Here is a 72,089-nt window from a genome sequence, read left to right on the forward strand (position 1 = left end):
GGGTGTCAACAGGAAGGACATCCGCCCACCCTCTGTCACTGACGCTACGAAATCCAAAATAAATGACTGTCCCGTATAGCCACGAGATAAGGCAAAGAAAAAGAGGGCTGGTTCAGTTGTCACGCATGGAGTGTAAATCGACCTACATCCAGAACGTCAGGTACTCTCAGACAGAGAGCGTGAGATAACCTCTTTTCCATGTATCATCAAGACCAAATACACTACGCTTGACCAAGTTTGGATGAGGTGTACTCGGGGCTGTTGATATACGGAAGAATGTTGTCTTACTCTCTGTCAGCAAGTAACAATATGTTGCGGCTGCAGATGGATTTCCTTTTCAAGTGGCTGCAGGTGGATAGAAAGAAATATATTGAAAATAATTATTTTTCTCATTAAAGTCCAGATAAGAAGGCGTTCCGTCAGTTTTTTTCCCATTATCGAAGTTACAAGATAGTGGACTCATTCTGTATAATTCAGTATATTTAAAGAGAAGTCACGCAATTTCACAAGACTATATCTTCTGGACGAATAAAGACAGAAACTAGATCTGCATTTTATCTTACTCATCGAAACTAAATCTACATCTACACTCCACAAGTTTCCTTGCGAAAAGTGTCGAAGGATATTTTGTGCGGTACCGTCCAGAGATAGCAGTGTCACACCAAAGTGGACAACGAGAACTGATACCGTAGTCGTTAGCGAGCGTTCGTTGCATTCTGAAACAACCAGTAGCAGGTACTCCAGAAGACACGCCCTCCCTCTCACAAGGGAAATTCCCTACCGCACCCCTCTCAGAGTTCGTGGTGAAAAGGTTTATTGGATAGCCCATCAAATACTGAACACAGATCAAGCAAGAAAATAGGAAGAAGGTGTACTCAACTTTGGCAAAAAGAAGCAAAATAGAAACAGTCAACCTCCCAAGATATCGAGCTACTTAAAAGGGTTTGGGGTCATGGTTATGTGGTCACATTACTGGATTTCGAAGGGGCCATCATGATTCAGATCTATCGGTTACCCATCTTTTTCACAAAATTATGAACTGTCCATCCGGTCGTCGACGTGTCTGTTCGCTGTATTCAAGTGTATATCTTTATCGTGATGTAACGTCCGTATGAAACAGCGACATGTAATGAAGGAACCTCCAGACGGACGTACCTTCTATTGGTTCTACACAAGTACCACATTTTATGACTCTTGCCTTCTGTTTTGCAAGTTTTGACTCTCGAATTCCTTCGTTGTAAGATAGTTCACACCCATTTATTTATTGTTTTCATTTCTTTGATAGGTCTATGAGGCATTTAGCATACTGTCACTATTTATCCATCACGTTTACTTGCGACGGTTATATAGCCTTACCAAATCACTCGTAGTCTATAACTAATGTATAGTATGACAATTGCCAAGACTACAGAAGGAGGACAGAAACAATTCATAAATTTGTGAAAAAAAAGACACGAAGTAGTTTCCGAACACGGATCTCCCACTTTGCAAGCCAACACCGTGACCACACAAACAAGCCGTCGTCCTTGCGAGTCGCTGTTGTTAAGGTTCCTGATGAAATTTACTTTGGTAAATGTTGCATTTTGTATTTCAAGAGAACATTTTGTTAATTAGTGCATGAAGTAATGTTTTGCTATCAATGACAGCTGTAAATTATCCATTACTCCTATGGAGATATGATTTTCTTCGAACGCACGGTACTACACCTCCTGTTGCTCAAAGCCTTCAACGATGTCATCAGCCTTTCGAGGACACTGGTTGTTTAGAGAAATGAGATCCCACAGTTCACGTATGTGCGCTAGTCCAAGGCGCGCTGTTAACACACATAATGTATATTAACAACACATTTGGTCTGTAATTGAAAAAAGTGAATGCAGAAGGCAATGGAAACCATTGCATGAAAGACACACAATGTGCATCAATAGTACAAGTGATCTATAATTGAAAAATTGTCATAATAATCTCTCCAGTGGCAAAATATTCCACATTAGTCCTCTATTCAGATCTCCGAGAGGGAACTGCCAATGGGGAGGTGACTACGAAAAAACAGAAGGAATAACCAACAAAAGGATAACGTTCTACGAGTCAGGGCGTGGAATGTCACAAGTTTGAACGTAGTGGGAAATCTACAAAATATGAATAGGGAAATGCAAAGACTCAGCCTACATATAGAGTGTGTTAGTGAGGTGAAATGGAAAGTAGATAAAGGTTGTGATCAGACGAATACAGGGTAATATAAACAGTAGCAGAGACAGATATAAGGGGGTAAGTGTCGTTATGAAGAGGAAGGCAGGGCACAAAGTGGGCTACTGTGAACAGGTCAGTGATAGAGCTGTTCTCATCAGATTCGACAGCAACCAAAGCCGGGAGCAATAGTTCACGTATACATGCAACATCGTTGGCAGCAAATGAAGAGATGGAGAAGGTATATGTATATACTGAACTGATAATTCAGAGTGTAAAAGAAGATGAAAGTGTGATAGTTATGCGGAACTGGAACGCAGTTGTAGGGGAAGGAATATCAGAAAGGGTTAGAGGAGAATATGAGCTCGGCACTACTACTAAGAGAGGAGAAAGACTAATTGAGTTCTGCAATCAATTTCAGACGGTACTAACGAATACACTGTGTACTTGGAAAACGCCGCGAGATATGGGAAGGTTCTAGCTGGATTACAACACGCTCAGACAGAGATTCAAAAATCAGATATTGGATTCTAAGCCCAGCATCACACGAGGCCAGTTTCCAGCACTGCTGAGTGGTTTGTTGACTATCGTGGCGGTACAAATGCGCGCGGGTGGCGTTGTAAAGGCACGTTAGGGGAGCTGCAAGCTCTGCCCGCCTCCAGTAAGATACTGAACAATACTTGGAGGATATTTCGTTAAATGTTCAGCAAGATTTGGCACAAATTACCATAGATACATGCTACCTTCTGCACAACTTGGTCAGGGAATGGGAAGGGTATGAGTTTGAGGACACACTTTGTGTTGCTCGACTAGAGGATGAGACGCCAGTAGGGAAGACTCTAGCTGGTGACGCTGGTACATGCACCCGAACGGAATTTGCTGATTACTTCATACATGAAGGCCATGGAAATGATCTAAATGTACATTTGATTTGAAATCAAGATTAACGGGCAGCTGTTTGCTTGAAAAACAGCTCTGCATACGCTGAATTCGTAAAGTATTTCAGCTCGTACAATATTCTCCGTAAAACTGATATTTGGTGAAAATTAATATTACTTTTCTTACCAATTAAGTTTTCTCTGTTGTGGATGTGATCCGTGAAATTTGCTTCGAATTTCCCTGTGATGGACTACCACTCATTCTTCTTTGCGGTTTCGTTGCTGTAATCGTCGTGTTTCTGATCCCCTGTGGTAGGCCAATTTTCAGTCTCAGTGAAAAATCTTCTGCATTGATGTTTGGTCCGTGTATTCCCTTGTCCAGTGCCATTTTCTAAGATAGTGACAACCATCCACTTTCGCTTTACTGCAGCCAGCATTAGGAACAGAGAAGGCCGCGACTGGTGCGCTAGCAGCGCCGCACTCGAGCGTTTCAAAATGTGGCACGGCTGTGGCGCCTTCTGAACGCTACCTTTACGTACCTTGCGTAGTCTTAAGTTGAGCCACTTCTTGTGGTCGCCATTCTCTGCGAACCAGACCACCGACACGAAGAGACAAGAGAATCAAAGTATTTGACATGCGGTGCTACAGCAGAATGTTGGAAATCGCGTAGAATGGTAAGATAAGGAATGAGTAAGTTCTCCGTAGAACTGGAGAAGAAAAGAAAATACGGAAAACAGTAACTATAGGGACAAGTTGGTAGGATATGTTGTAAGGCATCAGGAAATAATCTCCATGACACTAGAGGGAACTTCAGAGAGTAAATCTTTAAGGGAGGACAGCGATCGGAATAGACCCTGCAAATGAACGAGGATGCAGAGTGCAAGTACTACTCTGAAATGAAGACGTTGATGCAGGAGACGTATGGAGAAAAAGATATGTCATTTTACAACATTGTCAGGTTAACATGCCCATTAACCACAGAGGCTCACTAGGGAAAACACAACCGAACAATAGTGTCGTCACCGTTCCGATTGCACCAAGCAGGCTACATCAAATATGAATAGATAGCTTGGATCTGTGATGGCATGCGACATGAGTAACATAGTTTACTTTGGTAATCTCGTTAACACGCGGAATTTAAGCTGTAAATTAGATAAGCACTTGTGTATATGCATGATTTACGATGTTATAGATGCAGTTTTTATGTATTTTGATGACTTTAATGTGTGGTACGAATATCGAGTTACATTCGACGTATGACCTACAGTGTACTGCAATAGAGCCAACAAGCAAGGCACGTGCATTTTAATAAATAATACAGAAAATCGAGATGTGGAAATATCCAATTTCAATTATCATTCTCCTTTCAAAGTGTGGTGCAAGTAATGAACTATGAGCATTCACTAGTTGTGCTTAACCTATCCATTAAATGAGAATTTTGAGAAATAACGACTTTATTTTCTTGCAAAGTTCGAATTTTCGTTGGCGAAATGAGATCTTTGCAGGTTACAATAAGTAACTGTGTGTTTGTGTGTGTGTGTGTGTGTGTGTGTGTGTGTGTGTGAGTGAGAGAGAGAGAGAGAGAGAGAGAGAGAGAGAGAGAGAATAATTTTATTTTAGTAGCTAAGTTTCTATTTTGATATAATGGGCTTTCGTCTCCTACCATTATCCTTGGCCGTTTGTGAAGTCTGTCTTGATCCATCATTTTTACATACATGTCGTATGTAAACATCTTGTGTTATGTTCTTCTTCTGTATTGCGAAAATATGTTGTGAAAGTGATACATTGCACTAAAGATATCATAAGAACATTCTCTTCTTCCCTTTAAAAAATGGTGGTTTGTCACCTCGTTTGTCTTATGCTACGTTGGGTGTTCCTACATCACATATTATGATTAGGTTTTTGGTATTATTTAGGGGCTGATTATGTGGAATACAGCCAGTAAACCTTCATAGAGCCTTATAACAATAATTCTGATCGGTTACTCTTGCACTGTTTCTCGAAAGCTCCTTTTACGTAACTCAAGTATAATAAAAAACTGAAAACAATGTTAGACAGTTAATTACGTCGATTATATTTTGCTCGTGTAGGGCATGATACATTATCTTCTTCGCCCCTAAAGTAGCACTTGCTCAGGTGAAACTTTTAAAATGGTTCGGTGATGTCAATTCTTTCTATGAATCTTCAATAACGTTTTATCATATAGACATAGCGACATCCCTTTACATACTCCTATATTAGAGTTGGAGATACCATTGTAACGCTTGACATAACATTGTGTGTGTGTTTGTGTGTGTGTGTGTGTGTGTGTGTGTATGTGTGTGTGTGTGTGTGTGTGTGTGTGTTGTTAACGATTAGCAAGTATCATAGAACATTTTTAATTTGGAATTGTTTAAACGGAACGTCCATTGTCCCTTACGTTAAGTGTGGGTCTAAACATGGAATAAATTGTATTTCTACAATATATGGCATTACTTTAGTCTGCCAATTTGCTTTTGTGCTAGCTTGCTTATCATGGTATTTTAGCCAACATGCAGTTTCAGTAATGACAGACCTGGTTATCTGAGTTCCACTGCAGTGTCTCATTTGCACTTGCACATGAAGTTCCAACTGCCTGTTTAGCATGTTAATTTTCAGGTACGTGTGTTGGTAATAATGCTGGCATGGAAATAGCTTGGGGAAATTAATTGGAGAATTCGTAGTCATCTTCTGATGGGTGTATATGTGAGTGTGAGTGTGTTTGTGTACGTTTTTGGAAATTAACTTTGTGGTACCTGACAAAAACATTGCGTTCTTTGTGCTGATGGCATACCTCTACCGACACGGAAAGAAAAATGAGACACTTCACATGCATCATAGCACAGTTTAAATGTGTAAATGATGTAATACGAGGGTCCGTTGTGCCTTGCATCAAGTATGATACAACAACAGAGCTATCGATTTTAGTAACTGCTGCTATGGATGTGTGTTACTTTGTGTGTGTGTGTATTTTGATAATTTGGATGAGGAAATACGGCAAGTTAAACCCTCTGCGCAATTTCTACGCATTTCAAGTGAAGCTTACGTAATTTTTTGAACATGGCGCAGTTTTACACATTTCAAGTGATGGTTCTAATTTTTTTTTCGATAAAGAAATCTCTGAACATGTCCGTTACGAACTGCTTGAAATGTTTAATTTTAATGGCCAGTAAAACACTACAGTCTAAGAAGCTGTTTCGTGGTAAAATATTGCATCGTGATTGATGGAGAGGGACGTGGCCTACAAGCATCGTGGTTTGTGGTGTGGTGGGTAAGGATGCATGGCTTCTCATGTAAAAGACGAGGGGCATGACTTGGCATACAATTGATAAGGAAGTGCGTTTACCTCTGCCGTGTAGGACAAATGGGTGAATTTGTCACAGAATCTTTGTTGCCCTCCTAGTCATATTACTGAAGTCTTTTAGAGAAGTATCATGGTTCAAATGGCTCTGAGCACTATGGGACTTAACATCTATGGTCATCAGTCCCCTAGAACTTAGAACTACTTAAACCTAACTAACCTAAGGACGTCACACAACACCCAGCCATCACGAGGCAGAGAAAATTCCTGACCCCGCCGGGAATCAAACCCGAGAGTGGGAAGCGAGAACGCTACCGCACGACCACGAGATGCGGGCAGAGAAGTATCATAAAAATAATGTGTGGCACAGACAATATGCAAGCATTTACACAAATAATTACCCATGCCATTAACAGACGGCGCTAATTAGTTGTTATGCTTACAGAACATTGCATTATGTCTTTACATGTCTCTTTTCATATTTTCCAGCTTTCCCACTACGTTCAAAATTGTGACATTCCACGCCTTGGTTATTCCTCCTTTTTCTCGTTGTCACCTCCCCGTTGGCAATCCCCTCCCGGAGATCTGAATGGTAGACAAATGTGGAATATTTTGCCACTGGAGAGATTATTAACACAATTTTTCAATTATAGACCACTTGTACTGTTGATACACATTATGTGTCTTTAATAATTCAATGGTTTCCATTGCCTTCCGCAATCACTTTTTCAATTACAGACCACATGTGTCTTTAATTCAGTGGTTTCCATTGCCATCTGCAATCTCGTACCGTTGATCATTGCTAGTTCTTCCGACTTTTAGGGACAGTTTCCCACTCCAGGGTAAGAGACTGCCTTGAACATCTGTCCGTTCCTCCGCCCACTTTGATAATACCGTTGGTACAACGAGGATGACTTCCTAAAGCACAAGTCATCGGCTGCTATTGCTGAAGATTTTTATTCAAAATTTAATCAATGGCTGGGTTCGAACTCGGATCCCATTACGTTGTTGTTACGAGTCAATGACGCTATCCCTAGACTATAGGTCAAAACCATATATAATCTTTAAACAGCTTTATTGTGAGGTACACATATTTACATGTAAGATATCGGAAAAAATTCCCGTAACATTTACGCATTAATTACTACTGATCCCAAATTTTTGTGGTTGGGGGGGGGGGGGGGGGGAGGGGGGAAGTTGCGCTTCTCGCTGCCGAGAGACAAGAGACGTGTAGCTTCTTGTAAAAGTAGCTGTCAAATGCATTACCTAGCCTGAAAACATTCCCACTTATTCTGACGTCTATCATATCAATGGCTCCTTGCCTAATTCACAGAAATCAACTACCAAGACAGTCTATTTCTGTTCAAGACTATTCAATGAATGAATGAATGTAAAATTGCTACTCATATAGTTTATGTGATCGCTCTAAGCTTGTGGTTATAGCTTGATATCAGTGCCTACCAATTTTAATTGTATATTACAGCACTGAGGATTTCCACTAAGCGACCGAAAATAGATTTTGCTGACAACAAAAGAAAAAAATACGTCCAATGCTGATTTTCCCTCAAATTCTATCCACTATTTGGTCGTGGTGCACACAACATGACATGGAGTCGCCAATCAGTATTCTTATATCATTTGCAGTTTCGCTTCCCAAGTAATACTGTCTTCTCGCGGAAGCACTCCTGCTGCTCCCTCAGTAGTGGCTGTTGTAAACCAACGTCGCTGTCTCCTCCTGAATACTTCCTCTATACCCTACTGCTCTCCTTTGTTGTTGATACTATTACTCCTTCACTGAATTGATACTAGACCATGACTATCCCTTTACACTCATCCCAATAGCCTTTTTCCACTTGGATATGGTTGCAAAAGTCTGCTTCATTACCTTTCTGGAATATTCCATTCCTAAGTCATGGTCTCAATTTTCCGTCTACTGGCCACGATTGGGAGTTCCTGTTATGCGCTGGACCTTGACCTGATGCCTTTTTGTCGTGTTGAAAGGTGTTAACCATTAGCCGCATTCTTGACAGGCATGCAAGAAATAAGTGGGAGTAGAGTTGCCTTCTACCAAAACTACGGTTCGGCGGCTTGGTACACTAAATAATTGACGTAGTAAATGGTAGAACTACCGGTAGTGTTGGCAGAATTGCTAGGGAAAAAATTGAATGTGCAAGCGAGAAAGTGGGGGTCGACGACTTCTCCTTTTTTTTTTTTTTTTTTTTTTTTTGCATATAATTAGAACCGCACATCACTTTACATTTCTCTTTTCATATTTTCCAGCTTTCCCACTACGTTCAAATTTGTGATATTCCACGCCCTGACTCGTAGAACGCTATCATTTTGTTGGTTATTTGTAAGTAACATAAATAATTTAATCACCTAACTTCTGCGCTTTTATGTAATAAAAGCAAGTACTTAAGATGAAAGTACAGTTTAAAGGACACATATAAAAAGTATATAATTGTTGTTGTTATTTTGCACTTAATAGAACGTTCTTCATCACGATCAAAGTCAAGGGTTTCCTGTTATTATTGATAAATGCAAAAGTTGCTAAAGAATAACAGAAACGTGTTTTATATAAGTTCGAAGAAATATTTTTCTCTTTTGTGCTTTCTCATTTTACCTTTTTTTGAGGAAATTGCATTGTCTAGCGCTGTATGATAAGACTATATTGTTTTGTTTATTTTTACTACACCATCCCTCTGTTTCGCGTTACCAAGAAAAAAATTTCTTATTAAATTTGAATGAAAGACAATTTCAATTTTTACATATATACCGTTCACTTATAAGTAACAAACAGGAGGGTAACTATGCAGAACAAAAATGTTCTGTAGGTTACCCGGTATTTTATATATCCTCACTAAGTTTCTAGACGGTTCACCGCCTCCGAGATTTTGGAGACTCTAGTAAGAAACTGATAGCATACGTAAGGGAGTACCTTAACTGGCCAAAGATACTAGGAAAACTATCGTAGTTACGTTTACTTACGATAGTCTACGGTAGCCTATAGTAGTTTCACAACTGTAGCGGGAGTCAGCTGCTTCCAAAAGCGTTATAGTTTGCATATTTTCTTGTTTGACTCGTCATTTTGCCGCTTTGAGCTGACAATGGCTTATGCTAAGAAGCTGTGTCAGAACTGTACCAATTATGTTCTGACATTCACTAAAATATTTTCAGGTCGTGACATTTCCACGACGTTGGCACTGACAATACCTCATGTTCGAGAAAAGCAATTTCAAGTAGTTCACAATTCAACTATACATCTTTCGAAGCCTGGAGTGCTTTTGACAATGCTGTAGGATATGAATGCCTGCTACCAGCAAATGTTTTTTGTTGATGTCAAACGGCTATTTTCCGTACCAATAATCAACCCCTCCGGAAAGGTGGAGCAGTTGAAACTTGTTTCCCAGAATCGTCATTTTAGCCTCTTGGATCAACTGGCAACTTAGGAAGAATGTGGCTAATGGAGTACAGCAGTATTTATTTAAGCATTTCATTTGTCTATGTAAGATTTCAGAGAAATAAAATACTGGAAGGTAGTTATACACATCTGTACAGGTAAGAAATGAAGGTTTATATACTTTTAACTACCCAGTTTCAAAGTCAGTCAAACATATAGCAACCCCATGCAACAGTATTAAATTTATCTTGCACTACAAATCATTTGTCATCTTGAAAGGAGTATACTGGGGCACATTTGCATATGGCACTCGAGTATTATTCTGTAATCGATGTATGTCTTGATAGGCTTTATATCGCTGACAGTGTAAGACCACAGATACAGAGATACTGCTAGTGTTGGACTAGGAGAATGCTTGCCGCACAGTTGTAGGTAGCTGTCTATGAGGGAAAGACGATGGAGTAGGCAGTTTTTGTGGTGTATTGTGTGAATCAGTAAAGAGTTAGAATAATTTAGGTATGTCAATATTATTGAATTTGGAAGCAGAAGTCTTCTTACTAACAAGGAAAAAATGTTAAATAATTATGATTTTTGTTTTGCCTGATAATCTGTAATTGTTGAGTAACCCCAAACTGTATATAAGCCATTTTGATAAAAAGACTGGATAGATATTTCTCGTTGTAATTTCTGTAAGAGTTGTTACATTTATGTTGGATTAAGGAAGTTAGATAATACTTGCTGTTTAAATCTCACTGTTTGTAGATCAATTGTGACTAATTGAAATTCAACTGTCAGACGTTTTTGAAAAGCCAAACTTAACTTGCAATAAAATTTTGCTAAAAAAAACTGTGTTAGTAATTCACCATTATCAATACCGCCTCGCAGTCCAGATAATGTAATTTTTACAAAAGTTGCATTTTGTTAAATGTTCTCGTTTATCAGCCAAAAGGATTTCTTGTGCATTTCAAGTATTATGGCCAGCATTGCCCACGCCTGAGCCTGTAGCTAGCATATTTTTGTTTTTCATGAGAGACCAGAATACATCGCGTTTCTCCATTGCTGCTTTAGAGGTAAGACAATTTAATTTATGGTTATGTACACAGGGACCAAGGATATCCTTTTTGAACAATGCCAGATGATTTAGTGCTTAAGGAGCTGAATGTATTCTGAAGTAACCGTATTTCTTTATAGGTTTTGAGAGTTGCATTGCCCAAGCAATTCGCGTAAAGTTTTGTTAAAAATAACACAGAATAAGCACACCACTTGCAGTTACAACACGTTACACGATAATTCGAGTTCAGTACTCGTGCCACGGTTCAGACACTGATTCAAGGTAATCGTAAAGTGTATTATTTCATTTTTTAAAGAACGTTACAACCTTCTGCTGAGAACGCTAAATCACACTATGGCAACTACGTAAAACTTTCATGAAATAGTGTACTGGAAGCAGTAATACACATTCGTATAGGTAAGAAATAACGGTTGATATGCTTTCACCCACCGAGCTTCAAAGTCACCCAATTTTATCATGACTTAATGTTACAGTAAGAACTTGACCTTGTAATGCAAACTATATACCATCTTCTGCTTATAATGCTAATTTATGCTATGGCATAGTCGAATCTACAATACCAAACAGACAAGGCAATGATAGTTGACGTAAACAGGCGTTCAGGAGTGAAACAGTATCCTAACATCAGAAGTTGGCAGCCTGTTAGTTGTTTTTTGGACTAACCATTTCCAGAGAAAGTCTTTTCCCGTGTAACAATTTTTCAGTGTAACCATTCTCTACGTTATCTATTTTCTGGAATAACCATTTTCCATTCCAACATTTTCCAATGTAACGATTTTCCAGTGTAATTCAGACGACACTTGTCGATTCAGAGAGTCTTGCAGCTGTAGCCGCACACACTGCGGACATTGTTGCGCCTATTGCATCGGCATCCCACTTTACGTCCAACCATCACGGGATGCCAGCATCACAGGGTGTATGTTCACCAGGAAAACCTACGTCGTCTGTGTTGTCAAAACAAAGACTTACCGGCGGTCACAACACAACACACCACCCAGTCTCCACCAACGGCCACCAGGGACAGCTACCCGTTAGCGGAGCCTGCAGAACAGCTTCACCAGAGGTCGAAGACAGCCTAGGAACTACTTTCCTGCGCCAGGCACGTGATCGCAAATAGTTCCATTCGCCAACAGGCTTTATAAGGCGGTGCACTGCGAGCAGAAGGCATTTCAACATTCCGCTCAGAAGGATACAGAGCTGCTGCCCCTGCAGCCACGGCCAGGGGCCTCTTCTAGCTTGCCGATCTCTTGGCACAGTCGACGAACCTCTTGACGTTGCAGAACTGTTTGTGTTCACTCCCTATGAAGTGTCTGATCTTTTTATTATTATTATTATTATTTGTGTCGATCCGCAGTTGGGATCGAGTTGGTTGTTCTTTTGGATATTGTATAATTGTTTGGTTTTGGTGAGTCCAATAAATTGTTTCCTGACTTCTTTTTTCCGCATTTCTACTCTGCTCGAGCAGATACTCCATTTGCCGATGTATCCTTCGCCGCATGGTGTTGAGCGTGCAGCGCCGAGGCTTAAAGGAGGAAAGCACGGGCCGCTGCAGACAGTGGTGCACGGGCAAGTAAATGTGGCGGTTTACTACCGAGCGGATTGCAGTGCTTCGTCGAAGCTGAGTTTACGGCCGAAGTATACTTTAAGACTTGTAGTACAGAGCAGTGGAAACGAGCAGTGTTGTGACTTGTTATTAAGCCGTCATGTACTGGTTTATGTGAAGAGAACGCGCTCAGCCTGGATGAAGTTTCTAAGTTCCTCGTCGCAGCAGGATGAGTTGGCTATTGTAGCCACTGCGGCGGCGCTCTGGTGGCTCGCTGAAGTGCAGTACGATCAAAGCTAAGCGCCTTTACTTTAGTCACACTGGGAGAGCATTGTTCGCTGATGAAAAGTTGTTCTAAGTGACTGAATAGAATTGAGCTTAGCTGCGGTATAATAATGGTGAACATCTGCAAGTATGTAAAACTTTGTTCATTTCCTGTGATTTAATTGTTTAATGTGTGTTGCCCTACTCCCAACAGCACTAAGTTTCTATAGCCTTATGTGAAAGTGGTATGTCAATTAGCTGATTGCTTTTCAAAAAAATTGGTGTTTTATTTTCATATGTATGATAAAGCTCCATTCAAACGTTTTAAGTCATTTCCGATTTACTGAGTTATCTTAAGTGGGCCGACTTTATTGAAACACATTCTTGTTTAATAACCTTAAATTTGCAGTTATTGGCACTTTACCTTATCACAGCAACATTACAATTATTCTTTGTCATTGGATGGCTATTTCTGGAATGTATTGCCTTTTTCAAGTAAAGTAACTGCTGAGTAACTTTGTGGAGCCATTAACTAACGCCATGTATACTTTCTTAAAATTCGGTTTTAAAGTTTTATTATTTCTTAAAAAACGTTTATTAATTGTAGTTTCTGCATTTATGTTGTGCAGTCCTACACACGTTGCTACACGTGCGGTCGTTTCTCGTTTTAGAAGTTTCCTGTACCAGTCTGTAATCACAGTGCTCATAAAACGGAAGGCGACCACTGTTGGCATAATGCGGGGCCTGTGAGATGTGTTGTGTCCGTTTGTAATCAACAATGCTTTTTGGTTACATGTGTTTATTCCATGCAAAAGAGTATAATAAAATGTTGTGAATTTAAAGTTGCAGCTCTGAATTATGTTCCTAAGCATTCCCCAGTTGAGCGTAATTTGTCCTTTCTTTTATGTTTATAATTGTTCGATTACGAATTTAAAGTTACAGCTCTGAATTATGTTCCTAAGCATTCCCCGGTTAAGCGTAATTTGTCCTTTCTTCTTTGTTTATAATTGTTCTTGGGCTGTATATAATATATAATCTCAAGGCAGAGTCATATTTTCATGTTGCATTTTGTTCGTGAAAAGGGGGACGGTTCATAACTATCAAAAAAGTTTTGCATCACCTCGGTTTCGAGTGTTCCGGCTCCAGTACAGAAAATTGGAATAGAGATCAACATAAACATAATGTCTGTCCTTTTTATTGCTCATGAAAACCACACATTGTAGGTTGTACCACCATACAGTGAGATCTTCAGAGGTGGTGGCCCAGATTACTATAAACACCGGTACCTCTAATACCCAGTAGCACGTCCTTTTGCATTGATGCATGCCTGTATTCGTCGTGGCATACTATTCACAAGTTCATCAAGGCACTGTCGGTCCAGGTTGTCTCACTCCTCAACGGCGATTCGACGTAGATCCCTCACAGTGGTTGGTGGGTCACATCGTTCATAAACAGCCCTTTTCAATCTACCCCAGGCATGTTCTATAGTGTTCATGTCTGGAGAACATGCTGGACACTCTCCACGAGCGATGTCGTTATCCTGAAGGAAGTCATTCACAAAATGTGCACAATGGGAGCGCGAACTGTCGTCCACGAAGACGAATGCCTCGCCAATATGCTGCCGATATGGCTGCACTATCGATCGGAGGATGGCATTCACGTATCGTACAGCCGTTACGGCGCCTTCCATGACCACCAGCAGCGTACGTCGGCCCCACAAAATGCCACCCCAAAATAGCAGGGCCCGTTCACCTTGCCGTACTCGCTGGACAGTGTGTCTAGGGCGTTCAGCCTGACCGGATTGCCTCCAAACACCTCTCCGACGATTGTCTGGTTGAAGACGTATGCCACACGCATCGGTGATGAGAACGTGAATCCTGAGCGGTCCATTCGGCTTGTTATTGGGCCCATCTGTACCGCGCTGCACGGTGTCGTGGTTTCAAAGATGGACCTCGCCATGGACGTCGGGTGTGAAATTGCACATCATGCAGCCTATTTCGCACACGTTGAGTTGTGACATGACGTCCTGTGACTGCACAAACAGCTTTATTCAACATGGTGTCGTTGCTATCAGGGTCCCTCCAAGCCATAATGCGTAGGTAGCCGCCATAGACTGCAGCAGTAGCCCTTGGGCGGCCTGAGCGAGGCATGTCATCGACAGTTACTGTCCTCTCTATCTCCTCCATGTCCGAACAACATCGCTTTAGTTCACTCCAAGACTCCTGGACGCTTCCCTTGTTGAAAGCCCTTCGTGGCACAAAATAACACTGCGGACGCGATCGAACTGCGGTATTGACCGTCTAGGCAAGGTTGAATTACAGACAACACGAGCCGTGTATAGCCTTCCTCGTGAAATGACTGGATTAATCGGCTATCGGACCCCTTCCGTCTAATAGGCACTGCTCATGGATGTTTGTTTACATCTTTGGGAGGGTTTTGTGACATCTCTGAATAGACAAAGGGACTGTGTCTGTGATGCAATATCCACAGTCAACGTCTATCTTCTGGAGTTCTTGGAAACAGGGTGATGCAAAACTTTTTTTGGATGTGTGTATTTTCCTTGTGCTAAGACTTATGGAGAAGAGTTACACTGTAAAATGATTGTGCTTCAAATTTTCATACGCAAAAATTGCTGCAATGGATGACACCCACACCGGAAAATTTTTGCTCTGGAAAACTGTTACAATGTAGAATGGTTACATTGGAAAATGGTTACACTGGAAAAATTTCGCTGAAAACAGTTACACAGTATAATGGTTACGCTGACACTAGTTACACTGGAAAAATTATGTGGAAAATGGTTACAATGTAATTGATTACACTTGTTCCAATTTGACTGTAACACGGAGAGCAAGTAGTTAAACTTCCATTGTAACATGGGGGATCTTGAACAGTTTTGTTGTAACGTAGGAGGTAATTTGTTACGGCCTCACTGTACCATGGGCCAACTTGTTATAGTTTTGTTCTAGCATGGAGGGCAACACTGATCGCAAATGTAAAGAAAGCTAATGTTGCGCAGTAACGACTGATATGTATGCAAACACCTAACGCACGGGTCGACTATAACTGACTAGAGCCACTAGGAAAATTAACGTAATCTACGCTTAATTACGACAGTCTACGGTAGCCTATAGTAATTTCACAACTCTAACCGGAGTCAGCTACTTCCAAACGCGTTATCGTTTACAAATTTTCTGGTTTGCCTCGTCATTGTGGCGCTAACATGGGAGTATGCCATTTCACTAAAACATCGGGCAAACTGGTACAGTTTTGCCATGGCGTGGAGGGGAACCCAAGTTGCTGACACCTCCCTTAGTAGCTGACACAGCAAGTACCAGCCACCCTCCCCCCCCCCCCCTCCCATAGCTGATAATCCATAATAGCTGACACGCTGACACCCACTGCTCATACACACTGTAAGCTACTAACTTTACAATATGGCATGTACATGTAAGATTATGGTTTTGTAATACTATTTCACGCCTGTCTGTGTCAGCTGTCACTGTCTTGCACACCTATCATTGTAGGGATTTCCCTCTATCGTCACCTTCCCCACCAAGAGTGGGTAAAATGATGATAGAGGGAAACGTGTTTCAACAGCTACTCCTTCGAAGAGGTACTTTTTACTGGTATGAAAAGTCGCTGATTGATTTATTGAGAAAAATCATTTGCTGATGGTAGGAGTGCTGATCACATTGCTATATTAAAAGCCCTCCAACACGTACAATTGAATGGTGAACTTGCCAACATCGTGGGAATAACATCGATTACTCTGGTAATTCTTGGCAGCATATGAACTTCAAGTTGCAAGTTAGATCAGCCGTAATGCCCATTTTAGTTTTTAGCAATGTTATAGAACTATAGTCGAGCCACTGTAAGAAGATCCCTGACAGTTGCAGCTTGGCCCGCCTACTGCAACCACTAAAGTTTGCGATTTTGTAAATATTTGAGTGGTAGTGCTTATTAGTTGCCAGAGCTCTGTAGACAGCTATTGTTATCGTTTGCAGCCGTTTGCACTTCACAGTTGTAAGCTGGCAACAGCGCTCCTAGCTGTTGGGGATAAATTTATGCCAACTCGACTATAGTTTTATTTATTTTGATGAATTTAATTTGTGGTACAAAGAGTGACAGACACTTGTCGATTAATCTACAGTTAATTTCAGGACTGCCAATAAGCAAGGCACGCCTATTTTATAGGTCATACAGAGATTTTATATGAGGAAGCGCTTGATTTGAATGTACATTGTGCTTGAAAAGTGCGGTATAAAGATTAAACTATGAATGTTCACTACTTACTTACTCACTGGTCATATCGGACTCGAGAGTCCATTACCGCAGCAACGTATTTTCGCCATCTGTCCCTGTCTTGGGCTATTTCCTTCCATTCACCTTAAATACCTAGGCTCCTCAAATCAGCTTTCACATTGTACTTCCATCTACGCCTCGGTCTCCCCACAAGACCTTTTCCCTCTAAGTGCCCTACCAGTACTCTGCGCGCTTCCCTGCCCTCATCCATTCGTGCTACGTGACCCGCCCATCGCAGCCTGTGTGATTTAATAATACTGATTATCTCAAGGCTTGAACAGAGTTCGTGAACCTCTTCGTTATGCAGTTTTCGCCACTCTCCGCTAATGTCATCCCTTTTTGCGCCGAAAACATTCCTCAAAATTTTGTTTTCAAATACTCGAAACGGCTTTTCATTTTGCACAGTGAGAAATCAAGTCTCACACCCATATAGCGTAACTGGTAGAATAATAGTTTTGCATATTCTAATCTTTAAATTCCTAGAAAAAATCCGTGATGAAAGTAATCTATTCAGTGAGAAGTAGCACGCATTTCCCGCCAGTAATCTCTTCTTCAGTTCGGATTCAGTCTCATTTCTCGAAGTGATGTCCACGCCTAGATACTTAAATGTGTTCACTTTTTCAAACTGCATGTCTCCAACTCTTAACATTTCCTGATCTACTGCTGTTGGCATTCTAGTAGTAACCAGGCAGTTAGTTTTGTCTTCACTTATCCTTAGACCTTCATCTTCACTAGCCTTGATTCACGCATTCGCATATGCTGTTACAGATTTTTTCCAATCGCTATTGATGTTTAGATCATCTGCACACCCTAACATCTTAGTATTTCCATTTAACTCCACACCCTCTGAATTATCTGCAGCCATTCGTACAATATATTCTAGGACTAAATTAAAAAGTAGCAGAGACAGTACACTAGTGCTATTTAATCCACCCACTGCATCAGCAGTGCTAAAATGCAAGCCATTTGTATATTTTACAAAAACGTTGCTTAAAAACTAAGTTGCTTAACAATTAAGTTAGCATCATGTGTGTTTGTTCTGGCGTAACCACAATCGCCGGAACAAAGACGAAGAATGCAAGGCCAGAAAAGGCGGTGAATCGACGTTGGCCAATGGTGCGCTGATTAGAACCTCGCCACGACAAGAGCAACACCTGCGAGAAGTGAATAGAAGCGCCGCTCCTGCCAGCCTCGACCGGTCGTTAGTGCTCAGCAGCGGACATTAGTGGACACCATTAGCACGGAGTAGCAGTGTTGTGAGGTAACAGGTGAGTTGTGGCGCCCTGGAAACTATCTTAATTCGGAGTTGGCGTGGCTGGACAGGGCGCTCGGCGGGCGTGGGCCACTCAGCAGGCCGACCACGTGGTGCCGGATGTTGGTCGTAGCAAGAGGGATCCAGCCGCGTAGCTGGGAATTCCATGGTGATGAAGGAGACACGCTGGGAGTGTCAAAGATGGCGGAGTTTGAGAAACCTTCATTGCAGACATTTCACAATTCATATAGAAATTAACAGTAGCCAGATGAATCACGATACCTCAAGAAGAAACATGTTGTTATTGTGGTCTTCAGTCCTGAGACTGGTTTGATGTAGCTCTTCATGCTACTCTATCCTGTGCAAGCTTCTTTACCGCCCAGTACCTGCTGCAGCCTACATCCTTCTGAATCTGCTTAGTGTACTTATCTCTTGGTCTCCCTCTACGACTTTTACCCTCCACGCTGCCTTCCAGTACTAAATTGGTGATCCCTTGATGCCTCAGAAGATATCGTACCAACCGATCACTTCTTCTAGTCAAGTTGTGCCACAAACTCCTCTTCTCCCAAATTCTATTCAGTACCTCCTCATTGGTTACGTGATCTACCCATCTAATCTTCAACACTCTTCTGTAGCACCACATTTCGAAAGCTTCCATTCTCTTCCCGCCTAAACTATTTATCGTCCACGTTTCACTTCCATACAAGGCTACACTCCATACAAATGCTTTCAGAAACGACTTCCTAACACTTAAATATATACTCGATGTTAACAAATTTCTCATCTTCAGAAACGCTTTCCTTGCCATTGCCATTCTACATTTTATATCTTCTCTACTTCGACCATCATCAGTTATTTTGCTCCCCAAATAGCAAAACTCCTTTACTACTTTAAGTGTCGTATTTCCTAACCTAATTCCCTCAGCATCACCCAACTTAATTCGACTACATTCTATTATCCTTGTTTTGCTTTTGTTGATGTTCATCTTATACACTCCTTTCAAGACACTGTCCATTCCGTTCAACTGCTCTTCCAAGTCCTTTGCTGTTTCTGACAGAATTACAATGTCATCGGCAAACCTCAAAGTGGTTATTTCTTCTCCATGGATTTTAATACCTACTACGAACTTTACTTTCGTTTCCTTTACTGCTTGCTCAATATACAGATTGAATAACATCGGGGAGAGGCTACAACCCTGTCTCACTCCTTTCCCAACCACTGCTTCCCTTTAATGTCTCTTGACTGTAATAACTGCCATCTGGTTTCTGTACAAATTGTAAATAGCCTTTCGATCCCTGTATTTTATCCCTGCCACCTTCAGAATTTGAAAGAGAGTATTCCACTCAACATTGTCAAAAGCTTTCTCTAACTCTACAAATGCTAGAAACGTAGGTTTGCCTTTCTTAATCTTTCTTCTAAGATAAGTCGTAGGGTCAGTATTGCCTCACATGTTCCAACATTTCTACGGAATCTAAACTGACCTTCCTCGAGGTCGGCTTCTACCAGTTTTTTCATTCGTCTGTGAAGAATTCGCGTCAGTATTTTGCAGCTGTGACTTATTAAACTGATAGTTCGGTAATTTTCACATCTGTCAACACCTGCTTTCTTTGGGATTGGAATTATTATATTCTTCTTGAAGTCTGAGGGAATTTCGCCTGTCTCGTACGACTATCTCACCAGATGGTAGAGTTTTGTCAGGACTGGTTCTCCCACGGCTGTCAGTAGTTCTAATGGAATGTTGTCTACCTCTGGGGCCTTGTTTCGACAGGTCTTTCAGTGCTCTGTCTAACTCTTCACTCAGTATCATATCTCCGATTTCATCTTCACCTACATTCTCTTCCATTTCCATAATATTGTCCTCAAGAACATCGCTCCCGTATAGACCCTCTATATACTCCTTCCGCCTTTCGCCTTTCCCTTCTTTGCTTAGAACTGAGTTTCCATCTGAGCTCTTGATATTCATACAAGTGGTTCTCCTTTCTCCAAAGGTCTCTTTAATTTTCCTGTAGGCTGTATCTATCTTATCCCTCGTGAGATAAGCCTCTACATCCTTACATTTGTCCTCTAGCCATCCCTGCTTAGCCATTTTGCACCTCCTGTCGATTTCATTTTTTAGACGCTTGTATTTCTTTTTGCCTGCTTCACTTACTGCATTTTTGTATTTTCTCCTTTCATCAATTAAATTCAATATTTCTTCTGTCACCCAAGGATTTCTACTAGCCCTCGACATTTTACCTACTTTATCCTCTGCTGCCTTCACTATTCCATACCTCAAAGCTACCCACTCTTCTTCTACTGTATTTATTTTCCCCATTCCTGTCAATTGTTGCCTTGTGCTCTCTCTGAAACTCTCTACAATCTCTGGTTTAGTCAGTTTATCCAGGCACCATCTACTTCAATTCCCACCTTCTTGCAGTTTGTTCAGTTTTAATCTACAGTTCATAACCAATATATTGTGGTCAGAGTCCACATCTGCCCCTGGAAATGTCTTACAATTTAAAACCTGGTTCGTGAATCTCTGTCTTACAATTATATAATCTATATGAAACCTTCGAGTATCTCCAGGGTTCTTCCATGTATACAACCTTCTTTCATGATTCTTGAACCAAGTGTTAGTTATGATTAAGTTATGCTCTGTGCAAAATTCTACCAGGCGGCTTCCTCTTTCATTTCTTACCCCTAATCCATATTCTCCTACTACGTTTCCTTCTCTTCCTTTTCCTACTGTTGAAATCCAGTCACCAATGACTATTAAATTTACATCTCCATTCACTACCTGAATAATTTCTTTCATCTCACCATGCACTTCATCAATTTCTTCATCATCTGCAGAGCTAGTTGGCATATAAACTTGTACTACTGTAGTAGGTGTAGGCTTCGTATCTATCTTGGCCACAATAATGCGTTCACTATGTTGTTTGTAGTAGCTTACCCGCATTCCTATTTTCCTATTCATTATTAAACCTACTCCTGCATTACCCCTATTTTATTTTGTGTCTATAACCCTGTAGTCACCTGACCAGAAGTCTTGTTCCTCCTGCCACCGAACTTCACTAATTCCCACTATATCTAACTTTAACCCATCCATTTCCCTTTTTAAGTTTCCTAACCTACCTGCCCGATTAAGGGATCTGACATTCCACGCTCCGATCCGTAGGACGCCAGTTTTCTTTCTCCTGATAACGTCGTCCTCTTGAGTAGCCCCGTCCGGAGATCCGAATGGGGGACTATTTTACTTCTGGAATATTTTATCCAAGAGGACGCCATCATCATTTAATCATACAGTAAAGCTGCATGCCCTCGGGAAAAATTACAGCTGTAGTTTCCCCTCGCTTTCAGATGTTCGCAGTACCAGCACAGCAAGGTCTTTTGGTTAGTGTTACAAGGCCAGATCAGTCAATCATCCAGACTGTTGCCCCTGCAACTACTGAAAAGGCTGCTGCCCCTCTTCAGGAACCATACGTTTGTCTGGCCTGTCAACAGATACCCCTCCGTTATGGTTGCACCTACGGTACGGGTATCTGTGTCGTTGAGGCACGCAAGCCTCCCCACCAACGGCAAGGTCCATTGTTCATGGGGGGGGGGGGGGGAGCATAATTTAGTAACAGAAGGTAAATACAGTAAGAAACACTTCCGACGCGATAAAAAAGAAGGCGCGGCGAGATTCAATCGAAGACATACAGCACCTACTAGTACAGCAAGGTGACACGCTGCTAAGGACCTACCGATGTCTTCTTTTAAGCGCCACGCTCTAACAGGACTGCTGTAGTTGAAGCACGAATATTAAACTTGAAACAACAGATATTGGAAGGCGCCTCCATTCGCTCGTGTAAAAGGCGAGTAAGGACTTACAAAATCATTCTAATCAGCTGATACGTTTCTCTTAGCTGGAAACTATAGAGACACCAGGTGGCGGTCGAAGTAATTACAAATAAATACATCCATTTTCAGTGTTTTTACTACGACCGTTTGTTTGTTTAAAGATTAGACTATTCTAAAATGGAATATTTTGAGACAATGTGGAATCTAGAAAAACCTACGTACCGCATTAAGGTTTAAAACATTACCATCACAGGTCTAAATTTTAAAAAATGACAATTTAATCCATTTAGATCAGAACGCTCCTCCATTACATTCGTAAACCGACAGCCTATTTACTCAGCCATTGAAACAGATGTCAAAGGTATGTAGTTGTAGAAAGTTTACCCATGTGAGTACTTATATGTCAACCGTTTCTACTAGCTCGAATAATGATTTTCAAAAGAAATGATACGACGAGTTAAACTGCAATGAATCTCGACATACACTCTATCCCAAATATTAAATTGCTTCTATTTGATGACGTAAACACCAAGCTGATGCTACACAAACCGCTGGAGGTGTAAACACTGGAACTTATGAACTTGGGCATGAGCAGCGCTCTGTTCTTGCACTCCAAATTGCTCGGGCAGAGCAATTTTTCTGCCTCTCATTGTACCTAAATTCCTATTTCCTCCAGTAGGTTCAATAGTTGTTCTTTGATGCCTTACTCCACACTTTCATATTGTGCTGCACGCTTCCCGCCATGTGTTTTTCTCTACCCAAATGAGATTTTACTTTGGTATACATACTGTTTTTAAAACGAGTCTTGAAATTCTTCCTCTCTCACCAGTATCCAACTTATCACAGTCCTGACAGTTAATTCTACAGATATCAGATTCTAAATATTTTTTGTTGTTGCTGTTGCCAACTTTGTGGCGTATCCTAGTACTAGCTGCACGTTACGTTTGAAATCCGATTTGTACTTTCATTTTTTCTAAAAGCTTGTCACTTACAGTACAAAATGCACCAATTTATAATACAGCAACTAACTTGTTGCCCTCTACACCCATTCTCTGCTTCCTGTCTTGTTATTTTTTCATTTAGCGTGTTATAATGGTTCGTTGCATCACACTGCAATATCCATTTGCTCTGGCTTCTTGTTTAATCACATTTAATTTTTTCACTTCGTCATTGTAGTTAAATGGTAGTTTGAGCATCGTGTTGATCATGGCTCTAAAGTGTGCACATTTAAGCTTTCTGTTGTGACAAGATTTCGCATTTGTAATTCTATCAGTAGCCGCCGACTTCCTAAATATGCTAACGTTATCTCTTCATTCTTTATAGTTAACCTGAGGTCTAGAAAACTTATACTTCCTTCTTCTTTCAGTTCCCGCTGCGTAATTAATTTTTTCGTGCATCTCACTCATTCATAATACCACCCGCAAAAACACAAGGCCATGCAAGATAGCATGCGAAGCAATGCCATTTTCACACAGTGAGCGTCTCAGAGTACTGCTGAGAGCTGCCAGCAAAAGTGGTATTTGTGAAGCTCTAAAATTTGTTGGTGATTTGATTGTATATTAGTATTTTATCATAAATAAAGAACCCTGAGTGCAAAAAAAAGGAAAAAGGAAAAAAAACCTACACATTGAACTTACCTAACGTCGAGAAGCGATTCTTGGTGTTGGAGCTCTCAGGAGCGGCCTGGGATGCTCTTTATGTGCGGCATCGCGGCTCGATTGCGCAGAGCCGTATTGCCAAGCGCGGTTGTGCGGGTTGCCTACTGCCTTTGAACGACTCACCAGACGCGTCGTTTCAGGGGTGTTCGGCGCTCACGCGCTATTGTTTATAAAGCCACTGATATGACAGAAATCACTACTGGGGCCATAGAGAAAAATAAGGTGAAGGTAAAGGACGTTGCTTCGCATGCTGTCTTGGATGGTCCTTTCGCTTTTTCACCTGTTGTTATTTCATTTTCGTTATATTTGTACGAAAGTATGGTGTCTAAATAAGGACTTTAATAGATAATTTTTTCCCATAGGTCATCATCTTGTCCAAAAAACTTATTTTGTGATACATTTATTAAGATCTCACCTAAAATTCAGCCCACGCACACATTCACTGACACATACTATATACTTTGGCACATAGATATTGACGTTCCATAGAGCCAAAGATAGTATACGACATTATAAGACGAAATTAAAATCCAAGCTCTAAAACTAGTGGCATCAAGGTAATACGAGGGCTATTCGGAAAGTAAGGGTGATAGATCGCGAAATGGAAACGACAGTGAAAATCAAAACTGTTTTATTTGCAACTGTTAGCTACACCTTCCCGCTACTTCTCTACACCGTCACCGCTCAGACTCAGACATCTGTCGTAGCGTTGTACCAGCTTTTCAGTTACCTCGTTATAGAAGACAGCTGCCAGTGCTTTTCGACAATTTTCTACTCTGGACTGCAGCACGTTGTCAGTGTCAAAATACTGTCTTCATAGCCAGCGGCTCATTATAGAAGGAACTGCATGACAGTTATGTTATGTGGATTGCATAGCTTCAGGCGTAATCTTTCGCCAGGCCCTCATACTAGCCATCTTTACGTTCTGACTGTGAGCTCAGAACTGAAAAGAGAGAAATGATGACATCAACGGGCTTACTAGACACAGTGCCAAATGCATCTGTGCAAAGCTTCATCAGATTTGACTGTATTTTCCATTTCGCGACCGATCGTTCCTTACTTTACGAATAACCCTCGTATTTTTAATATTCTATAGGAAAGGCCTGTTTTGGCTTAATTGCCATTATCAAGTGGCCTGCGAAAATAACATTGGCAAGATTATCTATTTATGAATCGTGGCCGATTTATGTTTAAACTTGCATCGGTAATTACATCAAGTTGGAAGTGGCGACCATATTGTGTCTATACTAAATTTTTTCTGTCATGTCAAGGTAAGTGTAATATTTTTGTAGTTACAAAACTTAAAACACGTTTTTGACAGATACATTAACGGTACAATATTATGACAGTTTAATATTTTGACAGTTCGTTACTAAGATGATGCTACATTTCGTTATTTTTATTTTTCTTTGAATTTTATCTATGATTTGCGTAGGTTTTTTTTCTATGTGACTATCCCTTTTCGTATTCTATTATGCCAGTACAGTTTTCGAGATAGTATTTCAGTTTAAGGTCTGTGTGTTCGTTTAGAATTTCTTGTGGGCATTTTCATGTATGAATATACATTTCCGATTCTTGGAGAATGTACATAGTAAGTTCTTTCCGTATTTTGTGTAATATTTCTAAAGCTTTTCAATTTCTCGGATTTGTGGTATTGAGTTTTGGGATGTAAATAGAATATTGACGAACTACTGTCTAGTGTGTTCTTTAGGTACACAGGCCATAGATAACCCCACCAATACTACTTTCGCACGTCACTTGATAATTGAAATTAAGCCTAAACAGGTTCCTCGTGCAAGATATATTGCCTAATTGTAACTAGGTTTGGAATTTTCATTTTCGTTTTTTCTTATAACACATATTGACATTAATATTTATATCACAATTATGAAGTGCATTCGCAAATTGCGAATGTGAATGTACAACTTCTATACGATTTATTAGAACATATGAAACTTTGTGCTGGGCCGGGATTCGGAGCCGAATTTCCCGCTTTACATGGGCGGTCGCAATAACCGCTTGGTTTTTTTCTTTGTGGTTGCACGGACGTCACAAGACAACCCTTCAAGTTCATGGTTCAATATTCCACTCAGTTTTACAGGGTCTCCATCCGAAGGAACATTGCATCGAACTGTACAGACAGTGTAAAATATTGCCACTGCTCTATTATATCACAATATTTTTTGGTGTGTATCGCGGGTAGGCGTAACTGTTAATCGTGTTAATTTTTGTATTTGTTATTCCTATGTATCACTAGGCTTGTCGTAGATTTAGCTACAGCTAATCAAACTTGTCACGCAACTGTTTTTTTTCCTATTTGTAACAGTTCTAAGGCTGGCAGTGGCTGTAATCGGTAACTATCAATTACACAACGTACGTAATCAAGACAGATCTTTAAAAATAAAGCTCATTACATCTTCAACAAGGTACAAGTTAAATACAGAGGGTCCAGAAAATTGTAGCCACTGTTTCATAGTCAATATGATTGGAACAAAATGGCATACCGTTACAATTCTTGCACGGGAGAAGTTATTTTATGCGTTCAAAGTGTCCGCCATTAGAAACAAAATAACGTTGATGCTGCTGAACTGTTGACTGAACTACGGCTGTCAGTGTTGGCGGTGTGAGAGCCGCACAGGACGCCTCGATGGTTTCTTGTAGCTCGTTCATTGTAGAAGGCTTCTGTTGATAAACTTCATTTTCCAGAGACCCCATAGGCAGACGTCAAGAGGTGTAAGGTCTGGAGATCGTGGTGGGTACTCAACGTCCAGATAGATTGTCATCCATGTAGGATCAGATATCTCCGTAGTTGAGAGTCCGAGTGCCATCTTGTTATAAGTAAAATCTTTCATTTTCAACCATCTCTAGGATGGCAGATAAAATCGATGATTGGAGCACTTTAAGATACACCTCAACAGTTACGGTATCTTCAAAGAAGAACAGGCCATCAAACCACGCGATGACAGACTACACCATACAGTACCACCTAGTTAGATTAACGCGTTTGCCCACGAGAACATGAAGATTTTCAAGAGCCCAGTAACGCAGTTGTGGCAGTTCACTGCATCATTCAGTTTGAACTGAGCCTCGTCAGACCAGATAACCATCCTCGTGAAGCATGCCTTCAAACCACTCGCAGTACTCCATCCTTCGATTCGGGTCGTCCTAGTCCATAGCGTGCAGCGATCTTGGAATGTACATATTCCACTTTGCAGCATTCAGAATTCTTCATACGCTTGATCGGCTTACCCCACATTTACGCGCACTCTGCTTCACAGATGTTTGAGATGACCTAGTAAAATGTTGCAATACAGCAACTCTGGAAGCTGGACTTGATGTTTTTGGTCTGGTAGACCTTTCCTTATGCACATCCTTAACAGTACTGTTGCCTTCAAATTCATTCCGAATATGACAAAGTGTTTTATTTGATGGTGGTTGAGTTCCGCTCACGCACAGCCATTGCCGTTGTACTATCATGTTTTCATACTTCCAGAACTACTTCAATACGGCCTTGAGTTGCTGAAACGACAATCTTATTTTATTCATTGCTGCGCTGTTATCTGCTGGAAAAATGCGAGCCAAGATCTTTTGAGGAAACAATGCACTACGCTACCGCGCAAAATTTCAACAATATATCAATTTGTTACAAAGATATTAGCTATCAAAGAGTGTCTACATTTTCCTGGACCCCTCTGTATGTCACTGGGCTGACGGTACATTCGACTATTCACATCATTTGAAAAGAGGCAAAAGCGCGACTCATCGGACCTCATTACACGCCTCCATTTAGATACTGTCAAATTCCTCTGTTGCTTGGCCTACTGAAGGCGTGTACCTGTGAGTGACGCTCTGAAGAATGGCCTTATGCAGTGTACGCAACCAAAATCTCTACTGCATGTAATTTCCATTGTAACACTGACAAGGCATGACGCTCATCTCTGGACGCTGTCGGTTAGAATTATTTTACGAACATTCTTCTTACTCTGTGTCAAAGGGGTGCTAATATTACACGATTCCATGAAGGAACTTTCGACTGCTGTTGTCGCTGTACTAGCTAGTCTTAACAGCTCCATTGACGGCGTAGTCATTGATATATCCAAACAGGATAGCTTTGGTTCATCATTTCTGTCGTGTCTCCGTATCGATCGATCTTACTGCGCTTATTCCATACAACCGACCGCCACATACACACCATTTCACTATGTCAGCCCTGAAGGGTCAGGTGAACACCTGGTAACGGATCAACACCACCGACAGCGCTCCAACACGACCGATGCGTTCTTTTGAAGAAGTGACTGTTATTTTGCTCGGTGAGCTTAAAACTTCTAAAAATACTAAAATAACCAACATTTTCGTCTGTCCTAGAGCACCATAAATGAGCCACTGCTCGTCAGTCTGGATCCCTCACCAGATTGCATTAATAGGAGACGTAGAGAATATCCAATGGGTAGCGGCACGTGTCATCACGGGATCATTCAGTCAGAGCTAGAGCATTACTTTAGTAGAGGCTATAAGAGAGGCATTGTCTATCAGGGAGATTACAGATGAATTCCGAGACACCACGCTCCCTTATGAGTCGGCCAACATGTCCTTCCTGCCACATACGTCTTGCAAAGTGACCACACTGGGAAAATCTAAGATACTGCCAAGGTTTACCAACCATCGTTGTTCCCATGCGCCATTCGAGAATGGAATAAGGAAGGGGGCAAAATATCGTGGTACCAGAAGTACTCATTGCCACACACTGGAAGTTGTACCAGTTTCCACTTTAAGAATTCGGACGAAACAGAACAACGAAACAAAAGTGTGTCGTTTGGTCATTTGCTCCCTATCACGAAACAGTTTACTGCTTCTGGTACCCACAAGAGACAACTGCCGCTTGCTTTCATGTCGATATACCTCTGTTACGCTAGACATACTCATTGAAGAGAATTTGTCCAGTATCGGTTAGGATAAAGAAATGTAATTTCATAGCACGAGCATGATACTTCCTTTGTGGTATCATGTACAAATATCTGATTTTCCGCACGATATTAAAGTCGTTCTTTTCATTCCGTACCTTCTGGTTCTTCATTTTCGTATTTTGACTCCTTTTGTAAGCTGATGTGATCGCACAGGTGGTGGTGACAATCAGTATAGGCGTGCTGACGTCAGAGTAACGGCCGTAGGGCCAATGTAGGTTCAAGGCAGGGTGGCACACAATTGAGAGTGCAAGGTGGTTGTGCAATTGGATCGTTGCTGCTGCTCAGTACAACCACACACTGGGGAAGACTGTAGTCTTCAGCATGGATGATGGATGATGGCAGATTATGCAGTAATGTGAGCCAGCACAGGGCGACGGCGAACAGCGATAGCGTTTGTCTGCATACGGCAATGAACAGCGACAGTGTTTGCCAATTTTGGACAGTGAGGGCTCGCCAGCTAAATGACCGAGGCTCGAACGTCGGCCCTTGAGGGTAGGTGGCCAACAGAGTATCACCTAGCTGGTGGGAAGACAGGTCGGCAGCATTCAGACTTACGTAGGGGAGCAAGGTATTAAGGCAGTCTGGGAGTGGAAGCTTGCTGATGCTTCTCAGCGTTTAGACTGGCATGTACCTCCCACCATTGCAATTGGCTTTGTGAGACACTGTCTAATTGTGGTTCTATGCATGCAATTCTGGTTCACTATCGTCCTGGAACGGTAGCAGTTTTGCCCTCCATGTCGAGTCATGAGGCTCGAATTTTGTGTCAGCAACTTTTCCTTTCAAGATCCCCCGGTGGTGACCCCACAATGTCATAGTACTGATTACCTCTTCTTGTGCAAAAACGACTACTATTGAAATTTCTTGCACCACTCTTCTTACACAGTCTTTTTGCAGAAGCAGTCACGGCAGACTGCTGTTTCGCCAAACTGGGTGACGACACAATAATATCGTCAACAGCAACAACGGCCCTAACATTCTTCCTTGATGTACAAAATTCACCACCTTCGCTCCTGAAGACGCATCCCCATTAATAATTACATCATCTTGAGATGACCAATCTTGGGTGAACATCTAAAAGAAGAAGCAGTCACAGCATGCTAAAAATCTCTGTCTTGCCTACACACAACAAAAAATCTGAAAAAAGGGTTTCCATTCCTTATTAGAAAAACAATAGTTCAGTTTATGATCCTGCTAAATGTTTACTACTCAGACGTGGCTCATACAGCACAACTCCAGACGACTCAATCTATACTCGAGATAGCGTAAGAAGATTCCTGTGGCTCGTATCTCTGTTGCCAGCTTTCATTTGCGAAGCACAAACGGCTGCAGACGAGACAATAAACTTCTATATAGCTGCGACTGTACTGAAGTGTTGCCATAGCGACGTTTGCAGAATCGCATTACGTGAGTGGTTAAAGTAGGCGCAAAAAGTTGCCGTGCCCGGCCTGCTGCATCTGTCAGGGATACGCCGCCTCGAATGTAGCTATAAATGCCCTGCATAAGCAATGTAACATTCTAATCGAATGTTACATTTCCTTCAGTCCTTCATTTCCTACAGTCCTTCAGAGGCTCATTTAGGGTGGATGCGACAAGATAGGCAACGTGATTTTCGTAAGGTCTGTTTTCCTCATCGCTTTCTTAACGGCTAGTGTCCCCAGTATATCTCCTCACATATCAGATATTTATCACCATTCCGTACACCAGGTCAGATACATCGCCTCCTCTGGGCTGTACCGTTGTATAGTACTAAGCTTTGCTCCAACTCCTCCATTTCAGTCGTACAACTCTGAAACAAACTTCCCTGTAACCGGTGTCTTATCGAAATACACTCTACATTCAAGAGCAGATCAAAGCTTTATCTCCTATCATCAGCGTAGCTTCCTTCTTAGCCTCTCCCAGCTGATTTTCTTCTGCTCAACAGCGGATCAGTATCTGTGACACACTTCAAAGTACTTGTGATTTCTCATCGTTATCTACTTTTATTTTCTTCATTCCATAGCATTTGATAAACTTACCCTATTATTCAACGCTCAGCCCTTTTATCCACACTACCCCATTTGAGTTGATGCCATACACTGCTCTTAGACGAAATCAGCCACATCCTGCAAGCCTGTAAGAAACAAATGGTTCAAATGGGTCTGAGCACTATGGAACTTAACTGCTGAGGTCATCAGGCCCCTAGAGCTTAGAACTACTTAAACCTAACTAACCTAAGGACATCACACACATCCATACCCGAGGCAAGATTCGAACCTGCGACCGTAGCGGCCGCGCGGCTCCACACTGAAGCGCCTAGAACCGCTCGGCCACACCGGCCGGCCTGCAAGAAGCCTAAGGCTTGTTATAAAGAGTGTTACAAAAAGGTACGGCCAAACTTTCAGGAAACATTCCTCACACACAAAGAAAGAAAATATGTTATGTGTACATGTGTCCGTAAACGCTTACTTTCCATGTTAGAGCTCATTTTATTACTTCTCTTCAAATCACATTACTCATGGAATGGAAACACACATCAACAGAACGTACCAGCGTGACTTCCAACATTTTGTTACAGTAAATGTTCAAAACGTCCTCCGTCAGGAAGGATACATGCATCCACCCTCCGTCGCATGGAATCCCTGATGCGCTGATGCAGGCCTGGAGACTGGCGTATTGTCTCACAGCCGTCCACAATACGAGCACGAAGAGTCTCTACATTTGGTACCGGGGTTACGTAGACAAGAGCTTTCAAATGCCCCCATAAATGAAACTCAAGAGGGTTGAGGTCAGGAAAGAGTGGAGACCATGGAATTAGTCCGCCTCTACCAATCCATCGGTCATCGAACCTGTTGTTGAGAAGTGTACGAACACTTCGACTGAAATGTGCAGGAGCTCCATCGTGCATGAACCATATGTTGTGTCGTACTTGTAAAGGGACATATTCTAGCAGCACAGGTAGAGTATCCCGTATGAAATCATGATAACGTGCTCCATTGAGCGTAGGTTGAAGAACATGGGGCCCAATCAAGACATCACCAACAATGCCTGCCCAAACGTTGACAGAAAATCTGTGTTGATGACGTGATTGCACAGCTGCGTGCGGATTCTCGTGAGCCCACACATGTTGATTGTGAATATTTACAATTTGATCACGTTGGAATGAAGCCTCACCGCAAAGAGAACACTGCACTGAAATGAGGATTGACACATTGTTGGATGAACCATTCGCAGTAGTGTACCCGTGGAGGCCAATCAGCTGCTGATAGTGACTGCACACGCTGTACATGGTACAGAAACAACTGGTTCTCCCGTAGCACTTTCCATAAGGTGACGTGCTCAACGTTACCTTGTACAGCAGCAACTTCTCTGACGCTGACATCAGGGTTATCGTCAACTGCACGAAGAATTGCCTCGTCCATTGCAGGTGTCCTCGTCGTTCTAGGTCTTCCCCAGTCGCGAGTCATAGGCTGGAATGTTCCGTGCTCCCTACGACGCCGATAAATTGCTTCGAACGTCTTCCTGTCTGGACACCTTCGTTCTGGAAGTCTGTCTCAATAGAAACGTACCGCGCCACGGCTATTGCCCCGTGCTAATCCATACATCAAATGGGCATCTGGCAACTCTGCATTTGTAAACATTGCACTGTCTGCAAAACCACGTTCGTGATGAACACTAACCTGTTGATGCTACGTACTGATGTGCTTGATGCTAGTACTGTAGAGCAATGAGTCGCATGTCAACACAAGCACCGAGGTCAACATTACCTTCTTTCAATTGGGCCAACTGACGGTAAATCGAGGAAGTACAGTACATACTGACGAAACTAAAATGAGCTCTAACATGGAAATTAAGCTTTTCCGGACACATCACATAACATCTTTTCTTTATTTATGTGTGAGGAATGTTTCCTGGAAGTTTGGCCGTACCTTTTTGTAACACCCTGTATACCACGCTTTAGTTCCCATGTATGTTATTATTATTGTTTCCATTATTATTGTCATGTTACGCTACCTGATCAAAATTATCCAGGCATCTATTAGTGGGCATTAATATGCCGTGTGTGCACCCTTTGCCTTTTTGCCGACTCTGCTAGGAACACTTATAATGACGTGTCTGAATGTCTGTGGAAGAAAGGCAGAGTATTCTCCTTCAAAAACCTAAACAGGGGAAGGTGGCTGGGGTCTGGAGTAATGTCGACGCTCAAACTCACCCAATGGTGTTCTATTGTTGTCAGGTTGGAACTTTGGACAGGATAATCAGTTTCAAAAATAAGACTGTTATTGCCTACAAACCATTATTTCTCATGCTGATATAAACGGCTATCGTCCTAAATGTTCCTTTGCAGTATACGGTAAACAACGCTGTGAAAATGTTTATACCTTTCCGCATTTAGCATTTTTTTAAGCGTGCGAGGCAACCATACCCTAACACAAAAAGCATCCGCATACCGTAACGTCACCCTCTCCACACGTCACTGTTGGCACTACACATGACGCCAGGTAACGTTTTCGAGGCAGTCGTCAAACCCAAACGCTTCCACCGCATTCCGTGATACATCACTCCACATGTCTCGTTCCAGTCCCCACTTCCCAGTCGCTCCGTACACCACCTCAAGCGTCGGTTAGCAATGATTACAGAAATGTATGGCTTATGAGGAGCTGCTTTCCAATTCCAAACTTACCGGTGCTCCGTGGTCCTTGTCAGTCAGTACATGAGCTATGCCTATTTTTTCTTTTTTCCCCCCTTGCGTTTCCACTTCACAATCACATCACAGCCAGTCTACTTGGGCAATTTTAGACGAATCACCCGATGGATTTATTACTGAAGTGACATGTTCGAAGTCACTCAGCTTCTGTGGCTGATCCGTTCTCATGTTACTTCTTCTTTAATGACAAAATAATACTCCTCGCCTTCTTTTATACTAGCGGATCTACCTCTCCGCTTCACATACGGATGTACGGATACCATTGATCAGCTAGAGTATGTTGTTCATGCATTAGAGATATCGTAATATTGACTCACTAAGGATGTCTGGGTATATGCAAGACAGAGTCTGAAGGCCCTAATCTTGTCACGTAAAATGAATGCACGTAAAAGTAGACACAACCAAGTCAACTATCCCGGCATGTTCCATGGCCCTCTCTCACAGACTCAGCTCGACCAGTGCCTCTTGTAACGTAACGATTCACATATTTAATGTAAATGGCTTCATCACATGGTTAACTGTGATGTCATTCTCTTGAGCCATTGTCCTTACACTTCCAGATCAGTATAATGAGACGTAGACCTTAGGTGACTTGCCAACAGGTGAAGACTGTCACAAATGTAAGCATCGGGCTCTTTGACAATCACGCAACCCAAAGTTAAGTATCCGAAAACTGTTAACAGAATCGATGAAAACTTTCTTCTTCGTAAGGCACCAACTTCAAGCAAACGTTGACGAACCACATAGGTAGCTCTGATTGAGTAGCACGGAACGCTTTTCCTTATGTACAACTGCGGCGTCTTGTAATGTCTTTTAGCCACGAGTTTCTCCTTCTTCCAATGGACGTTTTCCATGTATCTCTCCTTCAGAAATAATCTGTGTCTTTCTCCCCTCATAATATGGCACAAGTTCTGTGCCTTGTTTTGTTGTATCAGGTGTTCCACAAATCCCGCTACAGGGTTCTATTGGTTGTGGAGGAGACTTATTAGACAATGGTTTCATAAGAAAACCATACCCGGAAACGTACCGTTTGGCTATAAAATAAGTTCACGATCCGATCTCTTTCAAATCTTCTGTTTCACGGTAGGCGTTCCAACTGAGATGGGGACGCCGTTTCCAGACTCCGTTGCAATTAGCCTGTGGCGCCAAGGGGCGTGGTTGGGGAGTGGAGCACTGGGTTGCTTACGATTGATTGTTGTTACCGTAACAAATTTATTTTTTCAGTGTTTATTTTTCCCACTCCAGACTTCATTAGCAAGTCTTGCGATCCGACGCCAACTAGGAACAACCGACGTCCTTGGAGTGAGCTCGTGCCAAATGTGAGAACCTGTCCATCTTTATAAGCGAGGCGAGGCGAGGCGAGGCGAGGCAACTAACACCATGAGCTGACAACTTTTGAAACTGCTGTACCCGATAAAAGCATTCCATCGAGCAACATTCTAGTCTTGAACAAAATGGACTGAATAATCATTAAATAAAGAGTTCTACATTTCTGGTCTCATAAAATATAAAATGGGAAGGAGTCACGAAACCATGTTGACAGCAAAATAGTTACATACATAACAGACACTTCCACATACCCGCTTAGTACCAAAATTCGCTACACATTAGTATTCAGTAGCGGCCGCTCTTTAAGCTATTCTCAAGCTACTTAAGCTAGAGCGCTCACTGTTAACTTCTCTTACATCCACACCAGTAAGTCTTTATGATAATACCTAACTATCAGGTGGTAACCCTGTTATAGTAATCGGCTCTGCACTAGCCGTAGTTTAATCTAAGTTTTCAGTTTACAGCGGGGGCTGAACCCTTTTACAACTAAGTAGGCACTAGCCTAATCAAAACAATTATTGTACCACAAGTATACTGCGGTATCCTTCGTAATAATCAACGCTCTATGGTAATTTACCACTAAAAGACTTAGAACCAGTCTTACTGTATGACTTTACCGTCAGAGCTCGGGGTAGACACTGAAGACAGCACACAAACTCGACAACGAACACACGTTCGCTGTCCTCTGAACGCATCGAAAGAGAACAACTCAAAATACTCGCCCGTGCTTACAATAAATATAAATAGCTGGAGTACAAAAGGTCCACCTAACACAACCAGCATGAATATAGTTCCTTGGAAGCAACCACCACACCACGACGAAACATACCGTAAGTGAAACTGACCAATACAACGTGAAAACTGAAAAAAATATATACAGCCTTCCCTCCCACGTACAATTAATACCAGACAGCATGAAAATACTAAAGGCAAAAAGAAACCAATACAACGTAGCTAAATGCACACGAGTTCGCCAAATTATCAGTTAACCATATTAAAACAATTAATACAGCACCGTTATCCAAACTGATTCTCTCTTGAACACGGCTCTCGGCAAGTACCTGTGCGTGCGGTTCCAAGCCATGAGACAGTTGAGGGAACAATTCAACTGCATCTTCACTTCCGGGAGTATATTACGTAGTATCTAACTCTGTGCAGGCGTCGTAGTACATGTGTAACTCACAGCGCGAATGATTCAGTCACTGCTACAGAAAACCAGAACAATGTTTAAATAAGATTACAAAAATCAGATCTCAATGTACAGCAGATAGTACGAAGCACCGGCAAATTAGCTATCGAGGATTAAACCTCCAGGCGTTTGCACGAACGTAAATGTCCCTTAGGAACCGCATGTTTACTCTGGAAACCTCGCAAAGCGATTCAAAACCGATTTCTCCGCACTTGGTACCTAAACCCAGCAGAGCAAACATGCTTACAGGTGCTCACCAAACCAACAAATATTAATCACTAATGCTGCTCGCGTTTTGTATGCGAAAGAAACACGACACGTGTCCCCAATCACTTACCACAAATCAATGTGGGAACACTGACCACAGAGTCGAGACCCATTTCCGAAGGCGTGAAACATGATGGACTAGGAACACAAACTAAACACAATACTCACTGCGAAACGATACAGGCATCAGCATGCCCTACACACAACAGGAAGCAACTGCAGGTAGAACGTAACATTATAGTTCATGCTCAATTGGTTCAAATGGCACTGAGCACTATGGGACTTAACATCTGTGGTCATCAGTCCCCTAGAACGTAGAACTACTTAAACCTAACTAACCTAAGGACATCACACACATCCATGCCTGAGGCAGGATTCGAACCTGCGATCGTAGCGATGTTCAATTAATTTTCCAATTAATAAATAAACAATCGAGCAACTGTACTCGCCTGCCCTTGACAGCACGACCAAGCCAGTTCCAACAACCTCTACGTATGTACGATATTGCAATGTCCGTGTTGTTGACAAATACGACGCAATGTTCTTTCGCCCATGCATGCTTTTTTTGCCTTATGCGGCTGGCATTTCCAACGTGATTCGTTTATTCTGAGGAAATTCGATGTGCAGGTGTTTTCCTCTCGTTTACCATCTAAGAATATGAGCTTTTATCTTCTGTAAAGCTAGATCTTGGTTTGCTTAAGGCGAGTGTCTACCGTATATCGTGCAGTCGACACATCATCGGTCAATCCTTCAGGATCATGGATGACTGGTGTATAGATAAGAAGCATCACAAACGCTTACAACTTCTGGAAAATCTACGACTGTTGAACACTGCCGTCATCCGATGGAATATAAGAACACAGAGACTCTGGCGTGCACTTTCAGGTGCTTAGATATTACTTTTAAAGAAGCTGTTAAGATTACTATAGTACGCGACCCTGTGAATAGAGACAGACATTTGTATTTAAATACTGCTTGGAAAACTACTCTCTCTCGTCAAATATCAGAGGGGAAGAGCTATTGCTAGCCGTTTAACCGTTGTTGGTTTATATATCACTATCGATAACGTCTAACGTTGGTCGTATTTGACTGTGTGGTATGCTAATTGCTTTCAAGATACGCAGTCATCTGGCTTCCGGCTTGGCTTAGCGCCATCCATAGAGTGTTTAATTGGCATGCACAGCGCGATTGATCGTCATTTGTGCCGTGATACTGACTGTCACAATATCAGCGGCTGTCGAGTACGTTATTCAGCAGCATCGCACAAGTTACCTGAGCACAATGGTCCTGCTAACTGTGATTCCCTAATTACCTAGTGCTGGTGGTGGATAATACATAATCACATTTTTTTTCTTTTTTTTTCTTCCTTTATTTTCCTGCTCTAAATTCACTGTTTCCGTGCCCGACCTCAGCATCTATGTTGAAGCTGTATGGCAGGCTGCAACAGTAAAAACATCGTTACTTTGCATTACGCTCGCTACTAGTTATGTGTGTTGTTTCGCAAACATGTGGCGCGTACGACACACTGACACAATATCAAATAATGTAAGCGCATCGTCTGCCGTTCAGCGTAGTTCGCGCTCTGCGGTTGGTCACTGACCTCCCTGGTATTCCTCCTGTTCTCTCCCGGTAGTTTCTGCGTTTGCTACCCCCCCCCCCCCCCTTCCCCTGCTCCCCTCACCACTCCACAACCCACTCTCCTCGCTCTCTCTCTCTCTCTCTCTCTGCTGGCGGTTATATGTTTCCCCGGATTCCTCTCTCTCTCCCTCTCTCCAGCTGGTATTAGTGGTAATTACGCGAATGTAGGACGACAGGAAATATGGACGCCTCCGCGGAGGAGTAAAAAAGTATATGCGCGCGGGAATGGAGGAGCTGTGTGTTGGCCCTTTGCAACACATACTGTATGTGAATGTGCCTCTAAGTGCATTTGCTCGCTCCAGATTCGTGTGACCTGGGTCGTCTGTTTGGTTTCAGGGGGGAAATGCTGACGGTATACCTAACCTGACACATGTTTGTTTCTAGTAATACGGATAATGAACTCATGCGCAGTAGATACTGGAGATTAAAACGGCGAATTACCAGTTTCGTCTTACATATAATGAGCATTCTTTGTGGCGACGTAAAAACCTGCGGCGTCGAGCTCTTGCACGTTTTTTGCTCTACTTCTTTATTATGAAAAAAATTTCATTATTTTACGCCTACATGAATTTTCTGTAACCTCCTCAGGAGGTATGTAGCTCACTCACAATGGGCAACTTGCATTTTTTTTTAGCTCAGCAAATAAATTGAACTTACTGTGCCTGATTGTAGCTTATACTTTGCAACATGTGCTTTTTGTGCATCAAGTGTTTCCGTTTTCTGCATGTTCCCAATAAAGACCGCAACCTCTTGAAGAAATCTGTTTATTACATCGTCAGCATGTCTTCGAAAAATGAAGGTAATTTGGGACTAGGAAGCCTTTAGAATATGTTATACTATGCTAATCTACCCTACATTAGCGAATAAGCAATTCATCGAAACACTATAGCGTTAAATTTTTTTCCGATGTAACAGTGGGTCGAAATCTGGCAGCTGCCTTCCCTTTCAAACTGTAGTGGCCTTTTCTCATACTGTTTAGGTGTTTATTATTAATATTTCTAAGTACGGCTCATATTTCAATTAATTTCTATAGAAATAGTGAATCACGTAATTTCTTTTTTAAGTTTAGCAGTTTTGTCTTATTTAGTCCCATAACCATGCATTGACACCAACATAAACGTTTCAGTCATAAGGCGTAAGCTCAGGACTGAGGAGACTAATGGCCTCAACTCCACAATGTCACAGCACAAAAACTGCAGGGGAGCTTTTATAAGAAACTTTTCTTTCTTTTTTGACTTCTGATTTTTAACGAGACACGCCACGAATAGCTCTTCTGTGCTAACCTTTTCATCTCAGAGTAGCAGTTGCAAACTACGACCTCAATTATTTACTGGATGTATTCCAATCTCTATCTTCCTCTGCAGTTTTTACCTTCTTCAGTTCCTTCTAGTGCCGTGGCAGTTAATCCCTGATGTCTTAACGGACTATCTGTCATCCCGTCCCTTCTTGTTAGTGTTTTCCCTACATTATTTTCCTCGCAGATTCTACGGAGACCTTCCTAGTCCTTACCTCTTTAACCCACCAAATCTCAAACACTTCGAGTCTCTTGTGTTCAGACTTTCCCACAGTCCATGTTTCAGTACCATACAATAATGTACTCCAGATGTACATTCTTAGGACTTTCTTCCTAAAATTAAGACCTATGTTAGATATTAGCAGACTTCCTTTGGATAGGAATGCCCTTTTTGCCACTGGCAGTCTGCTTTTTAGTCATCCTTGCTCCGTCCGTCATGGGTTGTTTTGCTGCCTAGTTGTCAGAATTCCTTAACTTCATCCTGATCATAAATACAATTGTTGGGTTTCTTGCTGTTCTCATTTCTGCTACTTCTCATTAATTTCGTCTTTCTTCGATATACTCTCATTCAACATTCTATACTCATTGGGCTGTTCATCCGATTCCACGCATCACATAATTCTTCTTCACTTTCTATAAAGAAAGCAATTTCATAATTTCACCAGCGAATCTTATCATTGTCACCATTTCAGATCGAATTTTAATCCCACTCTTGAACCTTTCGTTTATTTTCGTCATTGCTTCTTCGATGTATAGACTGAACAGTAGCGGCGAAAGACGACATCCCTGTCTTACACCCTTTTCAGTCCGATCACTTCATCCTGGGCCTCCCATTCTTTTTGTTCCCTCTTCATTCTTGTACGTATTGTATATTACCCGCCTTTCGCTATAGCCGGTGCCTGTTTTCCTCAGAATTTCGAACAGCTTGCAGCGTTCTACATTTTTGAATGCATTTTCTAGTTCGAAAAATTATGTGATAGTGTCAACCGCAACGTGAAACTGCCTCGCTAGTCCCTTTATCTTTCCTAAAGCCTAACCAATAGTCATCCAACAGATCCTCAGTTTTCTTTTCCATTCTTCTGTATATTATTATTGTCAGCAACTTAGATACATCTGCTCTTGTGCTGATTGTGCAACCCTCGCACTTCTCGGCTCTTGCAGTTTTCGGAACTGTGTTGATGTTTTTCTGTATATCTGATGGTTTAACGCCAGTCTCATACATTCTGCGCGACTACGTGAATAGTCATTTTGTTGCCACTTCCCACAATGATTTTATAGATTCCGACCGAATGTTATCTATTCCCTCTGTCTTCTTTGATTTCAAATCTTCCAAGGTTCTTTTAAATAATAATTGTAATACTGGATCCCCCACCTCTTCCCTATCGACTCCTGGTTCTTCTTCTATCAGATCATTTGCTACCGACTTGATGTTTAATTTCACGGAAGGCTGCTTTTTACGTCTTCATACGCCGAGTAATGCCTTCGTATTGTATTTTATACAGCCACTCCGTCTTATCATCCCTGCGTATCATGTTAATTTCTTTCCCAAATTTCTTGTACTTCTGTATATCTCAATTTCCCTGAACATTTTGTATCTCCTTCATTCGTCGATCAGCTGAAGTACTTCTTTTGCTACCCATAGTGTCGTCGCAGTTACCTTCCTTGTGCTTACGTTTTTCTTTCCAACAGCAAGCGTATCTCTTCATTTCTTAGTACTTCCGTATCCCACTTAAATGAGCATTAATTCTTCCTAACTTCTCTCTCAAACCTTAGCCTACTCTTCATCATCACTAAATTGTGATCTGAGCCTATATTTCCTCCTGGTCAGCCCTTACAATCAAATACCGGGTTTCCGAATTTCTGCCTGAGCATTATGTAATCTAACTGAAATCTTCCAGTATCTTCTAGCCATTTCCAACTATACCTCCTCCTCTTTGTGATTCTTGAATAGAGTATTCGCTATTAATAGTTGAAATTTATTGCAGAACTCAGTTGGTCTTTCTCCTCTCTCATTCCTGCCAACAAGTCCATATTCTCCCCAACCCTTTCCTCTACTCCATCCCCTGCAACCGCGTTCCAATCCTCCATGACTCTCAGACTTTCATGTCCCTTTTCATGCTGAACTATTCCTTCAATATCCTCATATATTTTCTCTATCTCTTCATCTTCTGCTAGTGATGTCAGCAAGTATACGTGAACTATTGTAGTCGCTGTTGTTTGCTGTCGATTATGAAGAGAACAACCCTATCACTGAGTTGTTCACAGTAACTCACTCTCTACCCTACCGCCTTATTCAGAACAAATCCTACTCCAGTTACACCATTTTCTGCTGCTGTTGATAGTAAACTGTACTCGTCTGACCATACATTTTTCCATTTCACTTCACTGACACACTCAATATCTAGAATGGGCCATAGCATTTCCTTTTTCAGATTTTCTAGCTTCCCTATCACATCATAATTCTGGCATTCCATGCCCCGCCTCGTTGGACGTTATCCTTTCTTCGGTTATTCAAATCTATTTCTCTTTATCACATTCCCTTTGGAAGTCTCCTCCCAGCGATTCGAGTAGGGGACTATTCAGGAATCTTTGCCAACGGAGAGATCATATTGACACTTTTTCAGTTACAGGAAACATGTCCTGTGGATACACGTTATGGAGTTTCCATTGCTTTCTGGATCCTCATGCCACTGATCATTGCTGATTCTTCCGCCTGCTAGCATTAGTTTCCCACCCCAAGGGCAAGAGAGTGTCGATAACATCTGCTCGGTCCAGACTTGCCTTCCCCACAATATTATTAAGTGATTGTTCCAGTTTAAGTTGCAGGTAATTGTTGTTCCTATTCATTTAGCTGAACTGACAACTTTCAAAGTTTGTGTGGTTGTGACTTAACCGAAATGTGGATGGCTCACACATTTTACTGTTTAGAGTCAATTACAACATTTTACACTATTTGGATGTCCAAATCATTTTGCAATTCGTTCTGATCTTTTCGTCAATCTACTAGACTATCAGACGGCAAACGACAGCATCATTTGCAAACAATTTAAGAGGGCTGTAAGAGGACTACTCAGGTTGTCACCTAAATCGTTTATGCAGAGTAAGAACACATGACCCAGAACAGTTCCTTGGGGAACCCCAGGTGTCACTTACGTTACGCCAGATGACTTCTTGTAAATATACGAAGTGTGACCATTCTGACAGTAAGTCACGAACCTATTCGCACAAATAAAGAGTTTGCATTGGCACGCAGTTTGATTAGAGGCTGCTTGCGAGGACTGATATCAGATTTCTTATAGAAATTCAGAAAAACAGAACCAACTTGGAAAAAGAGTAAAATGAGTGTAGCAGCAGATGGTTCCACATGTTTTATATGGACAGCATCTCACACGAACCTACCAGAAAACTAAAATCTAGGAAATATACACCAGCTTTCTACGTTGTTGCCCATTCTGTTGAAAAGTAAAGACAATATTGCAGCTTTAGAAAGGGTACCGTTTATGGGATTTCCTATAAACTGAGTGTCAAAGTTTTATAGAAGACTTTCTATAGGTAAGATCGCTTAAAAACTTATTTATTTTCAATAATCGGTTTCTATAGGCTTAGCTGTCATCTTCTGGTCTTCAAAAATGTTTGTTGCGAAACGCGTGTATTGTGAGTTGGAACCTCATGCCAAGTTGTCATATTAGTTGATCAGATGTAGCACATTATGCAAAGGTTTGTCAGAAATAAACCGTTTACAATCAAATAGCACCATGTGCCTATGGCCATTTCGGTATATGTAGACGCCCAGATGATTGTTAAGTCTTAAAAACACGATAAAGAGTAAAATGTACAAAGTTATATCTGTTTACGTTAGCTTGACGTATTCTTTTCATTGATGAACCGCCTTAGACGGCGTATATGGAACAACTTGAGTTGAACTGAACATATCATGCACCCTTTCAAGTGCAAGAAAATTTTTTTTTTCTTTGTTATGGACCTTTTAGTAACCTACATTAATTGTTTCTTTACTTTTATTTTAAATAACCTTTCCCTCCTCATATTACAAATATATGTAAACAGTGATGACATTTTAATAAGACTATGGTTAAATAATTTGATACCCTCAGGAGATATAACGGATCGATAGTAAATTGACAGAATCTCAAAGACTTACGTTTTTCGTATTCGCTGCTAACAACAAAAAGACATCACTAAGCATAACTAATGTGTTAGACATGCTCTATCCAAAGGGTTCTTCAAACTGGCATTTTACGTTTCCAATGAATTCATTAACTAACTGGTAATCTCCTCGTTTTCATCACTGCCACATGGGCAAAAGATTTTCTGTGGATTTCGTCGTTATTATGTCATTAAGAGCTGTTCCATGGAGTTGTTTTCTGGAATCTCCGTTTCTCTGTCGATTAAGTCATGTTACACGTTCATTTTTTGTCAGTATACGAGTATTAATAACGTTAGAAATTAAAAATCAACAGCTGAAAGCAAAAAGTTACAGGGACGATAAGAAAGTAGTTTTCCTATGCTTACTGAGACCACGACATCGCTCACGTCAGTTCAGTGTTCAACGATTTTTTAATCTCTGTACTGTTTCTCTCGTTTACCTTTAGCACGCCTTCATGAATGAGAAGGCGCTAGGCGTCACTCTCTGGTGGCCCTTTGCGTGCACACGTTTCAACACAGCAATAACATTCAAGCCAGAATGTTAAGGTGGGCCGTTACCCACAACGCAGCCTGTGAAATACGCTGCAGAATAGCGACTATGTATTCCGAGCAACGTTCACTAAACACGCTACCCATAAGAAACGAGGTTTAAATCCCCACGTCCGCTCTGACTCATGGGTGCGTCAGCGATCTGACCGTGGGAAGAACCGAAAAAAGATGGAACTGAAACGTTTGAAATGTGGTGTTACAGAAGCATACTGAATACTAAGTGAATAGATAAAAAGGAATGACATGATTCTTTGCATTGTCATCGACTAAATGAATATGTGGGGAGATGTGCTAAGGAATCAGGGAATAATTTTCCCAGTAAAGTAAAAGAGGCTACTATAGAAGACAAAAAATTTTAGCGGAAAATATTTAAAGCCGTCTGTTAGAAAAGACTTTCATTTTTATCACTACGGGAGTTGCAAACCACTAGCTTGGTTCATAGACTTATCGTTCTCTGTTTTGTGTCTGCTAGGGGACTCACACCTCCGATTACATAGTAAAACATATCCGAGCGACGCACTTTGAATGTAAAACATTGTTGACCAATCAAGTGGTGAGGCGATTGGAATATAAATTAGCTTGGTCAATGTGGGTGCTGCCTCCGCATTGGACGTTTCGTTTCTTCTCGAGGTCGGTGGCTTCAGCAGCTAACATGTTCTATGTGTGTAAGACAGACTTGAGAGTCATGCATACTACTCTGACGAGGATTTCTGAGCTGCAGTATTCAGGAGTTATGCTGATAGTGTTCCTGCCTAGAGTTACATTAACGCGATTCTTACATGATATTTTAGCTTGGCAAATGTGTTCTTGTTGTACGTGAGATTTGATTTCTTTACACCTAACGATGAAATGAAAAAGAAACAATAGTGGTTTTTCGTTAGGCGGTCAGTCAGTATATACTGATCAGCCAGAACATTACGACCACCTACTTTACAGCTGGTATATCCACCTTTGGCACGGATAACAACGACGACGCGTCGTAGCATGAAAGCAGTGAGGCTTTAGTAGGTCACTGGAGGGAGTTAGCACCATATCTGCACACAAGTAAATAAATTCCGAGCAGGGGGGGGGGGGGGGGGGGGGCGATGTTTTCTGACGCCACGTTCAATCACATGTGAGATGTGTTTGATCGGGTTCAGATCTGACGAGTTGGGGGGCCAGCACAACAATTGCCATTGTCCACTGCATTCCTGAAACCACTCCATCATACTCCTGGCCTTGTAACGTTGTGCATTATCTTGTTGAAAAACACCACTGTCATCAGGAGTGCCATGAAGGGGTGTACGTGTTTGCAACCAGTGTACGATACTCCTTGCCGTGATGGTACCTTGCACAAGCTTCACTGGACGCATGGACGCCCACGTGAATGTTCCCCACAGCATAATGGTGCCACCAGCTTGACTTCTCCCGCAGTACAGATATCAAGGAGCTGTTCCCCTGGAAAATAACGAATTCGCGCCCTCCCATCGGTGTGATGAAGAAGGTATCAGGATTCGTCAGGCCATACAACGCTCGTCCACTGCGCCAATGTCCAGTGCCGATGGCCACGTGCCCATTTCAGTCGTAGTTCCAATGTCCTAGTGTTAACATCGTCACATGCATGTGTAATTGGCTGCGGAGACCCACCCTCGAGTGTTCGGTGCACTGTGTGTTCAGCCACACTTGTACTCTGCCCAGCTTTAAAGTCTAATGTTAGTTCTGCCACAGTTTGCAATCTGTGCTGTTCTACCAGTCTGCAGAGCCTACGACGTCCGACATCTGTAATGAGGGGTTGCCGCCCAATTCCACGATGTTTGTACTTGGTTTCACCTCAGATCGCCTGGTGTTGGAGACACTCATCACAGCGCTCCTCGAACACCCGGCAAGTGGTGCAGTTTTCTAAATGCTCCTGCCGAGCCTCCGGGCCATCACTGTCTGCCCTCGATCAGAGAAACCGCGCGCCCTTCCCGTTCTAAACACTGACGCTACGATCACTGCTACGTCGCAGTGTGTGTGTGTGTGTGTGTGTGTGTGTGTGTGTGTGTGTCTGACTAGCAGTCATTCCTCGCCAGGTGATGCTGCTGATCAGTGGTCATAACGTTCTGGCTGGTCACTGCACGTCGTGTTTCAAGTTTCTTTCACCCTGACTTTACTAATGACAGCGAAAAAATACTCCACTCGTAGCACAGAAAAGGAGAATATGTTTCTCTTTAAAACATTCTGACAGGAAGTACTGAACCACCTGCCTCAATCCTCACTCAGATTTCCCACCACAAATTCTGGCCTGCGAGCATTTCAGCACACAACATTTTAACTGCTTTTACCCAGTCTGTGTTTGTAGTTAACCCTTGATACTTAGTATCTTCCTCTTACTCCCGCTATTTATATGTCACTCCCTCACTGTCACCTTTTCCTCGAACTGATTTACAGTACACCCCATTGCTACTACACCTTCTCTCATTTGTGCTCTCTCCTTTTGTCTCTCCTTCCAAATGCCACTGTTACACCACGCCTCGGCAGTTCAAAAATTCTGGGACTCCAACTTACTTTTTCCCTATTTCTTAAAATTTCGTTAAATATGAGTCCTCCCTATACCTATGTGTTAAATTTCCCGCTCCGGAAGGATCCAGACACTACCCCCCCCCCCCCCCCCCAACTCAAGCCTTGTATGGTCTTCGCTCATTTGTATTTTTCATTTCTACTATCTCCTCTCTCTTTTGCTCTCTCTGTTTCTATCTCCGTCCATCTCTTTCTATTTTACTGCCATTGTTTCTCACTGACCATCAGTATCTTCTCTCTCTTTGGCTTCCGCTGCTGTTGTCTTAACCCATCCCTCGTTGTCTTTCACCACTACTTTGTCTCTACCACCATCAGTATCTCCTCTTTCTTTCTCTTCCACTGGCACTGTCTCCTCTCTTTTCCACGATTACTGTCTGTCTGCTACTCCCTTTCAGCGCAAAAAAGCGCTGATATGTTCGCATGCCCAAAATTTTTGGTAAGGTAGGGGAATGAGGACTGAGGCAGCTGGTTTGATGCTTTTCCGTGAGACTCTTTTTTTTTTTTTTCTTTCTTTGTGAAGACATGCCTGGCCCCAATGGCGGGTTAAGAGGATTCGTCTGATCGATGATATCAGTGGGTTTAGTGTGTAATGTTCGTCCCTCTGGATGGGCGGCCTTTACGTTGTAGTTACGCTTAATTTTGTCTGTTGCTACTTAGTTACTCTATTTACCCACAGAAGGGCAGCATTGTACGAACGAAGGTGTTTTGTTTAGCCTGCCTTCCAGCTCCACACATAAAAAGGAAATCTTAAGGGGTCGTTCAAGGACGGGAAAGGGATGCATACTGGCCAGGTCTCCGCTTTCGAACCCTGTCCACCCTGTCTCCACCGGTTTCAAGCTGACTGCTCTTCTTCATAAATAAAATAAAAGTGGTCTGGAAGAAAAAAAAAATTGGTTTAAAAAAAAGACAGTTAATGCGACCGCTCGTGGTAAGTGAGAAATCCGCCTTCAAGTCCCGGTCGGGCACAAATTTTCATTGTCACCAGTATATTGTGCAGCTTGAATCTGATTATATTCGCAATTGCGAATACATTTCTTGTATTCTCAAGATGTTCTCTTACTGCTTCTGCCTTGGAATCCTTTTAAATTTTACACTATCTCTTTCTGCTGGTACTTCCCTTGCTATTATATTCTGTTTCCATAAATTTCTTTCTTCGGGAACCCAGATTCTTAATTTCTTTTCCCTGGGATACGCTAAGATGTGTTTGGTCTGAATATTGAAATTAATCTCGTGCAAAGGCCCAAAAAGACGCCTGTATTTCTTATTATTTGATATTTTTTCTGTATTATAATATATCTGACCATTTTCTTCTCGATTTCCATGTATCATTACGCTTTATTGGACATAGTTACCACTCTGGATTATTCTCTGTAATATTTCTAGTTGGTCTTATTTACATTCCAGTCCTTCCACTGAAACATTATCCTTACAATGCTGCGCTTTAGTGCATTATTTTTACATTTGTTGATATGCAGTTTTAAGTGTAAATATAATTTTTTAATTCCACATCTCCTTTCCTGTATCTTTCATTTACAATAGGTTTTACAATCCATTTTCTTGAATGGCCTGCCCTAGATACTTAATCTTTTTAAACTTTTCTGTTTGACGAATGTCTGTCCGTAAACATTTTGGCGTATTTTTCTACGTTATTGTTAAATTTGGTTTTTCTCTGTGGAGATTCTTAACCTGCTCCAGTTGTTATATCACCCAAGACATTGATGTATATTTCTCCATCTTTATTCTTTTGTGGTCAATTGTTTAGATACATCTCGTGAATAAATATTATCATTTTGCGATCATAATTGGAAACTTCTGTATACAGCTCTATAAACTGGTGATAACGTAGCAATAAATGGAGGTCTGGCATCCAAGGCAGAAGGCGATTTGACAAGATGGAGAAATTATGGCAAGTGTAGGACCAACACTTCTCGTAATCGACAAGTGAAATCAATATGTGTCGTTCGCGTTATGACTTAGCCGATAATGATTTTGCCGGCCGGGGTGGCCGAGCGGTTCTAGGCGCTACAGTCTGGAACCGGGCGACCGCTACGGTTGCAGGTTCGAATCTGCCTCGGGCATGGATGTGTGTGATGTCCTTAGGTTGGTTAGGTTTAAGTAGTTCTACGTTCTAAGGGACTGATGACCTTAGCAGTTAAGTCCCATAGTGCTCAGAGCCATTTTGATAATGATTTTCCGCTTTCCCTGTATATGAGGCAAATCTTCCGTACTGTGGCTTTAGAGACACCAAGCACGTCGCCTATTTTGTTTACTGAAGCACCCACAATACAAGCACGTTCGTATTCACTTGGCTCGGACATAATACAGTCACAACAACAAAGAACATTGGTCTGATCACGATTGACAATCGCAACTTACTGCGGTCACTGGGGCGGCAACGCTAGTCGTCAGATACGACACTGCAACCTGCAGACTTGCCTAGCATCTGCATCTACCTCTCTCTTGTTACTGTCACAGACTGCCACGCGTGAGCCAATATCAAGTTCAAAGTCTTCCCCCTTGCCTGACTACCATTACAATGGTACACTATTTGTGTCATTATTGTGTGTCGCATTCACTATCCAGATAATTAACCTATTTCATTAATATTACTATGTGGACATTCATGTAACAGATAATTCGTGGATTTATGTACCACATACATTCCATGCATAGCTGTTATAGAACCGAATAGCTGTCACGGACTGCCACATTACAACCTCGTGACCCAGGTGCAGTAACCTCCACGACGACTTTGATTGCGAAGCAGTTCCTCGGAAACCACCCCACGTCCTCCGCGCAAATTCGATGCCGGGGCAGCAACGCAGTTCTTCGGCTGTCTGGCGCAGGCGCTCCACATACGTCGCCCTCGTCTTCCTGCGCTGTTCGTCTTCTGTCTGGGTGATTCACGCTAGCACGTCCTTTTGACGTGGAACTGCCCTGAATATTCCGGCACTTCACATTCACTTCTGTGTCGTACTGTATCCCATGCGACCACTTCAAATAAAGACTTCTCTGTCATTTATGACACAGTTATTTGCATCAACACAGAAGAATAAGGCCACAGTTTCCACAAAGTCCTTTTTGCACTATTTGTAAGCAGGTCACGAATGTTTCCTCGTGTTCTACATAAAATGTATGTCAAGTACGCTATGCGGTAAGTTCCTCATCACACTTCCTATTCGACGTAAATACATTCTTTTTACAACCGTTGCAAAGACCGTCATCTAATCTAGCGTATTGTCGCTGTGAAAAACAGAAATATGACATCCTTTAGAGAACCACATAAGTACATACATTTCGATATCATTAATTGCAGTCTTGTCACTTCAGTTTAAAGCTATATTCGCAATATCAATTGTTTACACTTACAAATGGAAGGGATACTGTCATTGTAGGGCATGTTCAGATTTATGCATCAGAAAAGTTTGCCCTAAAGGAAGCAGTTACTGAAAAAGTTATTAGTAGACAAGTGTTGTTATAATAAATGTGTTATCATATGTGTGATTAAGGTGCAACATTTTATTAGTTCGATTTTACTGATGAATGTGTTTACCTGAAACCAGTTCAAAGTTCCTCACATTGTGCATTATGGTAGCTATTATGCGTCCTTTAGAACAGTTTATTTCACGTTTTTTTAACCAGATGTCTCATTAACTTTTTAGGGACGTTCAGTGGTTTACAATTTTAAAAAAACATTTCCTATCATTTGCTTAGCGATAAATAACTTCTTTTCAGTCATTTGATTTAGATACGCACCATTTCATAACAACACTCTTAGATTAATTCATTATCTCCAAGAATCATAACAAAATTATTTAGACTGAGAAATTCTGTTTTCTATGTGTGTCCATTGGCTCTACTGTCTGCACTTCTCGACTGACACTTTTTAGTACAATAGTTGTAAGTGAAATTTATTTCATTACCCTCTTCTTACTGCAAGACAAATTGCTGTCTGGCTGAACGTGGGGCCAGTAGAAACTATGATATATGGACCGGAGCAGTAAATTGGAGTTATTGGTGTGGTGAGGGGTAATCTCACAAACTACTATAGGGATTTTCACACGGTTTTCAATAACAGACAAACTGATTCACGAAGAAATTTTGCGTATGTATCACTAGCAAAGTGTCAAATCAAGGTACTGTGCAGAATGCTCCGGCAATACATAGAATGTCTAGAACTTTCTAAGCTGTTTAATTTAGTTACAATTTAACACTTTTCCTAAGAAATGTACAAAATACCTAGGTATTTTATGCACTGTGAAATGGACAGAGGCAAAGTATAAAATTAAAATGAAATATCACCCTAAAGCTATGAATTGTATGTTTGATGAAAGTTAAAGTAAAAGCTGAAAAATTACAATAATTTTACGTGGCGAAAACTGGCATATCTTGATTCAGATATGTTTTAATAGTTTTTTAACATTTACTAATATGTAATAAGCAAAAAAGTTTTGAACAAGTAACATATATATAGTTAACAATAACAGAATCTAGAATTTCAGTTTTTATATACTTTGAAGCTATACTTTTTTATGCTACATTTATTGCAGCAAGCAGAATACAGTACTTCATTATTAACCAATGATGCCGAAGTTGCTTCTTTACACCGTCTTATCCGTCTTCAGGTCAATTGTTATATCCTTTTAGTGATCGGCTATTACAGAAATACTATTTCTTGAAGAATTACACCCCATTATCTGTAACTTTCTTATGTTTTTCTCGTCGCATTTGCACGATCAGCGACAACAACACTTTCAGAATCAAAACGTGCAGTCGCCATTTTATCGAAAGAGACATTCTGATACAACTCAACTCTGACCAAAGAGGATTGAAAATTTTATAACAATTATGTCTGTGTGTATAGTTATTGTCAATATATTTAAATTGTCTTCCTTTCATACTTTGCCTTATACGTAATTGGTATTCTATTAAATGTCTCAGCACATTATTAAATAAGATGTATTTCATATCCTTATTACTCTTATTCTATATATTGCCTAGGCATTCCAAAAACTGTTGGATTTCACAATTTGACGATAAGGTATATAATTTATAATTACAGTGACTGTGTAATATATGTATTGTTGTCTGTTCCATACTCAATTTGATTTTGGAGTGACAGCTCTTAGTAATGACGGGAGCTATGAGTTGGTCAGCTACAGAGGAGGCGGTATCTGTTGGGAAGAGCAGTAAAGTGAGCGCAGCCGCCGCAACTCCAAAGAGAAGCGAAACTTGACCAGAGTTTGTACATACCTGTATCTCTATCAGATTTAATTCCCCTCTCCAGCTTTTCTTCTGTCTGTATGTGAGGCTACTCTCAGGAGGTACTGTAGGGATTTTTAAATGTTTTCATTTATACAGTAGGTACACTAATTTACGAGGCAGGTTTATTCCCGGTACCCAAGACAAGCCGTTTATCTGTAAATAATTAGTGCTACCCGTACGATGATGGAGCAGGTAGCTCACAGTGTAGTAGTTGCAACTTAGTTTTTAAGTATTTTCGCTTTGTAAGAACGAAAAGTAAATTTTATGACCTCTGTCTTGTACAGTGTCTTGACATACATTAAATTTGTTCCACCATTCACACTAGTGCATAGCACATCTTTACAACTGTATAGATTTTATATATGACAGCCTACTGTCTTTTTTTTTTTTTTAGATGTTTGACTAAAGTAAAAATAATACTCTACTAGCACACGCTGCCTCGGCAAACTGCTCCGAGGTACGTTCTTGTATGTATAAATCCGAATCGATACCTTGTATCGATATCCTTTCAATTTTGTATGTTCCTTTGGTATATAAGTGTTTGCTTTTTGTAAAACTACTCATCAGTTTGTTTGTTTCTTGTGTGGCAGATCTCTGACGATGGCCTAAGCCAAAATACATTACAATAAGAAAACGATTAAGGTAGAAATTTATACAGTGATCAAAATGAATGTTACATTTGTAAATATTGTGAGGAAGTATAGTTTCTGAGTTGAGCGTAAAGCATATGTTGCTGTGGAGGTTTTTGGCGGCTTGTCAATACTGGACGTAGTACGAAACTAGACTAATTCTTTTCTGTCAGATAAAGTCTTAAGAAAACTAAAATGAAGAAGATAAACACACTTCGATTTGATAACCTAAAGCAAAGAAACGAAAGCAAAACATTGCAAAAATTTCCACAGCAAACACTACAGTTTCTTCTCACTGTCATCTTGTATAACATATTGTTTATGAACCAGTTGGTTCTCCTTCTAATTGGAGACATTTCTGAATGTGGTTAAGCATTGTCCAGATAAGCCTATGGGATATTGTCCCATTCCTCTACAGCGGCATCTTTGATCACCCATAAGGTCTCTGATGGGAAAGGATGATTGCATACCACTCGTTTTAGAATGACCCATGCATTCTCACCGCAGCTGAGATACGGAGAATGTGGAGGTCAATTCATCCGATTGATTCTATGCTCCACGAGGAAGGGTTAACAATATTGTATAACGATCGGGGATTTAATTGTCATTCGTCAGCGTAACTCCCGCTTCAAAAGCAGCAAAATGCGTGCAAGGTTGTTGTCCAGATACGTCATACCAATCATCTTCGCATGCATTGCCTCAATGGGTGTCTGTGGCCGTACAAGAGTCCACTGCAAAACATGACTGAACGGCCTTGATAAGGATGGCACAAGTATTGCAATGTCTATAGGTGACGCGTTGTTATAGACTGCACAAAATGTCCCCTCATGGCCTGGATATGGACTCTTTCAGCTATAATTACACAACAAACAGACCAGTATATCGATATTATGATATATTTCTAGATCCCAACGTTCAGTAGTAAAGTTTCGGCAATATGCAACATTTAATTTGACCACAGTATTAGTTAGACTTTACTGATGAATGTGACTATATTATCTTTTCATATGTACGCTTTCCAGAGTCAGGTGGAGAATTGCTACATGCATCTCAGTTACAGTAGGGTGTAACGTTCTTTTTAAATATGGTAACTTTACGATTATGTTAAATGAATGTCTGAAGTGTGGAATGGATACAAATCTCGAACTGTCGTGTAGCGAGTTGTAACTGCAAGTGGTGTACATGTATGAATGTATTGAACTGGGGACCTATAAAAGACCAAGAGGCTTCGTCCCCGCCGTAGCCCTCAGAACACAGGGTTATTGTGCAGTTCGGCTCCCCAGTGGACCAGGACCACCTCCCCCCCCCCCCCCCCCCCCCCACACACACACACACACTTGTGCGTGGAGACAGTATTTGCACAGCAATCGCCGACATACTGTAACTGAGGCGGAAGAAGGGGAACCAGCTCGCATTCGCCGAGGCAGAGGGAAACCCAATTTAAAAACCATCCACAGGCACGACGGTACACTGGACCTCGGCTTAATCCGCCGGGCGGAATTCGTGCCGGATACCGTCACGCCTTCCCGCTCCGGAAGCAGTGCATTAGATCCCACGGCTATCCGGGCGGGTAGTGGTGTACTTACTCCGAGTTACTGTAGGCAAAATTTTATACGAATCGATTGGACAGTGCAACTCCCAGTACCAATAAAGAAATACAGTCACTGCAAAATACATTCAGTTCCTTAGGCACTGAATCATCTGGCCCTATTCAAAACTGATAACTTTGGTCCCTGTGCACATAACAAATAAATTAAACTGTTTTACCTCTAAAGCAGCAACGGTGGAACACGGTATATTCTGATCTTTGACCAAATAATATGCTAGTTACAGGTTCAGCGGTGTGCAATGCTTGCCGCAATACTTTGAAATGTACATGAAATTCTTTTGGCTGATAAACGAGAACATTTAACGAAATCCAACTTCTTTGAAAAATGTATGACCTGGACTGCGAGGCGGTTCAGATTATGGTGAAATGCTAACACTGTTTTTCTTTTTTTAGCAAAATTATATTGCAAGTTATCTTTGTCTTTTCAAAAACATCTGACATCTGAAATTACATTACCCACAATTTATTCATAAACAGTGAGATTTAAACAGCAAGTGAAATCTAACTTCACTAATCCAACATAAGCGCAAATCTTCAAATTACATATAACTGTGTTAACAAGTCATAGAAGCATTACAAAATTCAGACATCTAAGTAGCCTTTTTATCTAAACAGTTCACGTACATTCTGGGGCTACACAACAATTACAAATAATCAGCCAACTCATCTCTACCAACGCGCTGCAAAAACTGAAATCATAATTATTTAACGTCTTTACCTTACTTGCATGAAGACTTCTGATTCCAAGTTCAACAATATTGACGTACCAAAATCTATCCAAACACTTGGTGGCCTCACACAGCATACCACAAAAACTGCCTATTCCATCGCTACCTACAACTGTGCGCCAACCGCTCTCTTACTCCAACACTATAATAATCTGAGACCAGAAGCAGTATCTCTGGGTCTGCGGTCTTACACATTCAGCGATATAAAGCCTATCAAAGACATACATCGTTTATAAAATCATATTCGGTTGCCACTTACAAATGTGCCCCAGTAGATTCCTTCCAATGGCAATGTGCTTGCAGCACAAAAACAACGTAGTCGAATTACGAGTTATTCTGTTAATTTTCACGTTATTTTCATGATATTTGACGATCGGAGTAGAAAAAAACGGAGCTGAAATGAGGCTTATTTGTCGTGTTGCGTTAGATATTTAACTTCTTTGCAGTGTCACCATTAATACAATTGGCTCTGAGCACTATGGGACTTAACATCTGAGGTCATCAGTCCCCTAGGACTTAGAACTACTTAAACATAACTAACCTAAGGACATCATACACATCCATGCCCGTGGCAGGATTCGAACCTGCGACCGTAGCGGTCGCTCGGTTTCAGACTGAAGCGCCTAGAACCGTTCAGCCACACCGGCCGGCCTAATACAATTCGCTGCTATCCACGAACGGGAGAAGGTTGACAAACACGTACACAGGTTTCGTTCAGCCTATTTTCCTCATACCACCATAAACAATGATCATATTCTTACATCATTTTGCCATTACTATATTGAATCAATGAACTTATCATAATTAGGTGATGGGTATTTTGTAAAAGTGCAGGTAAATCGCATATCTTTTTCCATTCCTCCAACTCTGTTATGATACACTGGCTTGGAGGCCATGTTAATTTAACGTTACTCACATGCTTCTTTGGTGCTGCTCCGGATATCAAAACAATTCTCTTTGGGTGTAGGATGGCAAGGCTGGGAAGATGTGTAGAAACTTGCAGAGGCAAATGTTGGTCAGTGTTTACATACTGCAGCAGCCTTTCTGCAGAGACGTTGCGGTGAAACAGCCCCACGAGAGCTTGCGGTCAGCGAGGCATTAAGGGCATTACACAGGAGCCTGTACTGTCCGCGACACGCTGTGGGTTGCGCGCTAGCTCTAAGGTATCGTGACGCCAGGCCCTGAGCTACGCTAATGGTCTGTGCTATTACAGTCTGGCCGGCAAACACAGTACGGAAACATATTTACAGTCGGCACACTATCTTACAGGTTTCAGTAGCCATTCCCTGACACCTGGGTTACATTTAATCGTAAAGAGAACAGCATACCGGAATTCATTGCGCTGTAGACCGCACTACACTCAACAGCATTCATACGCTCCACAATAATCAGCAAATTTAATTTGGCGCAGTTTTAAACTGTAGCACACTTAGACAACTCCCTCGTATTTCTTTAAATAACCTACTAATTTATACAAACAAATAATTAGCTTGAATCATGTACGTGTAAATATTGTGAGGAAGTAATTTTCCTGAGTTCAACGTGAAGCATAAGTGACCATGAAGATTTTCGCGGCCTGTCAGTGCAATGATATCTTCACAGGTTTCTTGCCGCGTAACATCGTAAGAGGGCAGTGGGACTTTGTGAACATCGCAGAAAAAGAAAACAGAAGAAGAAAATAGAAGAACTTAAGATGTGGTGCTATAGAGCGATATTGAACACCAGGTGAACTGATGAGCAGGTTCCCTGGGGAATCGGAGAGGAAAGGAGCATGTGGAAAGTAGAACAGAACAATATGGAAAAGAATCCACAGCCTCCCAAGATCTGAGACGATGTAGAAATGATGAACTTAGTGTAACATCTTCTTTTGTTTTTGCTTTAAAACTGAAAGGTCTAGCTCATTTTTTCTTGCATCATTTGCTTACTTCTATACGCCTTTCCTGTCTGCAAGGAAAGCAGAAAGTGGTGGTTTTTGTACAATTTAGATTAATTATGTACGATTCACATTACTATTGTTTAATTTTAGAAATATTTCCTGTCGTAACATTGTTTTAAATTTTTTCACAGTCTTACAACGGTGAGCGCAAATGAAGTTGGTGCTACTAATACGGTAGTGCTCTTGAGCGGCTGCCACTGCTCAAAATGGTTCAAATGGCTCTGAGAACTATGGGACTTAACACCTGAGGTTATCAGTTCCCTAAAACTTAGAACTACTTAAACCTAACTACCCTAAGGATATCACACACATCCATGCCCGAGGCAGGATTCGAACCTGCGACCGTAGCGTTCGCGCGGTTCCAGACTGAAGCGCCTAGAACCGCTCGGTCAAACCGGCCGTCCGGCCGCCACTGCTGCTGCCACAAATGCGTATTGTATAATCAGTATGAGAACCTTTTAAAGAAATTACTGCCATGAACCGCAAATACTGGCACTGAAATGCTTACATTTCTTTTCACGGTCATTCATAACTCTGGTGGTAACGGCCCAATAATCATTGATAGTGCCGATTTTACTGATACTCCCGTGATTAAGGTGCACTATGTGACCAAAAGTATGGATGAAAATGACTAACAAGTTCGTGGCCCCCTCCATCGGTAATGCTGGAATTCAATATGGAGCTGGCCCACCCTTAGCCTTGATGACAGTTTCGACTATCGCAGGCATACGTTCAATTAGGTGATGGAAGGTATCTTGGGGAATGGCAGCCCATTCTTCACGGAGTGCTGCACTGAGGAGAGGTATCGATGTTGGCCGGTGAGGCCTGGCACGAAGTCGGCATTGCTAAACATCCCAGAGCTATTCTATAGGATTCAGGTCAGGACTCTGTGCAGGCCAGTCCATTACAGAAATATTATTGTCTTGTAACCACCCACCATAGGCCGTGCATTATGAACAGCTACTCGATCGAGTTGAAAGATCCAATCGCCATCCCCTAATTGCTCTTCTACAGTGGGAAACAAGATGGTGCTTAAAACATCAATGTCGACCTGTGCTGTGATAGTGCCACGCAAAACAACAAGAGGTGCAAGCCCCCTCCACGAAAAACATGACCACACCATAACACCATCGCCTCCGAATTTTACTGTTAGAACTACACACGCTGGCAGATGACGTTCACCGGGCATTCGACATAACCACACCCTGCCATCAGATCGCCACATTGTGTACCGTGATTCGTCACTCCACACAACGTTTTTTCACTGTTCAACCGTCCAGTGTTTACGCTCCTTACACCAAGTGAGGCATCGTTTGGCATTTACTAGCGTGATGTGTAGCTTATGAGCAGCCGCTCGACCATGAAATCCAAGTTTTCTCACCTCCCACCTAACTGTCATAGTACTTGCACTGTATCTTGATACAGTTTGGAATTCCTGTGTGATGGTCTGGATAGATGTGTACCTGTTACACATTATGACCCTTTTCATCTTCAAAAAAATGTTCAAATGTGTGTGAAATCTTATGGGACTTAACTGCTAAGGTCATCAGTCCTTAAGCTTACACACTACTTAACCTAAATTATCCTAAGAACAAACACACGCATCCATGCCCAAGGGAGGACTCGAACGTTCTTTTCAACTGTCGGCGGTCAACAGACGAGGTCGGCCAGTACGCTTTTGTGCTGTACGTGTTTCTTCACGTTTCCATTCCGCTATCACATAGGAAACAGTGGACCCAGAGATGTTTAGGAGTGTGGAAATCTCGCGTACAGGCGTGTGACACGAGTGACACCCAATCACCTGACTACGTTCTAAGTCCATGAGTCCCGCGGAGCGCCCCATCCTGCTCTCTCACGATGTCTAATGACTACTGAGGTTACTGATATGGCAGTAGGCGGCAGCACTATGCACCTAATATGAAAAACGTATGTTTTTGGTGGTGTCTGGATACTTTTGATGACATAGTGTAATTCAGATTTCTTTCACTCAAGGAGTAATTACAAAAGCAATAATAAAAAGAAGGGACAAGATGAAAAGACATGTATTAAGACTTCAGTGAATACCTTTATGGTACTAAAAAAAAGGTAGAGGTTAAAAACTGTAGGAGAAGACAGAGATTAAAATACATCCAACAAATGATCGAGGACGTATGGTGCAGGTGTATTCGGAGATGAAGTGGTTGATACAAGACAGGAATTCGTGGAGAGGCGCATCAAACTAGTCAGAAGAGTGAAAAAGAGGCGTGATCCGGTATGCAGGTCAGATTGAGCGTGGTTTACGTAAATGCTGCTAGTCCCCGAATATCTGCCTCAGAAATACATTATGCGCACCTGTTGACACACGATAATATGCAGAACAAAACTGATGAGGCTTTCGTAGTTTCCAAGCCAGAAAAGACATTCGATAAATAAGCACGTAATATGTGAGCCGCAGCAGCTCGGGCGCGAGATGCATCACCTAGAATGTGTACTGAGGAGCAGTAGACTCCCCAATAGTTGCATGAGAAAAGTCACGAAACCTAACACCCGGCGAAGTGTCACGTCAGAGGAAGAAATGTCAGGTGCGGCCCTTCTACCACACATCCCGAGGATGATTAGCAGAATCGGCCATACATTGTGCAAACACGGCCTAAACGCTATCTTCAGCTCGACTAAGACGATCAAAGAGTATCTCAGAACGGTAAAGGGCACGAGGTCCTCAGCCACAAAGTCTACTTCTACATCTACGTAATTACTGTGCTATCCACAATTAAGTTCCTGGCAGAGGATTCAATGAGCCACCTTCAAGCTGTCTCTACCGTTCCACTCTCGAATGGCACGCGGAAAAAACGAGCACTTACATTTTTCTGTGCGAACCCTGATTTCTCTTACTTTATTGTGATGATCATTTCTCCCTATGTAGGTGGATGCCAACAGAATGTTTTCGCAATCGGAGCAGAAAACTGGTGATTAAAATTTTATGAGAAGATCCCGTCGCAACGAGAAATGCCTTTGTTTTAATGATTGCCACTCCAATTCACGTATCATGTCTGTGGTACTATCTCCCCTATTTCGCGATAATACAAAACCAGCCGTCCTTCTTTGAACTTCTTCAATATCAACCGTCAGTCCCACCTGATACGGACCCCACACTGCACATCAATACTCCAGAATAGGGCAGACAAGTATAGTGCAGACACTCTCTTTAGTAGATCTGTTGCACCTTCTAAGTGTTCTGTCAATAAATCGCAGTCTTTTGTTTGCTCTACCCATAACATTATCTATGTGATCGTATGACGTTAGGTTATTTGTAATTACAGAGTCTAAGTATTTAGTTGAATTTACAGCCTTCAGATTTGTGTCACTTATCGCGTAATCGAAATTCAGCGGATTGCTTTTAGTACTCATGTGAATGACTTCACACTTTTCTTTATTCAGGGTCAATTGCCACTTTTCGCACCACACAGATATCTTATCTAAATCATTTTGCAATTCGGTTTGGTCATCTGATGACTTTACAAGACGGTAAATCATCTGAAACTACTCAGATTGTCTCCTATGCCGTTAATATAGATAAGGAACAACAGACGGCTTATAGCTCTTCCTTGGGGAACGCCGGATATTACTTCTGTTTTACTCGATGGCTTTCCGTCTATTACTACGAACTGTGACCTTTCTGACAGGAAATCACGAATCCAGTCGTACAACTGAGGCGATATTCCATATGCACACAGTATGGTTGGAAGACCCTTGTGAGGAACGGTGTCGAAATCGTTCTGGAAATCTAAAAATATGGAATCAGTTTGACATCCCCAGTCCTCTGTCGATAGCACTCATTACCTCATGAGTATAAAGGGCTAGTTTTGTTTCACAAGAACGACGTTTCCTTAATCCGTGCTGACTTTGTGTCAGTAAATTGTTTTCTTCGAGGTAATTCATAATGTTCAAACACAGTGTATGTTCCAAAACTCTACTGCAAATTGACGTTAGTGATATGGACCTGCAGTTCAGCAGATTACTCCTGTTTCCATTTTAGGGTATTGGTTTGACTTGAGCAACTTCCCAATCTTCAGATATGGAACTTTGTGTGAGCGAAGGGTTTTATATAATTGCTAAATATGGAGCTATTGCATCAGCATACTCTGAAAGGAACCTGACTGGTATGCAATCTGGACCGGAGGCCTTGCCTTTTTTAAGTAGTTTAAGCTGCTTTGCTATACCGAGGATATCTGCTTCTATGTCTCTCACCTTTGCAGTTGTTCTTGATTGGAATTCAGGAATATTTACTTCGTCTTCTTTGGTGAAGGAGTTTCGAAAAACTGTCTTTAATAACTCTGCCTTTGTGGCACTGTCATCAGTAACTTCACCGTTGTTTTCGCGCAGTGAAGGTATTGACTGCGTCTTGCCACTCGACCGAGCGAGGTGGCGCAGTGGTTAGCACATGGACTCGCATTCGGGAGGACGACGGTTCAATCCCGTCTCAGGCCATCCTGATTTAGGTTTTCCGTGACTTCCCTAAATCGCTTCAGGCAAATGCCGGGATGGTTCATTTGCAAGGGCACGGCCGATTTCCTTCCCCATCCTCCCATCACCCGAGCTTGCGCTCCGTCTCTAATGACCTCGTTGTCGACGGGACGTTAAACACTAATCTCCTGCTCCTCCTCTTGCCACTCGTGTGCTTTATATACGACGATTGGAACTTAAATAGTGGCAACTATTTATTCACAACCGATACAAAAGAGTTACATGTCTGCACCTGTTACCGTCCTTCAAAGTAGTTACCAGCGTTGTGTAGAACCCGTTGCTAGCGATGTGGAAAGCGTAGTATACCGTTAGAAGAGCCTGTTCTGTTGATGGTGCGAATGGAGCGGTCTACTACCTGTCGAATCTCTGGAACAGTTCTGAAGCGAATGTCAGAATTTCTCTGCGTGTCCGTTTGTACCATCTGGTTTTATTGGTAATTACATTGAGGTGAACATTTTGCACGCCGTTTCAAACGCTCAAGAGCTCTTAGAATTTACTAGGAGTTGAATGCATTCAGTTTAAATTTGTTTATAGAATAATATTATTGTAGTTTTTTCAGTATCTAAAGTTGCCTTTTCACTTCTCTCAAGGGGCACGTATATAGGGTACAGGTGTAGATCATGCTCTGGTTCCATCGGGTTGAGGATATGAGCCTCATAATTACGGATCCGCAACAGAAGCTAGCTCAAGGTGAGTTGCAGGCCAAGGTAATGCAATTTAAAATGAAATTAAATGCATCAGAATGGAGCAAGAACCCAGGGGAGGACGGAGAAGGCTGCGGCTTACACGAAGAGCTTACACAAAGAGCTTTCTTGGAACAAGTCGTCGGTTTTATTAAGCCAATATTCAGAGCCTGATGTTGAAATATTAATGAAAGGTCTCTACGTTTACTCCCAATCAATATTATGGACAACAATATGATATTCATGAAGCTTGTTCGTACTGCATATCAGACTTCGTATGTCCTCAGACACAACTTGGCAGTTAGTGGCAGGAAGATTATGAGGGAGTAGTATTGGCCTGCCATATTGTCCTCCTTTTCAGTGCAGCCTACAGGCTAGGAGCAAGCAACGGTTTCCCACCCCTTCCATATAGGCTGGACAGAGACAGGGGATGGAACTGAAAGAGGGGAAGAAAGAGATGGAATGGGAGACGGGGAAAAGTTGATGGTCAGTGATGGGGGAAAGGGATGACGGTCAGAGAGAGGGGGAGCTGGTGCTAGACATTTAGGACGTGGCGAGAAGTAGAGGGAGGAGAGGTGTGTAATACAGGTGTCAAATTTGTTCACAGACAAAGCCCCCCCCCCCCCTCACACACACATACACCACTCCCTCTCTGTCCATCCACTGTCTCCCCTCTATCTCACTATCTGCATTGTGCAGTGATATGGGTGGCGTACCTAGCTCCTGCTGTATAGGTTGCCCAGTAAGGCAGATGGGCAGGGTGGATTAGTAATGGTGTACTTAACCATCCATCAACAATAAAGCATATCCATGAATACAGTCAGTATATTATCACATCTTGCATTGTATGTTGTGCATAGCTGTGCTATGCTGCTCTCTCCTCAGTGAGCCCAAGTCTTTGCAAGAGTACAGTTACTCCAAGATGGACAGAGCGATGGGAAGGAGAGTACTGGATGGGGAGAGAGGGGGAGGAGGACATGGACAGAGAGGGGGGAGAAGAGGGAGACGCTGGAGGCAGGTGTAAGTTGTAGTGGGTAAGTAGGCAGTTGTTAAGGGAAGACAGGAAGATGTGGATGGGAAGAGGGTTGAAGGCTATGGGTACAGGGGGGGGGGGGGGATGGAGGAATATGTGGTTGGAGAGATCGGTTGGAAGAGATGAACAAAGAAAGGCAGGAGGAGGGGGAAGAGTTACAGAAAGGGGGGAGGAGATGGAGTTACAGGGATAGGACTTTGAGGTAAAGAGAGATGCGTGGACGAAAAGCTGGATAGGTAGGAGGAGGAGACAAGTGCAATACAAGTATCAAACACATATGCGAATGGAGGTGGGGGAGGAGCAGGCTAGTTTCCTGAATATAGTGTAATTGTGTTACTTATGTACCTTCCTGCATATTTCTTCCTCTTTAAAAAGTCAGTTGGGGGATAGGGTCACGTTGACGATGAACCAACAGATACTCATCTGTGGAACTACTCAAGTTTTGGTTTAGAGGATTTTTTCAAGAGAACATATCATCACAAATCAATATCAGAAAATGTTTAGAAAATACACTCCTGGAAATTGAAATAAGAATACCGTGAATTCATTGTCCCACGAAGGGGAAACTTTATTGACACATTCCTGGGGTCAGATACATCACATGATCACACTGACAGAACCACAGGCACATAAACACAGGCAACAGAGCATGCACAATGTCGGCACTAGTACAGTGTATATCCACCTTTCGCAGCAATGCAGGCTGCTATTCTCCCATGGAGACGATCGTAGAGATGCTGGATGTAGTCCTGTGGAACGGCTTGCCATGCCATTTCCACCTGGCGCCTCAGTTGGACCAGCGTTCGTGCTGGACGCGCAGACCGCGTGAGACGACGCTTCATCCAGTCCCAAACATACTCAATGGGGGACAGATCCGGAGATCTTGCTGGCCAGGGTAGTTGATTTACACCTTCTAGAGCACGTTGGGTGGCAGGGGATACATGCGGACGTTCATTGTCCTGTTGGAACAGAAAGTTCCCTTACCAGTCTAGGAATGGTTGAACGATGGGTTCGATGACGGTTTGGATGTACCGTGCACTATTCAGTGTCCCCTCGACGATCACCAGAGGTGTACGGCCAGTGTAGGAGATCGCTCCCCACACCATGATGTCGGGTGTTGGCCCTGTGTGCCTCAGTCGTATGCAGTCCTGATTGTGGCGCTCACCTGCACGTCGCCAAACACGCATACGACCATCATTGGCACCAAGGCAGAAGCAACTCTCATCACTGAAGACGACACGTCTCCATTCGTCCCTCCATTCACGCCTGTCGCGACACCACTGGAGGCGGGCTGCACGATGTTGGGGCGTGAGCGGAAGACGGCCTAACGGTGTGTGGGACTTAGCCCAGCTTCATGGAGACGGTTGCGAATGGTCCTCGCCGATACCCCAGGAGCAACAGTGTCCCTAATTTGCTGGGAAGTGGCGGTGCGGTCCCCTACGGCACTGCGTAGGATCCTACGGTCTTGGCGTGCTTCCGTGCGTCGCTGCGGTCCGGTCCCAGGTCGACGGGCACGTGCACCTTCCGCCGACCACTGGCGATAACATCGATGTACTGTGGAGACCTCACGCCCCACGTGTTGAGCAATTCGGCGGTACGTCCACCCAGCCTCCCGCATGCCCACTATACGCCCTCGCTCAAAGTCCGTCAACTGCACATACGGTTCATGTCCACGCTGTCGCGGCATGCTACCAGTGTTAAAGACTGAGATGGAGCTCCGTATGCCACGGCAAACTGGCTGACACTGACGGCGGCGGTGCACAAATGCTGCGCAACTAGCGCCATTCGACGGCCAACACCGCGTTTCCTGGTGTGTCCGCTGTGCCGTGCGTGTGATCATTGCTTGTACAGCCCTCTCGCAGTGTCCGGAGCAAGTATGGTGGGTCTGACACACCGGTGTCAATGTGTTCTTTTTTCCATTTCCAGGAGTGTACATTAAAAATCTAGAACTAAACAATTTACAAAGTTCATATGTTATTTTAAAGAGGTAAGCATCTGTTAGTATAGTTTGTAAAAAATACAAAAGGGAATTTGTCATCTCTAGATATATCGCCTGGTAAAGATAATATTCTAATCAAATGTAGCTTCATCTATCCAACTATAAGGTGCTGACTGCTTTCTTCAGGAATTCGAAATTATTTCGATGACGGCGTTGTATCCTATTGCTTCGAATAGAGCAGTTTTTATGCGCCATTAAAGAAATAAAATAATGAGCAACTTCAGTAGAGAACGCCCTATGTTGTTCACGGTTCTAACGTAAGTTTTGCGTGGTGCCCACAGACACCCAAGCTATTTCAACCTATTATTCCTTCCCGGACCGCATTTCCTTCCCCATGTCCCTCCCTACGTTTCCGCCCTCCTTCCCCTCAACCCCCTCCTTCCCCTCTGCCCGCTCCTTCCCCTCTGCCCGTTCCTTCCCCTCTCTCACTGTTCTTACTTATGTCGACCTTCTGGTCCCCTACATCCCCTGTAGTTCTGTTCCTCATGTCTTTTTCTTTTGCATCCTTCCTTTTTGACATTTTTGGTCCCCTTTGGGGCTTGACCTCCACTTCTAAATTTTCTCCCCGAAGCCATTTGGGGAAATAATTCCGCTGTAGTGTCTATGACATGGATTCCACTTGCCTCTTACACTTCGGAATTCCACTTTGGGTATGGGTTCGCTAAATGCAGTGGACGTGAGGCACAATGATGTTATTCCGAGCTGTTCCCCTTGCGACGTCAGCTGCATAACGGTATTTTCGCATAGGAGGTATGTACATTATGCTGATTGCATATTACACACACTTCCGTTGTTTTGTTGGTTATGTCACAGTCACAAAGATACCTGTAACTTGGGTAACTAACTGATTAAATTATTATTACGTTTTCTGTAGCGAGCCACTGAAGACCGCAGAACCCTTGTACCAAAATATTTAGAAAATTCCTTGGGATAACTTTTGAAACTTCATGGTCAAGATTGTAATTTTGACCACAGTTATGTATTGTGTATTGAACCGAACGACGAAGAGGCTTCTTCCCTGGAGTAGCACTCAGTGGTTCACAACCCCACATCATGCTACAGCAGTCCACTCGCCCCCCCCCCCCCCCCCCACCCCCACCCTCCACACCGAATCCAGGGTTATTGTATGGTTCGGCCCCCAGTGGACTCCCCAGGAACGTCTCACACCAGACGAGAGTAACCCCAATGTTTGCGTGGTAGAGTAATTATGGTGTTTGCGTGCGTGGAGAAAGTGTTTGCGGTGCAATCGCCGACGTAGTGTAATTGAGGCGGAATAATGGGAACCAGCCGGTATTCGCCGAGGCAGATGGAAAACCCACTAAAAACCATCCACAGACTGGCCAGTTCACCGGACCTCGACACAAATCCGCAGGGCGGATTCGTGCCCGGAACCAGCACGCGTTCCCGCCCGGAAAGCAGTGCGTTAGAGCAAACGGCTAACCGCGCGGGCTAAATAGCCTTTACTTGTGTACGTGTTACACAAATACAAACCTGGGAATGTGAAATGACAACCTAAACGTGCTACTGAGCGGAAAGCCACATCACTCACATGAAATTCAAAAGAATCCTGTGTGTGTGTCAAAACCGATCTCATTTATAAGCAAACCAATAATTTCACACTCTGTAGACTTGACCAGTGCGAACTGTTTGAAACAAACGTAGCATATAAAAAAACTCTAATGTCGACCTGCTTCAGAATGAAACCTGAAAAACACGAAAATTTCTGCACTGACGTATGGCCCTGAACCTACAATGCACAAACGAAACGAAACAATCACGTATAATGAATATTACCTGCAAAATGAAGTGCTACCATAAAGAGAAACACAGAAAGACTCCACAACAGTTATTTAAGAAACATCCTGCTAAAAACTAACCACAGTTGGTATAGGGAAATTTAGTTCATAATTTTGACACAGAATGCCAATAAAACACATGACTCAACCTTCAAGTTCTGAAATTTCACGTAGGAGGGAACACATCATAAAAAAAGAAAAACAGTTATAGACTCTAATACGAAAATTCATTTAATCTAATAACTTCCATGGTATATTAAAATCAACTCAGAAGGTCAATCAATAGAATAATTATCAAAAGCTCGACTGTGGCAGGGGTGAAGTGGACCAACAATACAAGTCCACAAAAATAAAAATAAGCTTTTTATCTCATGTAATACTACCTTATTCTTCATTTCAAGTTTTTTTTTATGTCCGTATATTACCCATCCATTGTTCTGAGTAACCATTAAACCTCGCAATAAACCAGTAACTCACATAGTTCTAAAAGTACGTCTATGCATTACACTGTACACTCAACGAAACCCTGTATGCTGGACACCGCAGCTATCCAGTATTAACTGTCAAAGATTCTGCGATTACACGGTGCTGCCATCACAGACACAGCTGTGTTTCTCTGACCACAATTCTTCAAATATATCATTTTCCTTTACAAATATTAACACATCCAAGACGGCCGGAGTGGCCGTGCGGTTCTGGGCGCTTCAGACTAGAACCGAGCGACCGCTACGGCCGCAGGTTATAATCCTGCCTCGGGCATGGATGTGTGTGATGTCCTTAGGTTAGTTAGGTTTAATTATTTCTACGTTCTAGGCCACTTATGACCTCAGAAGTTAAGTCGCATAGTGCTCAGACCCATTTGAACCATTTTGAACACATCTAATAACGTCATCAAAAAAAAAAAAGCCAGCTTACACCAGTATTTTTCTTTGAGTGATTTAAACACGTGAGGTCCCATCTTGGAAATTGCAGAATTCACTGAAATCTTTTTTCCCACTGATTACCAAAGTAACTTACTCGACAACGGATATTTCCAAAGTTACGTTTCACTTCCCATTTACTTTATATAAGCTTAGAAAACAGCCGTTTTTATGTAAAACTCGTCATTTAAGACGTAACAAGTGTGGAGTTTAAGTAAAATCAATTACAAACAATCTGGTAGAAGTTCTGGAATTAATGTATAATATAGATATCTACAATGTCTCTCGGCGTGTCATATAAAGGTTATTGTAATTACGGACGGAGCTAGAGCTTTTTTCCTTGAGTATGCGATACTTTCACCTCCAGGAAAACCTGCTTCTTGAGAAATTTCAGGTTCAGTTAGTGCTTTGTGCAGTGTGAAAGGCAACGAGGTGGTTACAATTTGCAAGAAATTTCGATCTCGGGCTGTTCTTTGAGCATAAAAAACACTCCGTGGCGGCTGGCGTGGGGGAAGGAGGGAGGCAAAAAATGGTTCAAATGGCTTTGAGCACTATGCGACTTAACTTCTGAGGTCATCAGTCGTCTAGAACTTAGAACTAAGTAAACCAAACTAACTTAAGGACATCACACACATACATGCCCGATGCAGGTTCCAGTCTGTAGCGCCTAGAACCGCACGGCACTTCGGCCGGCGGAGGGAGGCACTTTCCGGTCAGCAACATTGCAGCCCTAGGCCGGCACAAGGCAGCTGTAATTAGACGCTTTTGTTTTCCTGAAAGGAGCCGTCGCAGAATGGGCGTCACTGCCCTCCCCAGCCTCCCCCCCTCCCCGCCCCCTATCCCCCCTCCCCATTCCCCCTCCCCTCTCTCCCTCCCCTCCTGCTATCTTCAAGAGGAAACAGATTTTCAATGAACTGAGAAGCTGTAGCAAGAGGCTAAGGTGTGAAATGGCGAGTTTTGAATTACGAAGTAAGCAACCTGAAGTAAAGAAGTTTAAAAAAATCCTATTAAAAGACGTATATTTATCGTAATGACACTTCCTCATCACTCCATGTGACTTATGTTCGTTGACGATATGGCTGCAAACAGAGCGAGGCATACATGCACATACACATTACAGCTACTGAAATAATTATTAAAGTCTATTTCCAAAAAGGTTAACTTCTTCAGTAATACAAATAGTCAACTATCACGTTATTGTTGTGCAAACAGCCATAGCCTGTCAGGGTCCTGTTCAGAGATTGACAAGGGAACGGCGCCTACTCTTCGTCACCGGCTTTATCCAAATTAATTGTATGTGGAGGACATGGACAGAAAAGAAAGTGATAGAAGTGGAAGCTCCAGATGGCCAAGCGTTTTTGCGGCGAGTCGGCGAGGTATGAGCTATTTTTGTTAACACAGTTTCCAAGCAGCGGTTGGTACAGTAGAAAGAGTACAGAACAGTAATCCGAGGGTCGTGAGGTGGAGTCTCTACGCGGAAACTTCTTTTTATTTTCAACTCTTACGTTGCTCACAAAGAAAGTAAACCTAAATATAAACAAAATAACCTACTCGTATACAGTACAATACACTATAACCATTAGTGGATAATTATCGCTGCGCGAGATTAGCCGAGAGGTCTAGGGCGCTGCAGTCATGGACTGTGCGGCTGGTCCCGGCAGAGGTTCGAGTCCTCCCTTGGGCATGAATGTGTGTGTTTGTCCTTAGGATAATACAGATTTATTAGAGTGTAAGCTTAGGGACTGATGACCTTAGCAGTTAAGTCCCATAAGATTTCTAGCTCTTTTGAACATTTTTGAAAATTATTGGCAGCATTCTACCTATACCTACGAGCGTACTGGCTCTTTTGGACCGAGGATCTAGAAAAGAATGGACGAGTACGCTAAAAAAATATAGGAATATCAACATTAATTCGTCAAAATCTGGGAACCTTAACTCAGCCTCATACAAAAACAGTTTGATCTGATGGATCTGCGTTCAGAGAAGCAATTTTTTTCCGTTACGTGACTCGTGCGGAAGCCAAAAATCGCGCTGTCTGTACGACGCGATTTGTCAAGATCGACTGCCATCATACAGTACTAAAGTGACTCTCCACAAATCCATTTCGCTAGTGCCAGCCTGCGAGCTCATTTTTTTATCGCCAGGTAAATAATTTCATCAACGGGTTTCAAAACGTCTCTTATCTCATCAAGAGAGAAAAATATGTCACGCCTCTGTATCAAAATACGTTCTGTTGTACATCCCTAGCTATCCTCGGCAGTAACTGGCGAAATGATGCGTTACTCGTGATTTGTTGCCTAACTGTGCTATGAAAGCAAACCTTTTATGAATGTAAACCAAGTCTGTTTTTTCTGTAGAAACCTGTAAAATGCTGAGTTCTAATGTCTACAAGATACTGAGAAAATTACTGTTTTCCTTCTTTATAGGATGAATATCGCCGCAGCACGTGTAGAACACTATAAGCATCCAGTTTTTCCTTTGCTCTTCCTTTTCATGGGGTTCATGAAAATATTAATAAACGAAATATTCTGAGCATAATTTCGGTATATTTACAGTGAAAGTAACGAGAAAATTGAAAATAAAGAGGTCCTACAGAGGAACTCGACCACATGGCCATCTTATTACCATCCGGTACTTTTTCCTCCTCGCCCGCCACTGCCTGGTAACGACGTTAGCGTGAATGGCCCGCCCCTCACTTGATCTGCACTATTTTTTTCTAAACGCTTGGCCATACGGGGCTCCTGCTCCTTTCAATTTCAAGCAAAGCCCTGCATACATAAAAAGTCTGGACGAAGTCGGTGATGGATCAACAGAAGTATGCATCTATTCTTGTAGATCGTATCTGCAGTCTGGTTTTTCGTCGGCACAACAGCATCTGCCAACAGGACAATGCAACGTGTCACATAGCTCGCAGTGTACGTGCGTCGTTTGAAGAGCACCAGGATGTAAAGATAAATCTGCGAAAACGACCATCTCCTTCCCGGCGTAGACACTGCTCCTTGGCGATGTTATGCTTTGTCGCTGATCTGCCGATTTCACGTAGAACTCGTCGACGGCGAGCGCGGCAATTCTTTCGGCGAACAGATCGGTGGTCCTCGGCAGGTCAGCGGCGATGGCAGTGCGAGCTTTTTGGAACTGGGACTCGAATGGCTGGCGGTCCTGCGTAGGCCACCCCTGCAACTAGTGTCGGTGGGGACCTAGTCACCAGTGGAACTGCAACCATGTCACTCGCAGTCACAAAAGTATTGTATGAATATTACGTGATAATTCTGCATTTTTCTTCAAGGGCACGGCGCCTGACGTGTCGCGAGCGATTCAGCGAATGTCCATTAGCTGAATTCATAAGCGCGTAGGTGAGAGCGTAGTGGACGCCGATGACTGAACATTCCCTTTAAGGACGGTGGCGCAAATGAATGAGTACCTAGGCTTAGAATTGGTTGCCATTTATTTACCACTTTTATTATTTCCAAGCCTTTTTTGTCAGTATTTGGTAATAAATTTACTCACAATTAAATATCAATAAAGGTTTATTGCGACTCATGGTTCGAAAGTATTCTTACAATTTACCATTGAGCGTACTAAACTTCCTCCAGTTGGAAATATATGCTTTATACAAATATTTTGCCGGCCGCGGTAGTCTAGCGGTTCTAGGCGCTCAGTCCGGAACAGCGTGACTGCTACGGTTGCAGGTTCGAATCCTGCCTCGGGCATGGATGTGTGTGATGTCCTTAGGTTAGTTAGGTTTAAGTAGTTCTAAGTTCTAGGGGACTGATGACCACAGATGTTAAGTCCCATAGTGCTCAGAGCCATTTGAACCATTTTGAACAAATATTTTATCGCTGGTCTCCCATGAAGAGCATCAGAACTTCATTTTCTAGGTAGTAAAGCCTAGTGGAGTTCCTGTTACGTGCTATTTAATAAGTTCGTAATATTCCAGAGATACCAGCTCGCTTGTAACAGGGCCTTAGTTAAACTGTAATGTAACAATCTGTGCCCTAAGGAGCTGCCACTTGAAGGTCAGTACACAAGCAATCCCCAAAATTCACATAGTTCCACAAAATCACGGTCCAGTCACATGGATGTGATCACTTGTCGAGAACGTGAATAAACTCCTTCTGCAGTGCGGACATCCGGGAAGAGCCGTCTGGGGTCGCCGAGCGGTTCTGGGCGCTACAGTCCGCTATGGTCGCAGGTTCGAATCCTGCCTCGGGCATGGATGTGTGTGATGTCATTAGGTTAGTTAGGTTTAAGTAGTTCTATGTTCTAGGTAACTGATGACCTCTCATCTTACGTCCCATAGTGCTCAGAGCCATTTGAACCATTTGAGCCATCAAGGAAGAGAGTCAACGAGGTTCTGGAAAGTACCGACACGAATACGGATCCACGCCGACTCCCGTGCCGATTTCCGGGTCGAGAATTCATGACGCAAATAGAAGCATCCATGTGGTCCCACAGATTCTCGATTGGGTTTAACTTCGTGCAGTTTGGTGGCCAGGGATGTACCGTTAAATCATCCTGGTGCTCTTCAAACGACGCACGTACACTGCGAGCTATGTGACACGTTGCATTGTCCTGTTGGAAGATGCTGTCGTGCCAACGAAAAACCAGACTGCAGATACGATCTTCAAGAATAGATACATACTTCTGTTGATGTATTGTGCCTTCCAGAATGACG

The sequence above is a fragment of the Schistocerca gregaria genome, chromosome 2, assembly GCF_023897955.1.
Source record: "Schistocerca gregaria isolate iqSchGreg1 chromosome 2, iqSchGreg1.2, whole genome shotgun sequence".
Classification (NCBI taxonomy): Eukaryota; Metazoa; Arthropoda; class Insecta; order Orthoptera; family Acrididae; genus Schistocerca; species Schistocerca gregaria.